This window comes from Puccinia triticina, chromosome 5A (genome assembly GCF_026914185.1).
Source record: "Puccinia triticina chromosome 5A, complete sequence".
NCBI lineage: Eukaryota > Fungi > Basidiomycota > Pucciniomycetes > Pucciniales > Pucciniaceae > Puccinia > Puccinia triticina.
Window position 1 is genome coordinate 452,197 of NC_070562.1, and position 68,798 is coordinate 520,994.

At 47.5% G+C, this 68,798-nt stretch overlaps 5 protein-coding genes across 5 annotated transcripts; all 5 read left to right on the forward strand.

The window, feature by feature from the left end:
- Positions 1-22,714: 22,714 nt before the first annotated feature.
- On the forward strand, positions 22,715-23,552 carry PtA15_5A44 (uncharacterized protein; the record flags this gene model as incomplete). The annotated part of the gene is made up of 5 exons (XM_053169212.1): positions 22,715-22,754; positions 22,852-22,913; positions 23,025-23,097; positions 23,181-23,369; positions 23,443-23,552. The coding sequence occupies 5 exons, from the start codon at positions 22,715-22,717 to the stop codon at positions 23,550-23,552; spliced, it is 474 nt and encodes a 157-aa protein (XP_053020029.1).
- A 1,584-nt stretch (positions 23,553-25,136) lies between these two features.
- On the forward strand, positions 25,137-27,523 carry PtA15_5A45 (uncharacterized protein; the record flags this gene model as incomplete). Its single annotated transcript, XM_053169223.1, has 3 exons — positions 25,137-25,209; positions 25,289-25,513; positions 25,611-27,523. The coding sequence occupies 3 exons, from the start codon at positions 25,137-25,139 to the stop codon at positions 27,521-27,523; spliced, it is 2,211 nt and encodes a 736-aa protein (XP_053020030.1).
- A 4,599-nt stretch (positions 27,524-32,122) lies between these two features.
- Positions 32,123-37,247, forward strand: PtA15_5A46 (uncharacterized protein; the record flags this gene model as incomplete). Its single annotated transcript, XM_053169234.1, has 6 exons — positions 32,123-32,129; positions 32,255-32,317; positions 32,389-34,211; positions 34,290-35,379; positions 35,446-36,572; positions 36,636-37,247. The coding sequence occupies 6 exons, from the start codon at positions 32,123-32,125 to the stop codon at positions 37,245-37,247; spliced, it is 4,722 nt and encodes a 1,573-aa protein (XP_053020031.1).
- Positions 37,248-61,527: 24,280 nt separating this feature from the next.
- On the forward strand, positions 61,528-64,950 carry PtA15_5A47 (uncharacterized protein; the record flags this gene model as incomplete). The annotated part of the gene is made up of 9 exons (XM_053169245.1): positions 61,528-62,519; positions 62,601-62,682; positions 62,814-62,887; positions 62,951-63,264; positions 63,352-63,441; positions 63,518-63,546; positions 63,612-64,584; positions 64,653-64,844; positions 64,916-64,950. 9 exons carry the CDS (start codon positions 61,528-61,530, stop codon positions 64,948-64,950), a joined length of 2,781 nt encoding a protein of 926 aa, XP_053020032.1.
- A 1,675-nt stretch (positions 64,951-66,625) lies between these two features.
- Positions 66,626-67,379, forward strand: PtA15_5A48 (uncharacterized protein; the record flags this gene model as incomplete). Its single annotated transcript, XM_053169256.1, has 3 exons — positions 66,626-66,977; positions 67,066-67,257; positions 67,345-67,379. The coding sequence occupies 3 exons, from the start codon at positions 66,626-66,628 to the stop codon at positions 67,377-67,379; spliced, it is 579 nt and encodes a 192-aa protein (XP_053020033.1).
- Between the last annotated feature and the right edge of the window lie 1,419 nt (positions 67,380-68,798).

The window sequence follows — 68,798 nt, forward strand, 5'->3', positions numbered from 1 at the left end:
ATTTAAGACATATCTTTTAACTGCATTGAGGAGATCTTTTGATTTTCCAATTTGGAAAATAGCCAAATTATCTGGAGAAGTCCCTTGTGACAAGGCTATGTACAATTGACCATGGGAAAAAACCTGAGACTTCAATAGAAGTACTACATTATTCAATGTTTGGCCCTAGCTCTTATTAATAGTCATTGAGAAACATGCTACTACGGTGTGGTGATCAAACTGGTGGAGGCCGTGAAAAGGCGCAAAATCAAGAAATCACCCCCTCTCAGGATCATGATACACAGTTTCATCAAGCCCCGGCGTTTCAGGATCAAGACTCAGTCTGGCTCTCTTGGTTCCCCCTTCTATCCCCTTGTCTTTGCTGTTTCTCTCCTATTTTTTTTCCCAGTTTTCAGTTTCCTTGTTTTTGTTTCCTGTTCTTTTCTTTTCTTTTGTTTCTTTTTCTTCTTTGTTTTCTTTCTCTCTTTTGTTTCTCATTTGCGCGCGTTGGATGGGAGTGTAGGTGGTGGGTTGGGTGTGTTTTGTTTCTTTTTTTGTTTGTTGCTTGTTGGTGCTGTTGTGTTGTGGTTTCTGCTCCATTCCGGCTTCTTCGGTTGTAGAGCGCGCGCGGCGGGCACGAGGGCCTGTCGCATGAGCTGTCACCAACCCTGAGTCTAAGTTCAGCCGAACTTAGAGGAGGGGTCGGCATGGTACCTCTTTTGGATCCAAGAAAAGTATTGTCACGATTTGAGAGCTTATTTTCTGTCTGAGTTTTGAGTACCGAATACTTCTGAGTCTATTGATCCTGTTGGAGTTTCTTTTTCCCCGACGCACCTTGCGCATAGTTCCGAGACCCCTTCCCGTATCTTTTCCACAGAGATTCTTCCGCCCCTTTCTTTTCCTCCTAAAAACCCTCAACACCGCCGAGGGGTATTCCATCCCCTCGTCCTCTCAAAATCCCTACCCACCCGCTATCTGTCAGATTCTATGACTCACTTCCGGATCAACTCACAAGGGCAGCTTTTCTGAACCATCCCCTCAGCCCGCTGTCTACCGCGCACAGGTAGAAGCGCCATATTTGGTCCCCCAAGCCGGGATCAAACCAGCGACCTCAAGATTTACAGTCTTGCCTCAGGATTTCAAGACGACTGGTTCTTGGGCTCTCTCCTTTAGCTTCGTTTCAGGATCTTCGTTTCAGGAACAAGAACTCGAATTTTCTTTGTTTTTTTTTTCTGTTTTTTTGTGTTACCAGCGGGGCACAGGAGTATTCAAGTAAGTCCCCTCCATAGTAGCACCTCCGGGCTTTTCTACACTCGTCGTTAGCATTACCCGCCACGCTGTGAGCCGCAAATCCGTCGTCTGCCTTTCTTTTATCCTAGGACGTTACACAATGGTCAAGATCAAGGCTCCAAACAAAAGGCTCTGTTTCGACGGTACCAAAGTCGAGAGGTTCATTGAGACCTACGAAATGGTAGCCAGTCTGGATGAAGCGACTGAGCTCGATATGGCGAAGCAAATTCGTCTCTTTCTAGCGAACGATGATCTTCTGGACGTTCTAGAGACTTTGGACGGCTTCAATCCTCCGGACTGGCCTAAGCTGAAGGCGGCAATGGTCGCCTACTGGGGAAAAGTGGATACCGCGAGGTTCACGACGCGTGATTTAAGCTCTCTCGTCCAGAATTGGTCGGCGAAAGGCGGAGTTGCCTCGGCGGCAGACTATCAGGTCTTCCGGCAGAGCTGGGAACCCATTCAGTCCTATCTGTTGTCTAAAGCGCATATCGATTCAGTCGAGGAGATTCGTAACTCGTATTATCAATCATTTGCCACTTCGGTTCAAGATGAGATTCGAAGAAAGTTGATCAGGGACGGGACGATGGTTACCACTCTTGACAATCGGTTTAAGTTACCCACTTTTAAAATTCTCAAGGAGGCAGCGGATGCTGTGATGAAGGAACAGACCGCGCTCACCTTCGAGGAGTCTAAGACCAGTCAACCGGTCATTTCGTCTCCGTTTCAAGAAGGGAACTCCGTGATGAAAAAGATGGGAGAAGCTCAGCGTCCCCAGGAAGTTGTTTCTGCGAACAAGCCCGCCCCAAGCATGGACGAGTTGTCCAGGTTGTTTGAGGCCTTCGAGCAAAAGATAGATCAGAAGCTCGCCGCGGTTCCGGGAAAAAGGTCACAGAATCCGGGAGGACGCCCACCGATGGTCTGTTTCTACTGTCACCGTGAAGGACACGGCACCGCCAGATGTTTCGAGCTTCAAAAAGATAAGGACGACCATCTAGTCGAGCAGAAAGGTACAAATTTCTTTCTCCCGAATGGGGCGCTTATTCCCTGGGATTCTAGTCGACCGATTCGCCATGTAGTGGCGTCTTTTCAACCCGCTCGGACCCAACAGGCGACAGTGGAACCTGCAGCTGATTTTAAAGTCGGGTGCGGATCCCTTCATCCGTGGTATCCGCCCGCCGTCTCGTCTCAGTCCTTTTCAGGAGCTTATCAAGCAGATCCGGCGGGAAGAAAAAGGCACGAGGACCCTAAGCTCTATAAGGCCCCTTCGGTTCCCAGTAGCGCCGCAAAAAGGCCTATTCGTCGTGCCCCGTCCCCTAAGCCGCAAGAGGCACAGTCCATGGAGGAGGAACCGGAGCTCTTTGAACGAGGTGTTGGTGCGGAGGGCACTGCCGAACCGTCGGTGGGACGCCCAGAAGTTTCGCCTCAAGCGGCCAATAAGCCGCCAGGTCCTAAGGTGCGCTTTGATCAACGCGACGTGGCGCGTGATTACCCGAATGCGGTCGATGGCGCTCTCAAGAAGATCTTCGACTTACCTGTACCTCACATGACGGTAGCCGAATTGCTTGCTCTCGCTCCTACTGTCGCTGAAGGCGTCAAGAAATGGGTTTCGCGCCGGCGCGTGGAGGTCGGGTCTGAAGAAATCAAAGTCAATTCAGGCATATTGGCGGAAGGAGACGAGAGGCGAGAGTTGGCAGGGGACCCTAACCTGTACTCCTGTCCTTTGGGGTACTTGTCTTGTCTCGTGGGCGAAGACGAAACGCCTGCGACTCCTCTCATAGATTCGGGATCTCAGCTTTATTTGATTTCGGACTCGATGGCGAACAAGTTCAACCTGAGCCCACGAGTTAACTTTCTATCAGCAGTCTACGGCATCAACAATCAAGCGTGTGAACTGATAGGTGTGGCGGAGGATGTCCCAATCCGTGTGGGGAAGACTGTCGATAAGACTTGTCATTTTTGGATTACTCGCAATGACGGACCGCTGATTCTGGGGCGCCCTTTCTTGATGGATGTCGCCGCTACTCTCTCCTTCAACCCGCAATCTGGCGAGAAGATCATCATTCCCGATGCAAACGGTCGGGATATTGAGCTGTCCCTATGTTCCACTGGATCTGGACGATGGGAGCGAGAATTCCCAGGTCAGGGGCGCAAGGCCGTGCTGACGCATGTGGCGCAACTCCCTGGCGAATCTGAGGACGACCGTCCTTTTTTATGATCTCAGTTGGTTTGGTTTACGGCGGTGTTAATCTAGATCCTCGTGCTCGCGTCGTCGAATCAACTCAAAACCCAGAGGATTACTGGCCCGTTTTTCCTATTCCATTTTTTCCTATCAATCAGCAAAACAGAAAACCCAAAAAACATCTCAAGATAATCAAAAGCCTCAAAAATAAGATTTTGGCTCAGTTTCATTTCAGTTTTAAATCTCAAGTGTACAACAGAAGAGGCGCAGTGGAGGAGGAAACTGGAGTTCCGTGGAGGCAGCTAGAACTGAAAGTAAGTCCTCCCAGTTTATGCACCTCCAGGGTATCTACTACCGTTGTAAAAGCCCTACCTCGCGCCACTCTTGTGTAAAAGCCCTACCTCGCGCCACTCTTGTGAGCCTCCATCCTTCGCCGGTCTTTATCGACAGATACCGGCAACTCTCAGCGACGAATCTTTGTCTCCGTAACGAGAATAAACTTCCCGATCTCCACGATGAGGGTAAACTCGTGTTACTCCGCAAAGAGCCTAAGCTAGTGTCACTCCGCAATGAGTATAAACTTCCTGTACCCTGTAGGGAGTCTGAATTGAACAGCCTCCGCAAAGAGGTTAAACTAGCTATTACTGAAGACATGGCATTCGGCGCGGTGCTCCGCAACAAGCTTAAACTATGTTCTCACCAAGTACGTGGAGAAAGGGGAATGGTATTCTTTGGGCCATCGTGGAGGGCATTTGGGGTAAAAGTAAGTTCCCACCAATATGCACCTCTGAGGCGTGATGCTCCCATTTTGTCAAAAACCCTGCCGTGTGCCACATACGTGAGCGAAGGACCCCCTTTTGGATTTTACCTGGCAGACAAGTTGGCGTTTGAGGATCACGCGGAGCATCGGACAAGCCTTTTGTTGGAAAGCGGACTCGGAACCAGGGCGCAGAATGCGCTGTTGGACGCGTGGCGGTCAGGCGACTTTCTCGTTTTTGCTGCCAAGTATAAGCCGGTTGCCAAGAAGATCAAGCCGGTAAACCAGCCAATGCCTCAAGGATTGAACCCCCCTCTTTGTAGGCCCCCGCTGTCCCGGGACCCGTACCAAGGACTTTTGCACGAATTAGCCAGGGTTTTTGTGCCCAAGGGGTGCGTCACTGCTGAGCGTTTGGAAGTGGTGAATTTCGGGCCACCCGACTGGTTACTCCCGGATGAGCTGGATCTGATTAAGAACGTGCTGTCCGAAAGGAATATGGCAATTGCTTTTGATGGGAGCGAGCGTGGGCTTCTGAAGGATTCGTACGGCCTGCCGTACATCATTCCAGTCGTGGAGCACGAACCCTGGCAAAAGAAGAAAATTCTGATCCCCGCCGCTAAACTTGATGAGTATACGCGCCTGATTAGAGATCGTGTCCAAGACGGGCTCTATGAGCAATATTCTATGTCCTCCTATTCAAGCCCTGTTTTCTGCGTTCTTAAAGGGAATGGGAAGCTAAGAGTAGTCCACGATCTCCAGCCACTAAACAAGATCACTATCAGGGATGCGGGAGTTCCACCAGCCACTGAGGAATTTGTCGAATCCTTTTCTGGACGCGCGTGCTACGGACTTGGGGACATCATGGGCGGCTACGATGAGCGCGCTTTGGACCCCATTTCCCGGCCGCTTACTACCTTCGAGACGCCCCTGGGAAGATTTCAATTAACTAGACTTCCTCAAGGAGCCACAAACTCTGTTGCCGTGTACCAGGCGCAGATGATGTGGATCCTTCAGGATGAAATCCCGGATCACGCTGGCATATTCATCGACGACGGTGGAATTAAGGGCCTCAAATCCAATTACGACAACAAGAGGTTGCCCTGGCATTCTGGCATTCGCAGGTTTATTTGGGAGTACGCCGAAACCCTAGAGCGCATTCTTTTCTGGATCAAGGAGTCAGGCCTGACAGTTTCAGCCTCCAAGCTCGCGGCTTGCGTGCCCGCGCTCGAGATCGTCGGCCACGTAGTCTGCAAGGAGGGCCGGAAGATGGCTCCCAGCAAAGTCAACAAGATTGTATCCTGGCCAACTCCAATCAACGCAACGGAGGTGCGAGGTTTCCTGGGTGTTGTGGTTTACGTCCGGATTTTCATTCCGGCTCTCTCTCAGATCTGTTTGCCCCTCCGTCGACTGACTAGAAAGGATTCGGACTGGGAATGGACTGGCGAGTGCAAGAGAGCGTTTCAGGAGCTTAAGCAGATTGTCGGGAAAGATATTGTCTTAGTTAAGATTGACTACGGACCTGACGCCGGAAAAATCAAGCTTGCAGTAGACTCCAGCTTTCACACAGCCGGTGCGGTTCTTACTCAGGTAGATGGTAACGGATTTGATCGACCCGCCCTTTATGAGTCTCTTTTGTTCTCCGACGTTGAATCCCGATACTCTCAATTGAAACTCGAGTTATGTGGGGTCGCACAAATTCTGAAAAAGCTTCAGACGGTGTTGTGGGGGCAACATTTCGAGCTGCACGTGGATGCGCAGTCTTTGATTCAAATGATCAATGCGCCGAGTTTGCCTAACGCGCCCATGACGCGCTGGGCGGCGTTCATTCAGTTATTCTCTTTCGACATTGTGCACCGGCCTGGCAAGTCTTTTACTATGCCCAACGGTTTGTCCCGGCGTCCTCAAGGTGACAATGAGTCAGACCCCCCTTCAGAGTTTGATGAAGAAACGCCCCATATACGTCCCGTGCAAGTTTTTTTGGCGCGTTCAGAGGACTACTCGGGCTATCAGGAAGGTTACTGGCGCGAGATGGAGCAGTTCCTGGCGACTCTGGAGAGGCCGAAGGACATGAATGCGAAAGACTTCAACGCTTTGAAGCGCCGATTGGTCGAATTCTTTCTGCAAGAAGGAAGGCTGATGAAGCGCGGTAGACCTTTGCCCCGCATTGTTGTCACCATTCCCGAAAAACAGGATTCGATTCTCCAGCAGCTACATGAAGACCTAGGCCACCGGGGCGTTGCGGAGACTTATAGACGCATTTCAGAGCAATTCTGGTGGCTGTCTTTGAAGCAGGCGGTCACACGATGGTGTCAAAGCTGCGACGCGTGTCAACGACGCGACTTACGGAGACCTCAGGAGTTGCGATACCCTACGGGAGAATCAACAGTGTTTGGACGCGTTGCGATGGATGTGGTACACCTGAAGGCTAGCGGAGCCAAGTATCTCATTGTCGCGAGGGACAACTTTTCTGGTTGGGTGGAAGCAAAAATTCTCAACAATCTCACGTCGGAAGCGGTGGCCACGTTCTTGCAGGAGAATTGAACGATGCGGTATGGCCTGACTCAAGCTTACTCCACGGACGGAGGATCCGAGTTTGGTGGCGCTCTAGCCAACATGCTGAGGAAACTTCCCGGACAGCATTGCGTCTCTACTCCCTACTACCCTGAAGGTCAAGGCATGGTTGAACGGGGGCACGGCCCATTGAAGGCAGCTTTAGTTAAGCTGGCAGGGGAGAGTGGCAAGAATTGCCGTAAATTTCTCCCTCTAGTTCTGTTCGCGGATCGGATCTCGACGAAGCGAACCACGGGCTACTCCCCCTATGAGTTAGTGTTTGGTCAACGCGCGGTTTTGCCTTTGGACCTGGAAATAGAGTCCTATTTAGGTGTCAACTGGGACTTGGTCAAGACGACAACGGATTTGATAGCGGCACGGTCTATTCAACTGGAGCGCAGCGAGGAGTCTCGTGGGATTGCGTATCGTAAGATGGTGGAATCTCGCGGTGATTCAGTCCGCTACTGGGAAGAAGAGCGTGCGGCACGTCTACGCGACTCACTCGAGCCTGGAGATATGGTTTTGGCGTATAACCGGTCCCTCAAGACCCAGTGGGGCCAACTTTTTTCTCATAAATGGAACGGCCCCTACCGCGTGGTCAAGCAGGTAGAAGGCGGGTCCTACGTGTTGGCCGAGCTGGACGGGACCAAATTCAAGAGGCGTTTCGCGGCCGATCAGGTGAAGAGATATCATTCCCGCGGAGGCATAGGAGAACAGAAGTAAGTCCTCCCATGTGTATGCACCTCCGGGTACTTGCTACCGCGTTTTTGAAAACATTACATTCGCCACATATGTGAGCCACGCGGAGGACCTTCCTTTCTTTCTTTTGCTTTAAACACAGGATGGTGCGCGGAAATGCGCAGACTAGGGACAGTCTGCAAATGGTGGGCGGATGTGGTGATCAAACTGGTGGAGGCCGTGAAAAGGCGCAAAATCAAGAAATCACCCCCTCTCAGGATCATGATACACAGTTTCATCAAGCCCCGGCGTTTCAGGATCAAGACTCAGTCTGGCTCTCTTGGTTCCCCCTTCTATCCCCTTGTCTTTGCTGTTTCTCTCCTATTTTTTTTTTCCCAGTTTTCAGTTTCCTTGTTTTTGTTTCCTGTTTTTTTCTTTTCTTTTTGTTTCTTTTTCTTCTTTGTTTTCTTTCTCTCTTTTGTTTCTCATTTGCGCGCGTTGGATGGGAGTGTAGGTGGTGGGTTGGGTGTGTTTTGTTTCTTTTTTTGTTTGTTGCTTGTTGGTGCTGTTGTGTTGTGGTTTCTGCTCCATTCCGGCTTCTTCGGTTGTAGAGCGCGCGCGGCGGGCACGAGGGCCTGGCTGTAAAACCCCCGCGCCGGAGGCGCCGCAGATTTCACAAGCCTTTCACAAGACTCCACTTCAATCCGATATAGCCTGTTCCCCGGTCTCATCCTAGCTCAGCAGAGATCCCGACTGACTACTCATCTCTCCTGAGCTAGGTGAGCCTCCCCTTTTCATTCTTCCATTTCCCTTCCACTTAGTTGTATATAGAGGAGAGATCCCAACTGACTACTCATCTCTCCTGAGCTAGACATGCAATACAAGCCCCACGTTGGTATCAGAACTCCTGAGACCCTTGTCTCCCCTGTGCCAACCCTCTAGCCCAGTGAAGAGCTTCGGCTCTTACACTTTTTTTTTCTGATCCCGACAAAGGATTTTTTTTTTTTTCTTCTTCTTCCTTTCTCTCGACTCATTCCGAACTTGATCGCAACGGACCCGTTTGACTGACAACGGGATCTTGACTACTCCGTTGCGTGGACTACACAAACTAAACGAACTACCGAACTGCCCGCATTTTTTTTCCCGAACTCACGAACTCCTGGACTCATCGAGTTCTCCTAACTCTTCCTCTTGACCCCAGCCAAAGTTGCCGATCTACAACTTCTTCTCCTCACTCAACGGTGGACAGCTCATGTCCACTCGACAAACGATTTTGTCCGATCAACTCCTTCCCTTGACCAATCCCGAGGATATCCTACGGCGGGCACGAGCCGAACAAAGGAGGCTTCAGCAAGCGGCGTCGACCGCGGCCCAACTCAACAGTCCCCTAGAAGCCACGGAAACCGAATCGATCGTGCCCCACGCGTTTGCTCCACTGATAGTAGGCTCCGCACCAGCGTCGCTCCCTTCTGGTGTACAACTCGCCCTCACGGTAGACCCTCAAGAACCACTCCCCACACCCGGCCCGGACCCGCAGGACCCGGCGGAAGACTCCTCCCCAATGATTCCCCCCTCCATGACCGACTCTAGCCTCCAAGCCCCGCCAAACACGACTACGACGGGCGCCTCGGGAGATCCTGGAGCGGGACAGGAAACCAAGCCGAAGGACTCAGGCCAACCGACAGACCCCAAAACAGGGTTCCAAACCGACCCCCCCCGCCGCCACCCCCACCATCCAGCAGCCTCTCCACAAGGGATTGCATGAAGATGCTGATGTCCTCCCAACACGCCAGCATTACTCAGGCTCACGCGGATAGGGTGGAATATGCGGCCCGTCTGGCGAGAGCTGAGGAGGCCGCCGCCAATCGTACAGCCCGACTGGAGGAGGCATTCGCAAGCCTCCTGGATAGCTCCCTGGCTTCGGGTCGGTTCACAGCTACACCAAGGGACCGAGTGGATCACCGTCAATTCAACACAACCAATGCGCCAAAGTACATAGGTCCCTACATGGAGGTAGAGCCTTTTCTACTTTGGATCAACGCCGTGGAGATCTTCTTCACGTCAAAAGACGTCACCAACGACCACGACAAACTCCTCATCATCGGCCGTCTAATTTCGGAAACGAACCTCTTGTCCTTCTTTCAAGCCGGGGCGCAGAAGATGACTGGAAGATCTTGGGCTGAAGTAAAGGCAGATCTGTTCAACGCGGCACTACCGTCACAATGGTTTTCCGACCTTCAGAGAGAGGTCCGCTACCTCAAGATGATGGACTCCGAGTCCTTTAATCAGTACACAACCCGCGCGCGGACGCTCCAGTGGATGATTAACTTCAACGGCACCTCACTCACCGACTTCCAGCTCGCGGAGGGGATGACATTTGGTCTTCCCCAAGAGCTTGAGAACGAAGTCAAGAAGCTGGACATACTCAAGCCAGAGGAGTTCAAATTCAAAGAATTCGTCAGGAGGGTAGGGAACTGTTACGACGCAATGCCTAAGAAGACCCCACGCTCCCGTTTCGGAGGATCAAACTCGACAGCTCAACAAGGATCAAACCTGAGCTCCTTGCCCCGAGAGGAATACATCTGGCGGATCCACTCGTACCTGGACTCGGTGGGTAAGTGCCATCATTGCAAACAATATTGCGGCAACGCGGCCGGCACTTGCCCTGGTCCGGCCTACCGCGGCCCCGTCGACGTTCCTCCCTCCTTCATTGTGCCTCCGAAGCCAGCAGACTACGTGGCCCCCAGGGCGTGGAACAAACCGCAGGCAACCGGAGCCAAGGTTGGGTTCTCACAACCTGGGCGCCCAACTGGTAAACCGGCAGGAGTAGCGGCAGTCGCCGACCAGGGGGACGACTTGCTGGACCCAACGGCCGTGATCGACGACGACACCGACTTTGATGAGTATCACGCGGCGGCAATAACAACGGTTGACGACATAGAGTCCTCCCTCCGTGACGACACAGGCGTCGGACCGCCCGGCTCGTCCTTCGCCTCCGTTGCTGCTACAGCGACGAATTCAATCATTGAAGCGGAACGCCAAGCCTTCATGGAAGGCGAGGCGCTCATGCTGGACTACCCAGTATTTAACCCGGCCTTGCTCGACGAGCTGGCGGCGGAGTTCACCGAAGATGATTCGGCTGATGATGGGTACGTCCGGCCCCGTTCACCCCGGCAGACAAGACTCCATCAGTTCCACGCTGGTAGGTGCTTACGAGGCGCTGTTCATACAGGTCGGAGGATTGAACCACCAGGATTGCACCGGCGACCCCTAGCGCCGACAACCGGCCTGACTCCACACGATAGAACGCTCACCATCCGACTCCATTCAAAAATTCCAACATTTTTTGTCTGCGCAATAGACCCAACCATCAAATTGTCCGCTACCCACCCGACCAAAAAGCCCGTTTCCACTAAAAACACTTGCGACCGACCAAAGCCCCCCGCGACGCGCCCCACCGCACCGCCTTCCACTGCTCCAACCACTGCAAGCTCGCGACCATCCTCCTCTGCGACCCAACAAAAATACTGTCGTGCCGCTCAACCGCCCTTGTCCCAATCAACCACTCAAGCTTCCTTCCCTTTCAATATAGGGGGGGAGACTGTAAAACCCCCGCGCCGGAGGCGCCGCGGATTTCACAAGCCTTTCACAAGACTCCACTTCGATCCGATATAGCCTGTTCCCCGGTCTCATCCTAGCTCAGCAGAGATCCCGACTGACTACTCATCTCTCCTGAGCTAGGTGAGCCTCCCCTTTTCATTCTTCCATTTCCCTTCCACTTAGTTGTATATAGAGGAGAGATCCCAACTGACTACTCATCTCTCCTGAGCTAGACATGCAATACAAGCCCCACGTTGGTATCAGAACTCCTGAGACCCTCGTCTCCCCTGTGCCAACCCTCTAGCCCAGTGAAGAGCTTCGGCTCTTACACTGTTGCATGAGCTGTCACCGACCCTGAGTCTAAGTTCAGCCGAACTTAGAGGAGGGGTCGGCATGGTACCTCTTTTGGATCCAAGAAAAGTATTGTCACGATTTGAGAGCTTATTTTCTGTCTGAGTTTTGAGTACCGAATACTTCTGAGTCTATTGATCCTGTCGGAGTTTCTTTTTCCCCAACGCACCTCGCGCATAGTTCCGAGACCCCTTCCCGTATCTTTTCCACAGAGATTCTTCCGCCCCTTTCTTTTCCTCCCAAAAACCCTCAACACCGCCAAGGGGTATTCCATCCCCTCGTCCTCTCAAAATCCCTACCCACCCGCTATCTGTCAGATTCTACGACTCACTTCCGGATCAACTCACGAGGGCAGCTTTTCTGCACCATCCCCTCAGCCCGCTGTCTACCGCGCACAGGTAGAAGCGCCATAACGGGGAACTGATTGTGATAGAAAGAAAACTTAGCCTGGGCCTCACCCTTGTATTGCAGTGTTATCTTTGTTAATGTAACTTCTTTTCCTTTATGAGACCCTTTCAAAATTCTTGCACCCATCGTCCACTTTGTTAAGCGGGTCACCATCATTCATGTGTTGTTGCACAAGCCTTGCAAAATATTCAGGTTCCGTAATAACATTACAGGCATTTCAATTGCTAAGGATAAGTGGTGTTCAGGAAAGCCAGGGAAATCCAGTTTATTCAGGCTTTCTTCTGGCAAGGAGTCCAAGGCTTCATTGTCCGGTCTATCCACTGAAACTGACGTTGATACCTCTACATTCATCTTTTCAAGCACAGCGCAATTAAGAGCCCACATATCAACATTAAGCAGGGCCAAGATGCACCATGAACTTAAATATTCCATGTAACTGTTCTGTGTTCTTTGGCATTCATTTTTGATGCCTCCAAACAGATATTCAACCAACTTGCGGATGAGGTCATCTGGAGAGATTGCCAAGTTGATGTTGATTGTTCCCAATTGCACCTTCTCAATTGATGTGATTTGCAATTTTCCTGCGCCAAGATTGAGTAGTTCTTGGATGGATTCAAGCTGCAAGAGTGGTATGATGTGGATAGATATGTGTCAATTTGCTTGGAAGGAGTGTTATACAAAAATATTACACAACAATGGCTAATGACAAGATGGGGTTGTTATGCTGGATTGGGAAGGGAGGAAAAGATGATGAATATCCAAGGTCTTTCCTAATAGTCTGGCTCTGTCTGATGGGTGACTTTCCCCCACTTGTGCCTAGCTGGGAGCCTGAGGATTATTGAGTTGGTGTAGCCAGAAGGTGGGGAAAATAGAGGACGGAGATAATGGTGGGCCTGTTGATGGGTAGGAGTTTTCCTGGCCTTGATTCTTGAGGGAGGTGGGTGCTTGAGTATTCCAGAGAGGGTTATATTGAGGGGAAAAGACTTTGATTTTGGTGCCATATTCAGGATTGGCTTACCAAAGCGGTGTTGAAGATATAGGTCCTGCTGGGGAATAGAGATAGGTAATGAATTCATTTTGTGTAGGGATGTGTTGTAGTTTCGAAAGCGGTATGGAAGCGCTGACTGTTGGGAAAGCCATCTGGTCAAGGTGAATGAAGAGAATATGTTGTGGCATGAATATTGGCCGTTTTATGGATGTTTGAGAAGTAGGAGAGTTTTGCTGTGGGGGGTGGTTTTCCGTGGGCACTGAATAGCTTGACAGTCCCATTAAAGACAAAGTCAATGTGGGCCGCTAGCAATAAGAGGGGAAAAGGAAAAAAGGTAGGGAGTATCCCCACGGATGTTTGCTCAGCACCTGTTTACGAGTGCCTTTGCATAATCCATGCCGGGGTTTGGTCCGAACCTTGTAAGGTACTGGTTTGAAGTTGGTCTGATCATTGTTCAAAGAATGGTTGATGTCAGGCGCAATCTAACTGGATCCGAACTGGAATTGTATGAGATGTATTGTGGAAGGTACATGTAGAAGATACACCATACCTATGCTGAAACTAAGCCCAACTGTGATCAGGTGGACTTGATCCACAATATTGACCAAATATATGAATGTTTTGACCTGATTTTTTACCTCCGTGTATACCCATACCCTGTAGATTGCTCTGATGCATGTTTTGGTATTTTTTTGGGTCAGCCTAAGTACACTCCAAAAAAATCCCAAAAGCACTCCACAAGTGTGTATGGAGTGCGCGCTCCAATGATTTTTGGAGTACAGAGTAGCATACTCCAAGTTGGCTGGAGTGCAGAACCAGGGACTCAAGAGTCTTTGGAGTGCACCACAAAGAACTGCAGTGGCCAGCAAATGTATTGAGTGCCGGTGAGTCCCACTCCATAAAATTAGAGTGCATATCCCCAGCACTCCATTCATGATATTTCTCCTCCCTGAAAGGGGAGTGCAGAGCTCTCCAGCCAGAGCTGGAGTGCATATGGGGTTCAAGTTGAACCCCAGTCAAGCAGGGTATACTATGTACACGCCCTGTCTGGCCCACCCGGATGCCCACTGACACCTCTTGATCACTGGTACACCACGGGGGTAAAAGAAAAAAATCATGATTGGAGTGGAATCTCCTCTTGATGACTGGTCCATGCCGGTCATCGAGGAGACTCACACCTCTCAATGACCAGTGTGTACAGGTCATTGAGAGGAGTGATTCCCCCTGATGACCAGTACAGACCTGGATCAAGGAGGTTCACACCTCCTCTCGATGACTGGCCCATGCTGGTCATTGAAGGGAGTCACACCTTGATGACAGGTGTGTACAGGTCATCAAGAGGTGTGATTCCCCCCAATTACCGGTACAGACCGGCATCGAGGAGATTCACACCTCCTCTCAATGAATGGTCTGTGCCGGTCATCGAGGGGGCTCAAACCTCTCAATAACCGTATTGTGCCAGTCATCAAGGGGACTCACACCTCTCAATGACTGGTAACAGGACGTGTTACTCCTCTCTCCCCTCAATGTCCATCCAGGTCATCAAGAGGAGTAACACCTCCCCTCAATGACTAGTCTGTGCCGGTCATTGAGGGCACTTCCACCTCTCGATGACCTTTCTATACGGGTCATCAAGAGGAGTAACACCTCCCCTTGATGATCATCAGTCTGTGCCGGTGTGGTAAGCCAATCCTGATCTACCCAGAAAACCAGCAACCATCAATCACAAGGCTGTCACACCTCAAGACTAAATCCCATACCTCTGGCCCCCTTGTCAGCAAATCCCAAGGCCCTCAACATCCCCACTCAATGGTCATACCCTGGATAATAGTATTCCCTCTTCCCACACTCCCCCTCTCTTGGATAAACCCTCTCCCTAGTCTCAAACATCTACCCAGATCACATGTTACCCCCTTCTTCTAGTGTTTCCTTAGAACCATGTGCTCAAAGATGTATAAGCACCCTTGAAACCCATCACCCTCCAAACCCAACATGATACACATTATACTAGACATATCCCCAAACCCCACCTAGATTATTTCTCCCTGAAACACTTCCTGAAACGCTTCCTGAAACACCTAACTCCTCCTATCTTCAATCCCTAGATGACTTCTTCCTGAAACACTTCCTGAAACCCCTAACTACTCCTATCTTAGATCATAGAATATTCTACCCCTGTTATGTCTCACATATCCCCTCCTCCAACTAGGAAGATTGCACCATAGCCCCCAGAAGATGGCATCATCCCCACCCACTATTACACCATCATGTTACTCCTTGACCCACTACTCTGACCACATGGCTGTTTCACCCTATAGAAGTAGAATGTTCTATGCTTCCCTTCAGGTTATCCTTGTTTCATCATAGCTCCTCTTTCTTGTGTATATAAAATGGGTTGTTTTCCTCTTCATTTGTTCCCCATCAGATCCTGTCAAAGTAATTCAGATCACTGGTCACCTATCATTAGCCTTGCTTATGCCAATAAATCAGATTGGACAAGCTTGTTATCTGTGTACAAAATATTAGATTAGTAGAAAAGTAACCCTCAAGACATACCTCAAGAATTCTCTATAGCCACACCTTTCCATAAGAGTCCACACTCTTATATCTTTTTCTTGTTCCCAGAGAGGCAGCCCATTAAAGCACCATTCCCTCTCCAGCTCTATTCATCCCAAGAGTAGTTCCACACCGGTCATTGAGGGGACTTACACCTCTTGATGACCGGTCAATACAGGTCATCGAGGGGAATAATTCCTCTCAATGACCAGTCCTTACCAGCCATTGAGGGGAGTAACATCTCCTCTCAATGACCGGTCTGTGCCAGCCATCAAGGGGAGTCACATGTCCTCTCGATGACCTGTCCAGACAGGTCATTGAGGGGGGAGCACTTGGCCATTGAGTGGGGTATGTACTCCACTCAATGGCCATTGAGAGGCATTGAACCCCAGAACGCCGCTTGATGGCCGGTCATCAAGTGGTGTGCACAGGACTCAATGGCCGGTCATCATTAGTGGAGTACACACCCCAGTTGATGCCCGGTCATTGGGTGAGATGTATACTCCGCTTGATTGCCGTTCATTGAGCGGAGTGTGTACTCCACCCGGTGGTTGGCCATCAATTGGAGTGTGGGTTGAAGAGATCCACCCAGCCAGTTGAGGAGCTTATTACATAAGCCTCTCCGAGGAGGTGCGCAGTGTAGGACTCCCGGTTGTCACACAAATGTACGTGCGTACGTTAGTGTGACACACGCCAATTCAAGTCAACCGCTTCAAAACCAAAAGAAGTCAAAAATTTAATTCAAAAAATTACTCTACTTCTACGATAGACAGAAGTCTGAAGAGGAAAAAAATGCTAACACAACTTGGGAAGACAGCAATTCCCAAATTCCAGACTAATCAACAGTATTTCAGGCTCAAACTTTGAAGCAATGTCAATTGTAAGTCAGATATGTTATTTTTTTCTTTATTCAAAAATATTTCTTGAATTAGGGAGAAGAAAATGGTGCAGTAAACCAGAAAAAAAGTGAAAAATTTGATCCTTCTGGAAAGACAGTTTTGTATAAACTTGGCATCTAATTCACTACAAAACAACTCATGGATTTAGAATTCACGCCTTGAGTATCTTGAAAATTGTTAATCCTTATTCTGAATTGAATCAATCCATATTTTTCTTCTGAAAGATCCATGTGCAGTGGAAGTTGGAATTCAGGGTGATTCAACATGCCTCAATTCACTTGTGCATGGCTTGCTGAAGAAATGTGAGCTCCGACTCGGAGAGAGGAGAGAACAGTGGCCTGAGGAAAAAAGCTCAAGGCCAGATTTTGAGAAAAAAGGAAGCCCAAAAAGAGGACTAGTCTGCTAATTTGTGGGAGGAAAAAGGCTCCGCACTACAAGAGACTCTTTGGTCTCAGGGAAAAGGCGCAGAGAACTTATGATTCTTTTTTCTATCTATGCTAGTGATATATAACCTATTACAACTAGGGGCCAGGTTGTGGGACAGAAGATGAAATGCATATGCATCTGCAGGGAAAGGAAAGAGTGTGACAGATGGAGGAGCGGAGAAGGAAGAGAGCAAGCTGTGAAATTCCAACACCCCCCCCAGCTGATGAACCACAGAACTGAAGCCTAGAGACCTTTACCAATGTTGAGCTTTTTGAATTCTGGGTTGTTGATCATTGCTTGAAAGTTCATTTCCGACTTGATCTGATCGTCAGTGAAACTGTGATGATTGACTGATGAGAAGTTGGAATGGACTGCGGCAAGATGAGCTTGAGCAGCGGGTTTTGACTTGGAAGCGGATGGCTTGGAGGATGAAGAATCGGTCGTGCCGGAAGGTCGTCGGTCGGGGTGTTTCTCGTAGCAGAGGGATTCTCGATGGCCGGCCTTGTCGCAGTGGGAACAGATAGTGAAGCCCCTCTTGCAGTGGGGGCACATGTAGTACTTCTCATCGGTGGTCAGGAACGTGGCTTGAGTGATCGTTGACGATCGATGGAGTCGATTTTGAGCAACGTGTTTCTCAAGTCGGCCCAGGAGAAGGGGTACTGTGTCGTTGGGAAACCCGACGTTGACTACATCCCGAAACAATTTGTATTTGGCCGATGGAAGCTTGCAAAGGATCAGCGCCGTTTTGCTTTGTTCGTCGAGACCGACTTTGGCAGAGACAAGTCGATGGTTGGCAGCTCGAATCTCAGCTATGAAGGTGGCCGGGGGGGATTGATATTCTATATTGAGAAAGGTGTTGAGAGCAAGATCCCTGGCAACATGATCGTCGCCGCTGTACTTTTGCTTGAGGACCGTCCATACAGCGTATCCGTTGAATGACGTCTGATCCGTGAGCATCTGAGCAGCATAGGTCAAGTTTGTGTCGTCCAGATGTTCGATGATCTCGTGATATGCAAGATGATTGAGCTCATGATACGTATTCTTCTCGTCCGGCTTATCGGTCGCGGAGGGTGGCTTGACGGTACCTTGAACGAGACCTAGAGCACCGATCCGATCAAGTTTTGAGGTCATGAGAAATGACCACGACTCGTAGTTGTGTTCATCGAGGTATAGCGGAACTCTTCTTGCTGCCATCTTTGAACCGGAGAATGAGAGTTGGGCTTGAGATGCTGAGGATTGTGCGTGTGAGGCGTTCGGCCAGGGATTCAGATGAGGAGACGAGGTTCTGGTTTTGAGAAAAAAAACGGAGTCCGGATGAAGTCAAGAGACCGGAGGGTTTTGAGAGCGCAGCGCAAGACTGTTAATCGTGAAGAAATGTGAGCTCCGACTCGGAGAGAGGAGAGAACAGTGGCCTGAGAAGCTCAAGGCCAGATTTTGAGAAAAAAGGAAGCCCAAAAAGAGGGCTAGTCTGCTAATTTGTGGGAGGAAAAAGGCTCCGCACTACAAGAGACTCTTTGGTCTCAGGGAAAAGGCGCAGAGAACTTATGATTCTTTTTTCTATCTATGCTAGTGATATATAACCTATTACAACTAGGGGCCAGGTTTTGGGACAGAAGATGAAATGCATATGCATCTGCAGGGAAAGGAAAGAGTGTGACAGATGGAGGAGCGGAGAAGGAAGAGAGCAAGCTGTGAAATTCCAACACTTGCCCTTAAATCCCCACCAAAAAAAGAAAATTTGGAAAATTTGCTTCAGGCAGCCAGTTACGGCACACAAAAAAAATTTGCAACTATATTCCAAGGTGGCTACACCACCCACTTCCAAGGGTGTAAATGTTATATGTTGCCATTTCGAGAATCAACCAGCAAATGGTAGAGCCACTCCACCTCATACCCAAAGCCCATTTCTGCCAATAAATTAGAAGAGAGATCTCACATCCCTGATCATTTTAAATGGACTGAATTGGGGATTGCCAATGCATGCATTCATCATTCTCAAATGGAACTTAACTATGAAATTTTGAAACGGTCTGCCTCAATTTAAACACAGGCTCAGCCACTACCAGCCAGATAAAAAAAGGTACTATCTTTAAACATCAGCACCATTCAAAGACCCCATTCCGCCCAACAAACTTGAAGTAAAAATTTGAATTTGAAATCAAATTGCATGTCAACTCCCTCTTCTACCCAACATATAAATCAATCACAACCAGATTTTTGAGTCTTGTGCAAATTCTTTCCTTAAATCCAAGTGAACATAATGACTTGAGGCGTAAATATGATTCTTCTTCTTATAGTTTTCCAGATACACATCTTGCTATATGTTGATTCAACCATTGAAAATCTCAGAAATGGTGAACTAGATCACTTCTGGGATGTTGCTTTTGACTATGAATCACAGGTTGTTTGTTTCCATGCATTTTTGTGTCACATTTTCAGTAACCATATTTTCATCCTTGATAAGTGTTGCCTAATTGTATCTAAGCCTTGTGATTTTTTGCTACAATCTGTCCATGTAACAGCTAACCTTGAAGAATCAGACAACCAACTTGCAACCAAAAAAAAATCATGGGGATACCCTGTTAACCAAGCTGATCTTTTATTCTTCTTGAATTCCTTTGAGGAATAAAGAATGTCTGCTAGTTGAAACCTGATGGTAAGATTTCTGCTTGTATCTTTTACAATTGTTCTTGCTACCAAGCTCCTGAGAAACCTTGTAATGTTTGCTCTTGTTTTGGGTAGGCTCCTTCACATGTTTAATTTCTCAAGGTTTGGGTTTTGGCCAAAGAAAACACCAGCTGAGGCTCTTGGAATTCTAGCAGAGCTGATTGCTTGCGGGCCATTGACACAACATGTCAAGCAGAACCAATATAGCATCTGCAGGTGGGACAACAAGCATGGAAAATGATGCACATTCAATTAATAGCAAATATTTCAAAACACTACTCCCCACATCATTCCTGAAAAAATCAAAGGGAGCCAATCTAGAATATGATGATTCAATATAAAATTAGCCCAGAGAGCCACGGAAATTTGAGTAAGAATAACATGTTCAGATTGAAATTGATCCCCAAGATTGTCCACTCATCATGTCAAGCAGACCCAACCTGGGAAATGCATGCGTACTGGAAAAATGTCACAGAGAGTAATGAATATTCAATCTAAAAGAACTGTTAGAGAGGAATTCAATTTTAGACAAAACACACCAAAAATTCATTGTTAAATATTTAATACATCAAAACGTTTTCAAATTGACTACCAAATCTTTGTGTTCAGATTGAAATTCATTTTAAACAATAGATGAATCAGGAATTTTGCCAAAGAGTTTCTTTTTTCCAAGCTCACATATCAAGTTTATCTACAGCTTTGTTTCTTATGAAATGACTCTCTGTAAGCTTCAAGGAGTTATCTTGAGCATCTTCTAAACCTCAGAAGGGTGAATTTCACTCTTTCACAAGAAGCTGAGGAATATCTCCTGGACATTTTGGAATTCAAGTTGACAAGATCTTCTCATGGAAATGTTTTTTTTATCCTCACAAGAGCCTTAGAATTCAGTCTCAAGCCAGATTGAACCCATCTCATTCTTGCCTTGAGCTAAATTCAGCATTGATTCAACATTAATTCAGCATGGATTGACCACAAGTTAATTGAGTGGAAATTGAGTGTAACTTGCTGATAGAGTTTGGAAAGTAAGCTTAAAAGGTTAAAAAAATTATTGAATGATTGGAATTGCATGCAAGTGCTGAGCAAGCTCCCCTGGTATAACCCCATGATTAATCAAAATATATTATTTAGTAGTAATATGAGAAACCATTGTTTCTGCCAAGCAGTTGAAAATTCCTTGCTGTGTGGTTGTAAATATGTTTTTAAAGAGTTAAAGTAATGTATACGGTCAAGTTGCAGTTGGTATCAATATGATATCAGACCCTTTCCAACAAACATTCAGCATAACTTCAGCAAAAATTCAGCACAAAATTACACATCACTTGGAGCCAAGTCCTTAAAGAGATCTTAAAGGGTTCCTAAAGAGAGGGGTGAAGGCACTTGCATGCAAGTGCTGAGCAAACATCTGTGGTGTATCTAATTACACTTCTCATGATTAAGGGAACCACACACACAGTCTCACCTTCCCGGAATTCACAACCATCCTCAAATTGGTGAGACCCGGAGGAACATCCTATCCTGGGAAACAGTCTCATTATCCCGGAATTGGTGATATTGCACCAAAACAGTGATACGGCCGAGAGCAGAATATAAGTACACAAGGTGCCAAGGTTGGCACAACAAAGAAGGATGCAGACCAAGAGCAGTCAACATAGAGAGAGAAGCAGCCCAAGGGTCTTACCTTAAGCGGAAGAGAAGGAGAGACTTCCTCATCCAGAAGCGGGGGCTTCACAACCGGTAATAGGAGGGAAAAGGAAAAAAAGTATTGATGAATTGAGGTTTGGGGCCACAGTATAAAAGCACACGGCCTGTAGACAATTTCAGGTCATTGCTTGGCTCTTGCTTGGGGCCTATTGCTTAAAGAGCCAAGCAATCCAGAACAGTTTGTACCTGTAGCTTTTTTGAATGGTGAGGAGGGAGGAATGCTGCCAAAAAGAAATTGCTGGGCGCCTGTTGGTCCCGTTAATGTTAAACCACTAATTTAGCCCTAAAGATTTTAAAGTGTTCAATGGTCCTAATGCCTCCTTTCTTGACTGTAGAGTGTACTAGGTTTTTGGTGTCATGCCTGTTTTATTTAACTAAAGTAAGAGAGGATCCAACTCTCTCCAGTAACTGTTTCTTCAAAGTTTCCAAGTCACAATCTTCATATCCTGACATTTCTTCCACTTCATCCTTTCAGTTTAGTCATTTGGTAAATGGGGAAATCTGGCTGGCCAAATCCAAGGTACTTGCTCCATCTGTTCTTCCAGCTGATTTTTATCTCCTGATATTTTTTTTTTCAATAGGCATGTTGGCCCCATCAAAGAAGAAGATGGCAAACGGGTACTCGTTGCCGGGTACCCGGTACCCGTTGGCAGGTACCTGTTTAGCTCTACAGGTACCCGCCGGCGGGTGCCGGGTGCGGGTGCGGGTGTCTGGTGGGGAGGACGGCGGGTACCTGGACGGGTACCCGCCAGTCAGCCGGTCATCGAAATCTCTAGATGACCGACTGACCGGTCATCGAAAGGGATCCTCTTCGATGACCCGCTGACCGGCCATCAAAGAGGATAAAACCTCTCTCAGTCGGTCATCGAAGAGGATAAAACCTCTCTCAGTCGGTCATCGAAGAGGATAAAACCTCTCGATGACCGTTAAGCCAGTCATCGAAGAGGCTACACTCTCGATGACCGGCTGACTGGTCATCGAAAGGGATACAACCTCTTGATGACCGGCTGACGGGTCATCGAAAGGGATAAAAACTCTCGATGACCGGTCAGCCGGCCATCAAAGCGGATAAAAGCTCTCGATGACCGCTTCGGACTCGAGGCCATTTGGGCTGAATCGAACGTGTTCAAGCACCTCGAGAACTACACCAGGCGACTGACTGCTCGAGGCCAGCCGGTTCGGCCATGAGCAGTGATTTGGCACTCCGGTTAGACTCAAGCAACCTTTCGCACCATCGTTACCAGCTCGGCTAAGCCGGTCCTTTGTCAAGACTATGACCAGTCCTGACCCACGCTTTCGAGTGTATCCACAGCGGCTGGCACAGCCTCTTCGTACATAATGGTCTTCGAGGACAATCACCAACAAAGGGAGGGTTAAAGTGACTTTCCAAAGAACAAAGCGATCAAAAAGATCGTCCGATGCGACCAGTTTCACGGAACATCCAAATTTAGTCATGTGTATTCAACTCGAACCTTGATCTGAGACTGACCAAAACCATTTTGAGCTGTCTGCCCCACTGGAATCTGCATATTTACATATCCGTCCCCGCTGCCGCGCATACATCCAGTTCAGAGAGCACCTTGGGTTTAAATCTCTCCACCCCTCCCTTGAATCCGACACCCCCAACACTGAACGCCCACACAGTCGACTCGACAAAAAAAACACAGCAACCCAACTCTTCGATCATGACCGTTGCGAAAATCATCCATCTCGCGATCTTCTCCCGTAAGAATCCCATCCCTCTCTTCGCAAGATTGTCTGAGCCCTCGTGGATGCGGTCGCTAAATCTCGATCTCCCCCGTTTGACCTCCATCTGCCTTAGTCATCATCATCGGATGTATCGCTGAGATCGTTACTAGTGGCATCCTCGTCGGCGACTTCAACGTACGTCCATTTGACACCACAAGCTCCCACGTTTTTCGTTCCCTAGATTCAGTGACTGACTAACGACGGGCTCCACCCTCTCCACCGTGTGGTTCAATTTCATTCAAACAGAAGCTACAGAATCCAGATCTTTACTCGTCGCTGGTGACAAGGACCAAATATCTTCTGTTTTGTGGACTATGGAGTTGAGTGATGTCATCCGAGAAACGAAAGCCGACAGACGATTGATGCTGACCAGGAATGATCTGTGATCGTCTGTCTTTGCAGCTGTCCTGTTCTCAGCAATCTACGTGGCTGGCTTATCCGTCGCACCTGGTCACCTTCTCTTCAGCGTTGCTTCTCACATTGTTTGGCTTGGAGTGACCATCATCCTCTTCGTGTCCGGAGCAGCTGCGCTCCAGACTGAGATCAATGGACAAACGCTACCCCACCAGCAACGTCTAGAAATCCTCCAAGGTATGGCGTACCGTTCTACCGTTCGAAGAGCATCCCATCAGCTGATACTGTTTCTCTCTCTGAAATTCTACAGGATTTGCTTGGGCGGATTCAATCCTGCTAGGCCTAGCGATGCTGATGGTCTTAGCGATCGGGATTGGTCGAAGGAACGGTCTGACAGGCAACTTGCTCGGTGAACCATGAAACACACCAAAGCAAACAGGTCTCCAGCTCATCTTCTCCGCGTATTGATTATAGCCTTGGCATCTCATCATCTTGGGTCTCCTCATCTTATATTATCTTATCTCTCTATCTATCACCAACTATCTCACATTGGAAATACATTTATGGGTTTTTCCTTGTCCTGCTGTAAATGCAAAAACACTAAAAATTCCGCGTCTAGGCTGATTGTTTCGGTTTCACTGTTTCCCATGGCTGAATTCTTCAATAATAAATGGCAATGATCATTGTAAGGATGCGCAATCCCAAATGCAAACTTGATGCCCACCGAAGGGATACACATAGCTGAATGAAATGGAAATCAGCTTGGCCTTGTGCAAGTCCGATGGGACACGAAGAGGTCACATCACAAAACACGTAAGCGTTCGTCGAAAGAGCATGAAAAATATAAACCCAGATGAATTGAAAAAGATTGCAATATGATCATGTGTGGACTTAATCGAATTGGCCTCCAGGTATCCCCACAGCATAATGTCTCCACCATTGCTGTAAGAATTTCGCATATGTAATTACAATCTGTCACCGGCAAAGCATCAGGCAAGGGGCACTCGGTTAAGCTGGGGGGGGATGATTCAACGGAAAACCGTGAAAACTACGTCGATAAAACTCTGCGAGCTTCGCGTATTGCTCTTTCCTCTTGTTTACACCTGGAGACATGCAAGTAACTGCCAATGTCTCCAGTTCCACTCGGGAGAACCTGCGCCGGTTTGATGATTTTCAAGATCTCTTGGAGCCTACACTGACAGCTAAGATTTAGGAATCGTGGACCAGCTGTAATATCTGGCACAGTATGTTAGCTTCAGCTTTTGCCTAACTTAACTAAGACCCTCTCTTTGTGGAGGGGGGACACCGTCCCGCAGGGACCCTCCCCTCCTTCGGAGGCTCGCTTCGCGAGGGGCGCTCCGCGCCAGCCAGGCTGCACCAGGCCCTCCGAAGAGGGTCTTGTGTTAAGTTAGAGCTTTTGCAGTATGTGAATATCTATTGAATTTGACGCTGCGATCGATTGCGTGAAACATTTTCAAACAACTGCTCGAGATGATGACCGGTCCATCGTTGGAGAGCAAGCCCAACCCCAGGAGATGCAATTGAATGTAGGAGGAAGTTTTGAGTTGTATTGCAACAGCTTATTTACCTCAAACAATGAACTGTTTTCTTTATAACCGCAAACCGCAGCTAAATCCTATCGACAGAGGAGAGCTCCGTACACCGATGAAACAAAGCAGCGGAACTTCCAGGTCAACCGCTATACTTAGCTGAGGCCAAAGTCGAGCCTTTTCACAACTTCTTTCCCCCCTCGCCTTCAGTTTAGATGAGAGCTATACAGTAATGTTAGCTGGTTCATCATTGTTGCGCGTCGTGTGTTTTCTATGCGCCTTGCGTCTATCTCCAGCAGTCTCCGGACGCATCTCGCCTCTGACCGGTGCTGAAGATGTGGTAGAAACGGTGGGTGTGGGACGCAAGCGTCTTTTTTCTTCTGTGGAGGAGTCAAAGCCGCCGCCAGCCGCAGAACTGCCGGGTCCATCAACTGACGAGCACCCGGGGTGCAATATGAACAACAAGTCAACATCCGACCGTCCCATATTGTCTGACCTGACAATCAGCAGCGATACGAAGCAAAGCGGTCAGTTCGAGTTAACTTGACCCTTTTAGAGTCCAGTCAAGTATTCTGACTGGTCATAAGATCACTTGGATTCTCCTAGGAGGGGTTCATAATCACCCCATCATGATACCCGACGATGTCGAAAGCCAAGCTCGCGCGACGGAAAGCCACCCGTTCATCCCGCTAATGGACACCCATTATCCAGTTTTTGACCGATCCCGCGACTCCTTTACTTCAAAAAAGCCCCACTTGGGAGGTGCGGCAGTATGGCCAGACGCTATCCCACACCCGAGTTCCTCCAATAGTCATGATCCTACTTCTCGTTGTACGTGTGTTTTTACTGAAGTTGGGCCACTTCTTTCGAAGTTGTTTCGATGTGTTTTTTCCATTATTTGATGAGATCAAAAGGTCTACCCGTACAGATTTTAGTGCTAGAGAATGGTCAGAAGATAGAGCGATTCAGAAAATGAAGAGTATCAATATCGGCGATCCCATGAGTTTTCATGAAAAGTGGACTGTGAAGAATCAGCCAAATCCCGACGTATCAGGTAAAAAGAATGCAGATGGAAGCAACTACAATATGGATACAAACAGTGATTCTTTCCAGTGGAGAGAGAAAGGCGCAAAGTTTTGGGCCTGGATCTCAATGCTTTGGGAAGGGACTCCAGGAATAATCATTGATGAGGCGCACAATAGAAGCAATCATCTTGCATCTAAGCTGGAGCAGGCTATATCACAAGAATTTGAACATTATGTTCAAAAGAATCCTAAAAAAAGTGGTGGTGAATCAAATCATGGGTCATCGTTACACAGTCGTTTAGTGTATTTTGTCAATACTTTATGGGGCCTCAATCACCGTGTTCTGGACCTCTGGGGCGCCGAAGTTGGAAGTGAAATATATCTCGGCGAGCAAGATGCAATCCAACGATGGGCATTGAATCTTCTTTTGGTGAATCAGGATGCAGAAATGATAGAGTGTTTGCATGATGGTCACTTTCATTCTTACATCACACCTAAATCAACAAGAATTAGGGAATTCCTTTTCAGGTATTTACTTTCTGATAAAAACAAACCTGCCTATCATGTTCCGAGCAATAATTTCGATAATTCTGCTCTAGAAGTTTCCGAAAGAGATGTTCTGCTCATCAAAGCGGTGAAAAATGCTATGGGTAATTATTACAAAACTCAGAACAAACGGAAATGGCTGGAAGTTTTTGTGGATGAGGAGTACTTTTTGCACAGAATAGCCAGGATACAAAGATACATCAGCATTCGTCAATACAACAGATATAAAACCAGGCAGTCTTCAAATGAGATATCAATCCTAATACCATGGAAAGCAAGGTTGGAATCCGACTTCGTTCGCATTGGATTCACTCCCGAGGATGAAAGGGGCTCTTGGATAGCATGTAGATTGAATAGAATTATTAAAAGCCTGGCCTATGACAGGTATGTGGAAGTACCCAAACTGAGAAGTCTCGTACCCGTCCAAGTGGGAAAGGTGGATATATTTGACATGGGCAAGCTAAGCCCGAAAGTATGGGCCTGGATTTCAATGATCAAAGTCTATAAGCAAGACGCAGATGTGATGGAGGATGAATTGAGATTGAATGTTTGGAAAGGAAGAGGGTTTGAGGATTTGAGAAACAAAGCATTCCCGGATACATTATTTGACCACATTAAGGTTGCGTTGGATGAAAAGACTGATGAATTCTTGAAGGTGCTTTGGCTATACCACTCAATACTCCTCCAATTATGTGGCAGGAAAGTGAGCGAGCCAGCTTATTTTGAGGAACAAAAGGAGCTCCAAGAATGGGTTTTAAAACAGTTTGATAGTAAGAGTGAAGCTTCAAACAATGGTTCTGAAAAAGTCGACAAGTCTTCGATTGCAAGATTCTTAGTTTCCACCGGGGAAAAGATCATCTACCAAACTTACAAATTTTCCCCAGTGAAAAGCAAAGATCCGGCAGAACTGATCAGGATTTCTAAGAGTGATATCCAGTTGACCGAAGGGGTGATTTACGCTCTTGGCTCTTATTACAAGAGGAAGAATCCAGGGAAATGGAAGACGGTTTTCCAAGAGGACCACAACCTGTGTTCGATGTTTTTCAACTTACAGTGTAAGATTTTCTCTGGCAAGCTGGAGAAAGATCATCATGACTACTTCGATCAAGTGGGGACCATCAATCTGATGCCATGGGAGGAAGGCGTTGGCAAGTTGGAGCCCAAGGAGATCGAGAAAATCAAAAAGGAATCTCCGTTCCAACGCCCAAGAAACTTCAAGTTAGATTTAGATAAATGGCTTCTAGATTATGAACGCGTATCTAGCGTTTGATCCCATTCAAGATGAAAATATGGATCATTTATTCTACACAAACACATTTGCAATAAAGTTGCAAATGCCTCATGTTTCAAGAGGAATCATTCCTCAGTTATATAAGTATGTACACCCTTTCTTCTTGTGTCCAAAACATTCAAATTCCTTGTCCTGAAGTTTTGATCAGTGTAGCATCTTGTGTCTGATGATGAAGTTCCAGTCTCTGAAGGCAAATAGCATCCCTTCTGCAGTGCAACTGATTCCTGAGTGAGGGCTGTTTGAGCGCACTAGTCACATTCTTTGTGGTCTGCACAGCCTGGTGGGTGGGTGCGGGTAAATGAGGGGGAGCATTGGGTAATACTTTTGGTAGTCTTTTTACTGTAGATCACCAGGGGGGAATCTGTGGCACTCTCTGGAGAGTGCCATACCGTGATTTCTTTACAGAACTCTTGTTGAACTCAACTATGGAGGCATGTATCATACAAGCTTGATTTCTGTTGATCCTATCTACAAATCAATCTCATGTCAACTCTAACTAGTGACTTGGAGTAAGCTTGTGTTAGTTACAAGCAAGGTTTACAAAAATGATGGCTGCATTTAGATCCAGGGAGAAATTCATTCAACATGAGAAGAAAGGAATGAAATATTTTGTTGCTTGAAAAAATTTTCAATTTTGGTTTTGTAATCAACCAATAAATTCACCTGGACCACGTCTCACCTGAACATAGCCAGTCACAGCGCGTGTCATTTGATTGTTTATTTGATGTGAAAAGCCAATTCTAGTGTCTCTGTTCTTGATGAGGTTGTCAGGGAGTGTTTGATGTTCATAATACCAAGATCTAAACACCTAGAGAGCAAGACCACAGATTTTTTTTTCAATTCCAGACAGATGAGGAAATTACAAATGGAAGATTGACCACTTCATGTTGAAGTGGTCATCTGCCAGCATTTTGGATTAGCCAGATTTTTGGGGTGAAGATTGGATTCCAAGCCCCCAAGATAGCACTTTTGCTTGTGCTGATCCAATGAACTTTCACACCTCCAATGGCATCAGACACACTTGTAACATGTTAAGAAGTCTTGCCACAAGAATCACACACAGAACGTGCCCCATGCGGGGGAAGGCCAAACAATGATGCTGGTCAAGGTGTAGCTGCAGAATTCCCCGCAGGCCCTCTGCTGCGGACTTGTGAAAGGCTTTGTGACAATGTCCACCCTGATGTTTGCGCTGATGTTCGCGCAAACTCCAGGGTGGACATAAGAAATCATTGACCCAGCCCCCACACTGACAATTTTGTTTGTGCTGATCTGATGATCTTGAACAACCCCACCGGCATGCTCACAACAAGCCAAGCAATCTTGCCATAACAATCATGCACACCCCATGCCCCATGTGGGGGAAGGCCAAACAATCATGCTGGCCAAGATATAGCTGCAGAATTCCCTGCAGGCCCTCTGCTGCGGACTTGTGAAAGGCTATGGGACAATTTCCACCCTGATGGTCGTGCAAACATCAGGGTGGAAATCAGAAATCACTCACCAAGCCCCCATGCTGACACTTTTTCTCATGCTGATCCAATGACCTTGCACACCTCCCATAAAATTAGACACACTCTTGACATGTCAAGCCATCATGCACAGGCCCAGCCTCCTGCCACCAAAATTTGATATTCATATCAGATATATTTTGCACTACAGGAATCCAGCAGTCAGGAGATATTGGACAACTTTTAGCTATCATAGACAAGGACCTTGGAGTGGTGAAACACACAGCACAATTAGAGGAGAAAACGTAATCTACATGCTTATGAGCCCGGAGGGTGAGGTAGAAGCACCCCTTGAGGTGCTGATTGGCCTGTCATTACCAGCTGATGAATCTCCTGAGTTATGATGGGTGGCAGGGTTGGCTGAAACTTAATTAGAATTGCAGAGTGCTTGAAGTTTCTCTGTGATTCTTTCAAGACTGTATGCTGTGAATTTAGAGGTTTCTTGCTTCTCAAATACACTTATGGTGTTCCAATACTGTTTGTTGGCTGTAGCAATCAAGAGGCAAACTTTGAGGCACCACCAGGGCCCCTTTTGTTATTCTCATTACACAATGAGCCCACTCTGACATTATAGTACAACCAAGCCATGTAGGTAACAAGAATCAACACCCCCTCACAATTGATGCTTCAGGCACATCAGTAATCACCTTCTCTAGATCTAAAAACAGCATCCATACTGAATTGGAAACCTTGCGCCAAGCAACCTGACAGGCTGGTCAGTGCTTATGTACCCTTGAGGAATGATTGGTTTAGGGAGACATGAAAATCTGAGTGTGTGGGCATTCAAGCAAGATTTTAATGCTCATCTCTTCCAGTCAGAAGTGCGGAAAAATCATAGCTATGAATCTTTGGTAATTCTTGTCAAACGGTCAGAGCATTCATAGATGTTGTATGAAGTTGCATAACATGGTTTAAATAACACTAGTTCACAATAAACAATGACTGAGCTTTTGATCAGTTCAACATATGTTAGGTTACAGTCAAACTTCTCACGGGGTTGAAAGTAAAACAGAGGTTATATTGGGTGATATGAATTACACACCAGTACATAGCTCAGATGGAATTACAGCCAGGAACTCTCTGGAGAGTGCCACAGATTCCTCCCTGGTGGATTACTAATAAAAATGAGTAGGATTTCTGCTTTCTTGATCAACACTTAGACATCTTTCCTCTAGAAATAATACCAGGGTAGTTGGACTGAGGATAGTCATAGTGGGGAACAAGGAATTAGGGAATGATGGGCCTTTTTTTTTTGGTAGTCAGGATCTGAAAGACTCATGGATCAGGAGTTACTGTTTTATGTTTTGTTGATTGAGTTTGAACCATATTTTTTGATGCAGTTCTAAATTCTGCAGGCTTCCACAACTCAAGATTAGCAGTGATTGCTAAGTTGAACTGTTACTCCAGTGAAAATATATTAGAGCATCCGCATCCGTTGCTAAGTTAGTCTGGACTAACTAGCTCAGATTACAGTCGGACTAAGCTAATCCGAGTGGCCGACCGCATCGACGTAGATTGGGAGGTCCGAGGAGGTCCGAGGCTATCGGAGATTATGTGATTAGGTGCCTGTATGGTATGTGTTTGGCACCTAAACACACAGAGTTCATGCCATTGAGCATGATGCATATTCATTTTATAGGTTACAGTGCGGGACACCACTTTTGTGCTAGCCCCCTGGGGGTGTCCCAAATGTTGGGCTTGAGAAATTCACAAAAATCCCCCAATACCCCGGGGGTTTTGGGGAGGGTTAGGGGGGTGACCAGTGTAAAAATCACAAGTCCAAGTGCAAGATGTCTTTCCCCAGCTTCCAAGATGACGCCTATGACAACAGCACGAAGAGCTCAGATTGAAAGACAAAGAAAAGAGTCCTTACTTCAAAGAAAATCCTCCTCAAGCCAACCAAAAAAGCCACTGAAACCCTTCTTGCAGCCTTGAAAACCGCCTGTTGTCTCTATTGCTGACAAAGACGACCCTATTTTAATTGAAAGCAACAATGAGGATAATTTTGGTCTATTCGAAACTCCTCTCTTAGAAAAATATCAAGACAAAGAAATTGCTATGGCTGAAGAGACTCAACAGATGCTTAATTGGTGTTGCAATGGCAAAACCTCCGACAAAAATGATGAAGTTGACAAAGCTACCAGGAAGATCTTGTGGCCGATCTTGTACTCAAAGGATAAAGAAGAGCAAGTGCAGAAGAAAAGGCGAATTCTCAAAAGTGGAAATTCAAAGTACAAGATGCCAGTTCCTATCAAAGAAACTTGTTCTTTTCCTATGAATACAAGGCCTTGGTTTTGTACCGCAATGCTCCAAAACCCACTATAAGTGCATAATATACACTTAATACATAGTCTATATGCATAATGCACCTCCATAGTGCCATACTATGGCCTGTAAGTCCATGTGTCCCAAATCCGAACCACCTAAAAAGTGAAACTTTTTTCTGAGCAGTGCCACAGAGCTGGCGAGATATTTATAGAATCCCCTAGCTCTGTAGAGCTCAAAAATGTCACTTTGGTGTATTGTACATGATATATGTAAACCCTGATAGGTCTCAAAAAATAAAAACATTTTTGCGGGCGCGGGCTAGCACAAAAGTGACGTCCCGCACTGTAGTCCGAGGACTAGTGGGGGCTAGATTTATACCCCACTAGCTCCAAACCAAGCTCCGGGCTAAGTTGATCCCCGGTTAATCCAACCCGATGCGGTTGCGGGGTCGAACTAAGTGCCCTAATCCGGGCTAACTTAGCGCCCGGTGCGGATGGTCTTAAATTAGAAGCAGCTCTCTTGCAAATTGCAGTCTCCCATCCCCGGGCAGCAGTGAAACAGTTATGGATCCGATTGGGCCCAGTTGCAGATATATCTTCGCAGCTCTCGATACATTACATTACAAGGGGGGAGGCTGATTGAAAGGCCATGCTCAGCCTGAACAGGCAGTCTCCAGGATGGCTGGGTGAGCGTTCCCTTTTGGGGATGCCCGTTTCTGGCGGTTCTGATTGGGGCCAAAGACTGGATGTGTTCTGCGGAGCTCGGCGGATTATGGGAGTGAGTGCTGCGGCGCAGGGCGAGGATGTTCTGTGAGCCTGGGCCCGAGGCTGAGCACAGCACCAACGGCCACCAACGCACGCGATGGACATCCTCGAGCTGGGCAACGCACAGGCGGCGGCGGCGGCGGAGTCCGAGTCGGAGTCGGAGGACACAGGGACGAGCAGCAGGAAGAACCAGCGCCGGGCGGAGTGGGCGCGGGGGAAGCTGAGCAGAGCCCGTAAGCAGAAGAACCATCCACTGGAGCCAGCAGCAGCAGACCACACCAGACTGACCATCCACTGCAAACAGAACCCAGCGAGAACTGGGACGACGACTTCCTCTTCGGCTCCCTCGCACCCTCCGCAGAGTCACTCCCACTCCCACACACCACCACCCCCACCCCCACCCAGAAACCACCAGGCTCGCAGCCCCCCAGGAAACAGCACCAGCCCAAGAACACCTTCAGCACCTCCCGCTCATCCCCCGCACGCAACAGACCCCCACTCCCACTCCCACCCGCATCCGCACCACCGACCCGCGGACAGTCAGCAGACGGACTGCCCAAATCACGCCCCACGCCCGCCCAGCAGTCCTCCTCAGCCGGATTCGGGAGCCCCTCCTCGAGCCTGTCGATGACCGACGACAGCCGCGCCGACTGGAGCCTCTCCAGCGGAGACCACAGCGCACGCTCCAGGGCTCCAGAGACCAGCTTCAACACCGAAACCGAACTCACCGAGCCAGACATCGACCTGGACTGGCCACCCCCAGAACAGCAGCAGCAGCAGCAGCAGCAGCAACACTACAAGCGAGCGCACATCCTACCCCACATCAGCAACAGCCACGCTCACAGTCACAACAACAGCAACAACAACAACATCAACAGCAGCATCAACAACATCATCAATCGCTCATCCAGCTCATCCTCATCCTCAAACTTCGCAAACCAGTACCAACCCCGCAGGCAATCCACAGCCACCACCTCCTCCTCCTCCTCCATCCAACCCTCGAAATCCAAAAAAACATTCCTCAACAACAACAACAACAACAACAACCCATCCATCCTCAGCCCCTCAGCCACCTCCTCAACATCCTCGATCGGCTACTACAAGTCCAACTGCTCAGACCTCTCCCTCAACTCCCCCACCGCCGTCTACTCTCACCCCAGCCTAGCCGACCCGCGCCATCCCAGGCAGCCGCCCATCAGAGCCTCATCCTGCAGCTCCACCTGCTCCGTCAATCTGGGCTACGAGCACAGCGGCTCCGAGTCATACGACCCTGCCACCTCGGGCACCGAGACCGACGGGATCTCCGACCAGTTCACGCCCGACAACGAGCTCTACTCAACCCCATCCTCCTCCGACCCCACCCGGAACACGCCCACCGTCTCCCAGAGATCCCGCAAACAAGCACTCTATACACGGCCCCCCTACGTCAGCCCCTCTCCAGGCTCGTCCCTCTCCGGCTCAATCAGCACATCCACCCTCAACGCCTCCGAGGCCAGTCTCGATTCGCGCATCGCCGGATTATCCCTCAACACGACGACCACCGCGACGGGTGCACAGTCCCTTCTTGCTGCTTCCGAGGATGAGAGATCCACCTCGGCCAAGAACCCGAGCCGGAGGAGGTTCCGGAAAAAACGCCCGTCCACCCTGCTCCTCAACAAAGCCGCCGGCTCCTCCAACGGAGCCCCCGACCGCTCCCCCACCTCGGCCCTATCCCATCGAGCCAGTACCGTACTAGCCTCCATCTGTCCTCAGCCTGGGGATCTCGCATTTGCTGCCGACTCCGACGATGAGGAACGCCGCCAGAGCAGGTCCAACAACATCATCCATCATCGCCAGCCCCACCCGGCCGAGCCGCGCAAGAGGACCGAGCCCCCACCCCCCTCTCGCACCCCGCCGCGCGTCCCGCTATCCGGATATCGCGCCCTCAACACCCGAAGTCGATCCACTATCAATCGTCCCCACACCTCCATGCAAGTCCGGAACGAAAACAAGCAGTGTCTGTCGCCGCCTGATACCACCTCGGACGAGGGCTCGGCCAAGATCTTCAAACCCAAACGCCCCCTGTCCTTCACCACCCTGTTCTCTCGTGGCTCGGCAAACGGTGCATGCCCTCCACCACCCAACCCTGTATGTCTCTCCCCCCCTTTTTTTTTTTTTTTACCCGGATGATTTTCGCTCAACATCATTCTTTTTTTTCTGTTACAGCCACCTATCAAAACGACTAATCCGAACCAGCTCTCTAGAAGCTGCTTTGGCCATCGATACAGTACTTCTATCGACTCCACTGCTCACCGCTTAGGAACATCCCCCAACTCACACACTTCTAACGACAGCATTCTTTCACGCGTCAGGCGCCTCTCTTCCCGACCGGCCCCTTCAACCAAAAACTCTTCTCCCGCCAGTCCTACGCGCAAGCGATTCTCGCTAGCGGGCGACACCTCGAGCAGGCGCTCTCTCCAAACCAGCTCTTCGGTCTCATCAGGCAAGGTCATGATGGCAACACCCCTCAAAGCCTTCAGAGCCGCCAACGACAAGTTTTCAACTGCACTCAAATACAACAGGAGGCAAACCAGTCAGAGCGACAGTTTCGTCAGCGACGTCACCCTCACCGCCCTCGACACTCACGGTACCGTCCGCGCCCGTCGTCCCTCCTCCCGCGCCTCCTGCTCCAACTCGAGCGTCCTCAGCAGCACCCAACCTAGTCTGACGCGCAAATTCTCAATGCGCAAGAGCAACAAGAGCAGCATCAACGAGCCCGACCTCTGCCATTCGCCCACCGACAGCCACATCGACCATGATCTGGCCTCATCCTCTTCTCAATCCCGCTTTCCCTCCCGCAGGACCCTGTCCTCCAAGCCCCCGAAGAGCAACCCTGCCCTGCGCGCCCGAGCCGAAGCCAACGCCCAGCTGCATGGCTACCAGTTCCAACAACCCGACTACGCTCCCGTATCCTCCTCGCACGCCCACCCAGCGCCTCCAGGCTCCCAATCCCCGCCCACCGACTCCCTCGACCTCAGCCCGACCTCGTCCGCGTGGGGCGCGCGATATCCTTACAACACGCGCGTGCTTTCGAATCACATGGTGCCTTACTCGGAGCCCCTGCCCACTCCCTTTTCGGACGGCGAACACGATCTCTCCAATCATCTCGTCCATATCAGCAACTTGCCGAACCCTACTAACCTAACACGCAGTAATAGTATGGGTGAGCTGCGCATTCCTTCGAGGATCACGTCCCAGCAGGGGCGCCTCCAAACCGAACTCAATCAGGTCAAGGAATTCGCCAGGGGAATCGAGGGTTAGTCCCACGTCTTTCCGGGAAATTTTCGAAACATGACGGCTGACTGTTTTCCCCACTGCACAGAGTTGAAATCGATGCGACGGACGTATCGGAAGATGCTCCGTGCGACACACCGTCCACAGAGCTTTTCGAATGCGGACGAGACAGATAGTGATTCAGATTTGCATCAGGAGCCGGACCTCCCCGCGAAACAGGAAGACTCGGCCTCGGGCTCGGCTGGTCAACAAGTGAGTCCCGGGGCGCTGGACCGCGTGTACAGTGTGATCCAGAAGATCCAGGAAGAGTATAAAGAGTGGTGGACGTGCTGTAATGTGCTCATCGATCTCGGCGAAGGCTCGACGGACCCTCGCACTAAGTTCACATCTGACCGCGTCCGGGCAATCACCGCGTACTCTCAAGACCCTTCCCCCTCTGAACTCGACCCCCTGCCCGCCCCTACGACGACGGACGCAGGCAAGGCCCCGCAGGAGGCCCCGCCCGGCGTACACAAACACTTCGAGATCCTCAAGAGCATGTTCGCCCCTGACGGCTCTTCTGAAGCCTCGCCGAAGGGGCAGACAACAACAACAACAACAACAACAACCTCGTCGTCAGCGTCGTCTTCTTCTTCTTCGGCACAGACCAGCCCGGAGAGCGGTCCGGCGCCTCCTGAGCCGCCGACGCGCTGCCACACGCCGCCCATGGCCCTTCAGCCGGAGATCGACTTGGGCGACAAGACACCCATCTCCCGGCCTGTCAACCCTGCCGAATCAGCTGCTACGTGTGCCCCGCAACAGCCGCAGACACCCACGCCGGCGCCTCGAAAAGTACACAGCGTCGACCTCCTGGCCTCCACCTCCACCTCGACGCGAACGACGACGGTGGGGATGGAGGAGGCTGGCGAGGAGTGCGAGGGGGAGAGCCGGTTGAGCGAGTGGAGCGAGACTGATGCGGCGTGGACCGAGGCCTTCCGTGTCGACCGCCTCGCCCCAAAGTCCGCGCCCGCCGTGTCCCCCGCTACTCTCGTCCAACAACATCAGCAGCGTCCTGACCTGCCCCCGTTGGTCAAGGACAAACGGAAAGCTCATCAGGGAAGGTACTCTAGCTACCAACACCACCTCCATCACCCTTCGTCCTCCCTGGCTCTGGGCGCTCTTTCGCAGAGACCGAGGATCGCCGCCGCCAGTCGGATCGGGATCAGCGGGATCAAGGTCTGTCTCTTCTTTCGTTGTCGATGCCTCCTGGCTGGGATTAATGGGTTTTTCTTTTGGTAGGATTTCTTGAGGGTTCTTAAGGCCCGCGTGCATGCCGAGGAGAAGTGGCCGATCAAGCGGACGACGACTCCAGCGACAGGAGCGAGCCAGCCGATGGCGGCCGCGGCGACTGGAGACGGCGGCGAGGGCCGGTCAACGAGCAGCTCGGTGCGCGCACAGAAGACGACGAATGCCCAGGCTTCCGGCAAGAAGGCCGGCGGCGGATCTCTGGTGGTGCGGACGGGGACGACGGGCAGAACCGAGCCGGTGTCGCGGGCCGGGCTGGACAGTCTGGGGCCGCCGCTTGAGCCGGCCGGCCGGGCCGGAGGCGGCGGCGACGGTGCCGAGTCCGTCTCCTCGTCCGAGGAGGAGTGCTGGGACGAGCTCTTCGGGTTCAGCCAGAACAACACCACCACCTCTACGTCCACCTCCGCCTCGCTCGACTTGGCCCTCCCCGCACAGATGGTCGGCAAGAAGAAACTCGCGCCTTACACCCCCGCCGCTCCCGGCACCGCCGAGCAGCCCCGATTGGCCCTGTCGTCTGAGAGGATGCCCCAGCTGCTCTCGTACCTCAACGTGGTCAAGGAGATGTGTGCGGGATGCTTGGAGGAGCTCAAGAGCCAGACCGTCTGACTGCACCCTCCCCCTCTTTCTCTCCTCCTTTCTGTTATCATTTTCTCTCTCTCTCTCTCTCTCTCTCTCTTTCTCTCTTTTTCCTGTTCTATCTGATCTCGAACCGCGGAGAAAACCCGGCGTCCGAACACGCGCTCTGCGGCGCCCTATATCCCTCCTCCAACCCCGCCCCCGCGCCGTTGGTATCCATCTACGTATGTGGCCGGCGCGGCGTTCTCTTGTTTACCTCTCTACGCCGGGGCTCTATCGGCCTCCGCGGACGCCCTACCACGACCGAACGTCTCGCCACAAACGCGTACGAAAAAAAAAAAAAAAACTCAACTCCTTGTCTTATCAGTGCTGCTCTCAACGAACACCCCTTCTCTATCTATGGTCTCGTGCCCTTAACCTATCGCTCATCCACTTATAAACACTCTCTCTCCGGCCCCGACCTCGGGTCTCCTAGTCAATAGTCTTTCCTTTCTTTTTGTAATTGTCTTTCCGCTTAGTTTGTCCTGTTTTGTGTGTGTGTGTGTGTGTGTAAGTGAGATAACATGTGTTTGTGCGTGTGGGCCGAGAGCCGTCGAGCGGTGCGTTGGAGTCTGCAGAGGCTTGTGGGGTGTCTCGCGATCCACGCAGGAGCGGAAGGGATCTGCGACACAATAATGGACATCACTTGGCTTGTCCACCTTGTGTGTGGCCTGGGAAATGACTGCTGTTCATTTCTTCGGAAAAGGAAAAAAGGATGGGGATAGAGGAAACCTGAGTAGACCAAGTTGTGGATCAAATAATGTGGTGTAAGGTTCACCCTAGGGGGAGGGGCTACAAAGATTCTGGAAACCTCCCAGCCCAATCACACTTTCTGCTGGCGCGCAGAATGTGCAATCTGTGGGAGGGGCGGCTTTGCAGCCAGCCACAGCCACAGCCAGGACTTGAGATAATTTAGTTGACATGCTCTGTGGAGTGAGTAGGATGGTGGACAGATCCCAGATGCACTCATCCACTTCTGTAGGTCTCAGTGAATCCACAAGTTGACCTAGGTGTATGTATTTAACAATTCTTTTCTGTTTTGCTTTTTTGCTTTTGGCTGAAAAATGTTGGTTTGATGGTTACCATATCCCATTTTTACACTTGGTATCCATGTGAGTTCTTAGAATAGATATGACTATTAGTGTATCTCTGTGATTAGCAATAAGCTGATGTGTTTGGCAGCCTAATTGTTGTGCAATGATATTTCTGACATGTGACCACCCAGCACCATAACATGTCACAATAATTACGCTGCCAAACACAGCCTTAGAGCATCTGCATTGGTGCGGGAGTAAGTCCGGTAGTAGCAGATTAGCTTACTACCGGATTATCGCTAATCTTGGATGTCAACCACATTGGTGAGTGCCAGTTCAATGTGTAAGTATGGTGTATGCACCTGCAGCTTATGTCAGCTGTGTTTGGTGCATACATTTGAGTGGGGAGCAGTGCCCGCTGTTATGGCCTGGTGTTATACCTCTCCGGGGGAGAGTTGATGCCCGCTACAATCGTGTAGTCAGGTGGTACCTTTTCTTCCTTCCCCAGGGTTTTTACAGGTTATGAGCCCAGTGTTGCCTCTGTTGCGTGTTCAATTCCCATTGCCTGCATCTCACACATGTCACATCTCCCCAGCTTGTAACCCTCACACAACATGACATAACTGTGTTAGCTACTCCTAGTCTTACATATAAGCATATTATTGATTATTGGTTTAGGAGTGTGGTTGCCTTAAAATAGTTCCACGGTTCATGGGTGCCAAAAGTCCCATTTTAAGATAAATCATAGTATACACGGCAGGAGCAAATGAGGACAATCCAGCCCATCCAGCCAACGTGTGGGCCAAATTGACACCAAAATGACCCCAGATGACAGCAAATTGCCTGATCAGGGCCCTGCACACGACTCGTTGCCCCATCTCTGACGGCCAGGACGTGAGGTCGAACCCAACCCTGGCAAAACCACGTCTGCTTTGCTAGAGACCGGCATCATGGCCAAATATTATCAGTCATGATGCCAGACCTGTTGGGAGATGCTCAACTCGGTCAGTTTCCCGGGCAGATGGCAGTCGGTCCTGTGCACAAGTCCTTGGGGCAACTTTGAACAGCAGGGGTGATGTCACCTGCTTCAGATATTCTTGACTTTGAGAGTACAAACGCATGCTCTTGTCCTCCCAAGTCTCAAGTCCCCCATCATCCTCTACCCATCCTCCTCGCATCCTCTCCCCCATCCTCCTCCCTCCTCCCTCCATTCCTCCTTGCTCTCCCCTCCATTGCTCCTCCATCCTCCCTTCCTTGCTCCTCCCTCCATCCTCCCCCCATTGATTGCACCATTGCTCCTTCCTCCATTGTTCCCACCAGGGGAGATATGTTCCCACTCCCCAGGGAGTGCCTTACCGTAACTTTTTTCCATAACTGTGCTGGAGGCCTTTGGTAAAGAAAGATTGAATAGGTATGAACAAGACTTGAAGTCAGCTTGAAATCAGTTGGAAATCATCCTGAAATAAACCATAACTTGCCAAGGAATAATCCAGAACTCATCTGGAATTCATCCAGAACTCATCCAAAATATAGGCCTTTCTTGGTTCAATGACCAGTGTGTCCTTTTCATAGGGATGTGAAAGGCGCAGTATGTCATATTGTCCCCCTCATGTACTCGCGTACATCAGGGGGACAATTGGTGTCTTAACACAAAGTTTTTACTTTTCATGTGGCTGTGAAAGGCCCATCCTGTGATATTTACACCTCAATGTATGTGCCTACATTAGGGTGACTATTAGCAAAGTGCAAAAGGGTTCACTTGCATGTGCACATGTGGATTTTGAAAAGCAAAAAAAAGCAAAAAATCACACAATTATTTTTGTGAAGAGGCCAGGATATGTGGCCAAACTGGCGTGGCACTGCAATCCAGCCTTGACTTACCTCAGACTTTCACCCCAATACAATAGTTTATCACCATTTTTTTTTAGCCAAATTCAAATTAATTACAGTATTTCCAAGAAAATGGGTTTCACTAATTTTACTGCAACATTACCACATTCCGAAATTCTAAACCCAATAATACCAAGTTGACTTTTACTTTAATTTTGTACATGAGGGCATATAATGTGAATTACAAGAAACTCATTTGTTTTACAGGAATTACATTCAAGAATTGCAATTTTGCTTTCCTATCCTTTGACATCATCAAACAGGAGCAATTGATGAGTTGGACTTGGGTGAAATATCATTTCATCATATTTTTTCCTCTAGTTGTACCTAGAAAACAAAAGAATTCTACACAACATTGTGTTGACTCCCAAATCAATTCTGACTGACTTTCTGCATCCACTTCAATTCATTTAGGGATGAGTTACTGATGCACATCAGGCTCACATCCAACCAAAACTCACATCAAATTCAGCTCTGGCACTCCCTGGGGAGTGGGAACAATCTCCCCTGGTGTCCTTGCTTGCTCCTCCCTTGTCTCTTGCTCTTGTCTTGCTCTCTTCTTGTTTGCCTAGCGGCCCGTTATTGCGGATAATGAGCTTGAAAAATTTGTAATATAAGTCTTTGTAGTTGTTAATAACCTTGGTGTACATAAATATTGTTTTGCTAGTTGAGTTTGCATAATGAAATCAATCTGCTAGAGTAAAAATCACCGCTGTCCATCAATACTACCAATTGGGCTCGCGGCCTGCCCGGGTCTGAGTGCCAGTATTCTGCCGCCTATGACCAACCTTGGGGGTTGGTGTTTAAGGTTATGGCATGTGGGGGACTCGTCACAATGCCACCCATTCTGTCGTCATCAAGATGGCCCTGGTTGTGTGGATGATCTGCTTCCTGTCATTGTCACTGCTATTACACCGGCCCTCCAACCGGTGTGCCTGCCGGCTCTTTGGCAGACATTGTGCACCCCGCCATCATTTTGTCAACCACTGGTGGGTCAAACAGAGTCCCAAGTACGGGAAATCTCTGTCCTCCTGACGGCGAAACGCGCCCGCCATGTAGTATTTAAAAATAGCATTAGTTTAGTAGCCAGTATGCGTGAAAGTTGACAGTTAACAAGTCTGTTGGGGAGTAACACTTAGATTTGTATGTAGTTTCACACCAGCCCATTTGGTGTCCAATCCAATATCACCTCTGATATCAGTGATATTGGCTTGCGGGGGAGTGTTATGGCCTGGTGTTATACCTCTCCGGGGGAGAGTTGATGCCCGCTACAATCGTGTAGTTGGGTGGTACCTTTTCTGCCTTCCCCGGGGTTTTTACACCTGCATGCATGGGAATATGCATGCAAGGCTTACTCCCAGGATTAGCAAGGAGTAAGTTTACTCCTCCTTAGTCCAAATCGTACTCTGAGGAGGAGTTTAGTCCGACTAAATCGGACCCAATGCGGTTGCCAAGGAGGATTAGCTACGCTAATCCCTCCTTAATCCGCAACCAATGCGGATGCTCTTAGTGTATTGTGGGGGTTCATGGGCAGAAAATTTTGTTCCTTTCAAGGGGCCACAAAAATGAAATAAAAGATATGGTACAGTTGCACAAGGCATCCTACTGTACAGGAAATACCCCCGGGGGCATTCATAATTCTAGGGTCTGGTTTTTTGATTTTACCAGTCGTTTGGTGTTCAAAGTTGGTTTGCATAATTTTATGCATGCATAAATCATAAAATCATAAAAATATTTTGGGTAGGAAATTTTGTATTACATAATCAGACAGTCATATCCCCTGCAAAACATATTTTATGATTTTATGATTTATGCATGCATAAAATTATGCAAACCAACTTAGAACACCATAATTGTTTGGCCAAGATCCCCAACAAAAGGGGTGAGGATCACAGTGCCAATGCTCCACACGTTCAGCAGTGTCACATAGCTTATTATACACATATCATTGTAGAACAACATTGTAGAACAAGAAGCTCAAACAAAACTATTCTGATGTTTTCCATTGCCCAGTCAGGTCAGCCCAGGGGCCATTGGAGGTGCTCCAATGGCCATATCTATCACCAGGGGGGAATCTGTGGCACTCTATAGAGAGTGCAAGGCTGTATGTTTTTTCTGGAACTCTGTCTGATATCAGCCGTTCAAGTGTTATGGAGCTCCTAAGATGTCAGCCCGTAGGCAGGCTGCAGCACAGTGAGGGGAAAGTGCTCTACAGCTTCCCTCATGGTTTTCCATAAAGTCTCCAGTGGAAAATAATCAAAAACAATGACAGCATAGCTGGGGGGGGGGGGGGGGGGGGATTTGTTGGAGCTGACAGAGGGAGTGCATACCCTTGACAGAGGTGTAGGAATGAGAATCAGAGAAAAGAGGACAAATTAACAGTGTTGGAGAGGCGGAGAAAGGATGCACAAGGCCAATGGTGAAAGGCTACGCTGCGCTACGAAAAGCGCCCATTATAGCGCAGCACAGTGGGCACCCGCTACGTGACTGACCCAAAAAGCTTTAGCCCAGCGGTGTGGTATGCTTTATGGTTACCCATCTAGCCCATTTCAAAATTTTCCATTTTCTCATATGTACACTCACAAATCAACCAATCCAGCAACACCATTGGATTCTACGGCCAAAACTACACAGGACACTATGGACAACACACCTTACACCCCTCTGGATCAGAAGATACAACCCATTCAAGACACCATCAGCCAGTTTCACACACACAAACACCATACTCAGGTCATGTAATCCGTTACATGAACCACCCTTACCCAGGACCATGTAATCCGTTACATGGTCCGCTCTGACACCTGTCTACCCTTTACATATGCTTTACCTCATCAGCTGCACTCATTACATTGTGTTATGCACGTGTCATGCAGTGTCATGCAGTGTCATGCACACTAGATGCAGGCTTATGCAGGTGCATGCAGACTAGTGTAATAGGGGCTGTAGTTCATGCAGGTGTCAAGCTAGCAAAAACCCCTCATGCAGCTTGCACATGACATCAGTTGACAGCTCAGGCTAGCTAAATTCACTCGTATGACATCATTTGACAGCAGGTGACAGACAGGGGCAGTACAGATGATCAGGTGACCCAATGACATCATACGTCAATGACATCATAGGCCAAACTTGAACCTCTCACCTCCTCTTTCTCACCAGCTAAATTCCCTCATCATTACATCATGTGACCTGTCAATCGGGCTAAATTCCCTCATCTAGGCTGTACCACCAGCCAAAATCCCTCATTTGACAGCTCAGGGAAGCTAAAATCCCTCATTCCCTGGTTCCCCTGGAGCTAAAATCCCTCACCCTTTTCTATTTAAGGAGGCTCTCCTCCCCCCAGTTGTAATTTCTCTCAGCAAACTACTTGCACTCAGCTTACCCCATAACAGTACAACACTTGCTCACTCTACAGTATTAGCCCTCACTATATTGTGGTTTTACCCTTATTACATAACAATTACATACATATCACAACTCTATTACATCAATCACTCATCATTAACCCCTCTGTCAGGGTGTTCCACAACCCCCTTTGCGGCAACACACGGACCATATCAACTTACAACTCACTCAGCACTGGTTACATCACCCATATCCCCTAAGCCACTTGTTCAATGTAGGCTATCTTTTGATACACCTCCACTATCACTACATAAACCTTCCAATCATAGATTGGGGGGCTTGTTTTAGTGTCTAGTGACCCAAGAAAGGCAGAGGTAACCTCATTCATCCCTTTCCGCACTCAGCAAAAGTTTCTCAGGAACACTTTTGAGCTTTACAGCGGGTAACCCGCTGCGCTAAAGCTAAATATAATGCACATGCGCTTTTCTCCAAGGGGGAATAGCGCAAGCGCATTGGAAAACGCTGCGCTTTTGCACTAAAATAGTGCAGCTGTAAGAGCCGGAGCTCTTCACTGAGCTATGGCGTTGGCACAGGGGAGACACCGTTCTCCTGAGTTTCTGATACCTATGTTGGGCTTGATTTCAAATGGGGAACTAGCTCAGAGAGACAGTCAGTCAGGGGTCGGGTCTCTGCTATATACAATTGATCTCCAGGGAAGGGAAGAGGAGAAAGGAAACAAGAGAAACTTACCTAGCTCAGGGAGACAGTCAGTCAGGGGTTGGGTCTCTGCTGAGCTAGGAGGGGCGGTGACGGCGGGACTATAAGGGACTGTTGTTGGTTTGGTGACATGTTTGTGAACTCCATAGCCTCCGCGGCGCGGGGGGTTTACAGCAGCGCAGCTTGAAAACGCTTTTTGCTGCTATGAGTGCGCTACATGCACTATTTTGCTACAATAGCACAAGCGTGCCAAAGCTGTGATGTGCTTTGAGGCGCTACAGGCTACCAAGTGGGTATCCATATACCCCTTGGCTCCTCCCATCCAATGCATCCATCCCACAGTGGTGTGATCACTTACCATCCCTCACCCTTTCCTCAGTCTGTCACCCTTAATCTTTTCTTCACTTCAGCGTGATCTGTTTCTCCTCTGATCATTTTTCTACAGCCGCCAAAGATGATGACCCTATTGGGCGCAGCAACAGGGTGCTCATCAGGTCTGTCTAGTCTTTCAGTCCAAGCAATTGAGTGCTGCATCAGCAGCCAGATGTGTCTGCGCAAGAATTTCAGGATGGGAGGCAGCTTCAAGGAATGTCATAAACTGATTGATGGGGCGCTTAAGAACCCCAAATTTGAATCAGCCGCAAGTAAGAAGAATCCTGGAACATCAAAATAGTTCCTTTATATATAATATGATTGGCCACTAGAATTCATCTTCCATAGGTTTTTCCCTTCAAAATTATTTTTCTCTCTAATAAAAAATCTAACATTGAAACAAAAAACACTACTTCCCCCCCTCCAAAAAAAGCGCTACAAAATAGCGTAGCGCACCATTTATAGTGGAAGTGTAGTGCTTTTGCGCTATTTTCTGGCTATAAATAGCGGCTACAAAAAGATAAAATCTACAAGCTTGCACCAAAAAGCGCAAGCGTAGCCCAAAAAGCTATAAATTAGCGCTGCGCATCCGGCCCTAAAAGCGCTATGCTTTGTGCTGTGCTGCGCTATCTGTAGCGCAGCGCTTTCACCATTGACAAGGTTCAAACTATGAAGATGGTGGGATTGGAGGGTCAGAGATGTCAAAAGGGATCAGGAGATAGGCTGAAAAACTGGCGGAACTCAGGAAGAATCTGGATCAGGATCAATAATTCTCAGAAAGATGATGGCATCCTCCTTGTATCAGGATGGAATTTCATCGGGGACCTTGTCCAAGCTCAGACAGAAATTGAACTACAGTCTGGTGATGAGTGGTGTGCGCCTGACCCTTGTGTCTGCTACCAACGGTGCAACAAGTACAATATATGTAATTGTATTGGACTGTATTGTATTGGAAAAATTTAAAAATACATGTATCTGTACCATATTTTTTTCCAAAAAGTGTACACATGTATCATTCAAATTGTTTGGTGAGACCAATACAAAATACATTTATCATATTTGCGTGTACAATCTGCATGAAAATATGATACAATGTATAGCCTACACAATACGTGTATCGTAATTGTTGCACCATTGCTGCTGCTATGACAACAAAAGTCACACATTGACACAACAAATGGAACAGCCAACACAACAACCAGAGAACGGGACTCCCAAAGCAGAGGCAATCTGCAGACCACAGGAAAAAGAAGAAACAAGCAAAGTGATAAAACATGAGCAAAAGAGAGACAAAAAAACAAATATAAAAAAGAGTTTGATGAAACTGAAACCAAATTGTCAGAAGCTGAGTCCAAACCATCTTGGTAGAGGTGGAGTGTAACAACTCCGGTTTGTTGTTAAGACACATGCACTGATAATTATGTGGTGATTATCAAGCTTATGTTTAGGATTATTTAGGGTGCTCAAAGTTGACTTGCATAAAATCATAAAATTATGAGGTGAAAAAAATATGTGCACCCAAACACTCAAATTAGAGCAACATTTCTAAAATGGTACATATAAAATCATCATTTGAAACACCACGGATGTTTGCTCAGCACTTGCGTGCAAGTGCCATCACCCCTCTCTTTAGGAACCCTTTAAGATCTCTTTAAGGACTTGGCTCCAAGTGATGTGTAATTTTGTGCTGAATTTTTGCTGAAGTTATGCTGAATGTTTATGAAGTCATGTTGGAAAGGGTCTGATATCATATTGATACCAACTTCAACTTGATCGTATATATTACTTTAACTCTTTAAAAACATATGTACAACCACACTGCAATGAATTGTCAACTGCTTGGCAGAAACAATGGTTTCTTCTATTGAAACTATATAATATATTTTGATTAATCATGGGTTTATACCAGGGGAGCTTTCTCAGCACTTGCATGCAATTTTAATTATTCAATGATTTCTTTTACCTTTTAAATTTCCTGGCGGAACCCTACTAAGGAGACAGTGAATGTTGTAAATTTGGATATTATCAAGGATGGCATTTCGACAAGGCTTGCTTGATGTGGTGAAGCATAGATTTTGGTTAATTGTTTATGTGGTTCCATTGTGTTTGTTGTGTTGCACTTGGTTTGCAATTAAAACAAAGTTGTGTTGCGTTGTTTCATTTGAGGGTGTTGGTCCCCGGTGATACAGAACTGGTGTTTGGATATCTACCCGCTGATGGTGCTGAGCCTGGTAAAGGTGGTGTATGGGGTGCCGGTGATCATTTCCTGATTGGGAGCACAGCACAGTGGTGTGTTCCCTAATTCCATGAGAAATACATCAAGCATGTAGATCAACTTGATATATGATCTTGGAAAAGAGGATTCTGATAAAAAACTCTTCAGCAAAATTCCTGATGGATCTGTTTTCTAAAATAAATTCAAGTCTGAACACAAAGATTTGGAAGTAAATTTGAAACATTTGGATGTATTAAATATTTAACAGTGAATTTTTGGTGTGTCTTATCTAAAATTAAATTCCTCTCTAACAGTTCTTTTGGATTAAATCTTCATAACTCTCCATTTTGGTTTTCCAGTATGCATTCCCCAGGTTGGTTCTGCTTGACATGTTAAGTGGATAATCTTGGGTATCAATTTCAATCTTATCATGTTATTCTTACTCAAACTTCTGTTTCTCTCTGGGCTGATTTTATATTGAATCATCATATCTTTGATTGTTTCACAAATGATGTGTGGAGTAGTTTTTTGAAATATTTGCTATCAATTGAATGCGCATGATTTTCCATGCCAGTTTTCCCACCGGCAGATGCTATATTGGGTCTGCTTGAAATATTGAGTCGCAAGCAATCAGCTCTGCAAGAATTTTGAGAGCCTCAACTGTAGTTTTCTTTGGCCAAAATCCAAACCTTGAGAAATTGAACATGTGAATGAGCCTTTCCAAAACAACACCAAAGATTGCACGGTTTTTCAGGAGCTTGGTAGAAAGAACAAATGAAAGAGGTGCAAGCAAAAAGATTACCATCAGGTTGCAAACATTCAGCATGCTTTATTACTCAAGGGAATTCAAGAAGAACAAAAGATCACCTTGGTTAACAAGGTATCCCCATGATATTTTTTGCTTGCAAGGTGAATGTCTGATTCTTCAAGGTCAGCTGTTACGTGAACAGATCATAGCAAAAATATCACAAGGCTTGGATCTAATTGGGCAAAATGTTTCAAGGATGATAATAAGGCGACTGAAAACTTGGCACCAAAATCAATCCATGCAAGGAAACAAGCTGTGATTTATTTTCAAAAAGCAACCTGCCAGAAGTGATCTAGTTCAGCATTTTTGAGATTTTCAAGGTTTGAATCAACATAGGGCATGACTTGTCTTTGCAAACCTATAAGAAGAAGAACCGTATAAGTCATGATGTTCACTTGGATTTGAGGAAATAATTTATTTAAGACTCAAAAATCTGGTTGTGATTGATTTATATGTTAGGTAGAAGAGGGAGTTTACGGGCAAGTTGATTTCAAATTCCAATTTTTCCTTTGATTGTGTCTAGCGGAATGGGGTTGTTGAATGGTTATGATGTTGCAAGATAGTATCTTTTATTATCTGGCTGGTAGTGGCTGAGCCCATGTTCAAATTGAAGCAGACCATTTGAAAATTTCAATAGTTAAGTTCCAAAGAGTAGTTATTTGAGAATGATGTAGAAGTTGTGAATTTGTGTATTTCCAATCCCCAATTCAACCCATTTGAAATTATCTGGGATGTGAGATTCCTCTTCTAATTTATTGGCAGAAATCAGCCTTGGATATGAGGTGGAGTGGCTGTACCATTGGCTGGCTGATCTTTGAAATGACAATGTATAAAATTACACCCTTGGAAACTGGTGGCGTAGCCACCTTGGAATATAGTTGTGAATTGTATTTGTGCTCTGTAACTGGCTCCCTGAAGTAAATTTTCCAAATTTTCTTTTTTTTTGGTAGGGATTTAAGGGCAAGCCATGCACGAGTGAATTGGGGCATGTTGAATCACCCTAAATTCCAACTTCCACTGCACATGGAGCTTTCTGAAGGAGAATTTGGATCAATTCAATTCAGAATGAGAATTCACAATTTTCAAGATACTGAAGGCGTAAATTTGGAAGGGTCGGCCTAAAGGCACCCCAAACTTTTACTTCAAGTACACCAACATTTTGGGGTACCTCATTGGGCACCCCATTATAGTTGGGGTGCACACCTAATGTACCCCAAGGAAATGGGGTGCGCACTACCTTACACCAAAAAAACTGGGGTGCACAGGCCAAAACTCCCAGACAGCTGTCTTATTGGTGTGCAAAGCCATGTACACCAAGAAAATGGTGTACAAAAGAGGTGCACCCCAAGAAATTCTCATTTTCAGATTTGAACCCCAAAACCTATTTTGGATATTGGGGTGCATTGGGGTGCATTGGGGTGCATTGGGGTGCACACACCAAGAGCCAATAAAATTTGGTGTGCATCAAATTTTTCTGGTGTAAAGAGTTTCTTGAGTTAATAAATCAAGCCTTTAAAAGACCTATTTACATTCAGGAAGAAGAATAAAATTAAATAAAAAGAAAAAAACATAAAATTTTGAGTCATTGAGTGAAGAGCCTCAAGTGAGTGTAGAGGCTCACACCCTTCTCAATGTGACTGATCCATTCTTTAGCAATTTTGGAAGTCACCCGGGTTGCCAATACAGGAGGAGGGATGGGTTTGACACCATCCTTCCCCCCAACATTAGCCAAAACCCAGTGAGAATCATCGACATAGAGTAGGTAAATTGGGACTGAATCTCCGGGGCCAACACGTAGCGGAAGGTAGGTGCTGCAGTCTTTGATTGAAAGAAAAACGACTGGTCGTCCGTAAGTGTTCGCAATGATCTGACCGTGTGCCAACTTGGAGAGCCATTGATCGCGACCAATGTTTGCCTCCTCGTTCTGCACCGTGAGGCTTTCAATGACCGATTTCAATTGGCCTTCACCTCCCTGTAACTTTGAGTAAACTCCTCGGTTTTCGGTGGCCTCTTTGACCATCTCTTTCTGTACTCGGAGCCACCCGTTGTCTATGTAACCAAGGGCTTGTGCAATGCAATGAAAGCCGCAGTTTCCATCGCCAGGGGGATCGAACACGCCAAGGATGAACTGTTGAAGATAGTTGGGGATTTGGGACATGTACTTTTCTATTTGTTCCTTATCCACGCCATTGCTTTCTTTGTTTTTGTTGTAATCTTTGTTTTCAATGTTATCGTCCTCTTCCTCACTGCCAGAATCACATGATTTGCCTTCGCCATTGTCTTCGCCTTCGCCTTTGCTTTTGTCTTCGGCTTTGCCTTCATCTTTGCCTTTGCTTTCGTCTTTGCCTTCGCCTTTGTCTTTGCCTTTGCTTTTGAGTTTGACACATTTTGATTTGTTTCCCTTGGGCACCTTTGATGCTTGCTTTCGAGAAAGATGTTCGCGTTTGAGCTTTGCTTCAACAAGCTCAAACGCCGAAGGGTTCCTCTTGGTTGCTGTTGAAGAGCGTTTGCGTTTTTTTGCTGACGGCGACCTTTGGTATTCTTTTTGACTTCGGGTGCTTGAACTGCGACAGGGACATGGGTTCCAGCGGCGATACTTTTCATTTGGTCAATCAAATCCGCCAGCTTGCTGGATGGTTCGTGTGAGAGGGCCACTGTGAGCAGCTTCATTTCTTCGTCCAAATCAACCTCGCGGTCTTTGGATTTCTGCAGGAAGGCCACACAACATTCAGAACCACACTGAGGACAGATGATCTTTGAGAAAACAGGGACTTACCGTTATCTCGGGATTATACTTGAGATTCCATTGGCAGTGGAAGTCATCTGGAGATAACACATCTCCACCTTCCAAAATCTCCGCAATCCTATGGGCACATGGTATTCCGAGTCCAATCCTAACTGTATTTGAGCAAGGTTCCGTCGGATCAAGGTTCTTGAGCCGTTTGAATTGTTGGAGGCATTCCTTGAGTGCAAAAGTTGAGATATTGCCGAGAAGTGGCACAAAACACTTGGGCACATTTACCAGGGTCTTGACAGTATCCCGACCAATCAGCTCATGCACATGGTTGATTTGTGCATCGACTGCAAGAGCCAATGATTTGAATACCGAAAGCAAGTCGCCGGTGGAGTTCTTGATGAATGTTTTGACATAGGCGTGGCTGGATTCAACCCGAGAAGTGTTGAGATTTCAAAGGTGAGCATACTGGCATGCCCATGCAACCACAAAGAGTTCCTTCACCGGGAGAATAGAACTCTCAATATATTCGAGGACAGCTGGGCAAGTTGCAAGGTGCTTCTTCAAATCTGCGAGTCGTTCGGAGTATATATCGGGAGTTTTTGCTTGGGTGAGGCTGCCCCAAACAGTCATAAATTCCTTCCAGGGATCTGGTGGTGGTTCTTGCGGCGGAGACGAGACGTTTTGCGACTGAGGTTTGGGTTTTGGTTTATCTGGAGGGGGTGGAAAGTATTTTTTACTGGTGATGTTCTTGTTGAGGTGCCAAGTGCACAGATTTGCTTGTGTATCAGGAAAGATTTTCGCCAATGCGCCTCGTAAGGCACTGTCGCGATCGGTGATAAATACTTTTGGGATGCAAAGGGGTCGCCAGATATGCTTCTTCAGGCAGCTGACCGACCACAAATAGCTGTCCGCATCTTCATGAGCCATAAAACAAAAAGCAATCGTGAACGACCGGTTCGAGGCGGCTTGACCGATGACATGAAGCAATGGGAGGTCGTATTTGTTTGTCTTGTAAGTCGAATCCATCAGGGCCACGTGATGATTGATTCGAGCAAGGTGAACGGAGCCGGGATGGGCACAAAAAATCGATAGAATCGCGCCAGTATCGGGGGAAACCTTGACGTCAACAAGCCAGTTAGATTATTTCAAGATGCATAAAAGCGCTTCGGTTGGTGACCTTCCATCCAAATCCTCGCGACGAATTTTTTGAAGAGCGTTGCTAATAGTCTTGTTAGTCGCATAAGTTTCATTGTCGGAGGTTTGGAGCTGCAGTAAAATCTGTGCAGGTTTCAAATTTGACTGAGATAGCTTTCGGATTTCTTCCACTTGCTCGGGAAGAAGCTTTTTGTGAGCGGTGTGGGAAGAGGGTCCAGAAGATGCTTGGTGGTTGTGTCCGCCGTGTCGGATCTCTAGTGTCCAAGTCTTATTCGCAATTTTCTTGCTGGTCGGAATAGAACCTTTGACTTCAAAGGGGCACGATATCTTCAAGGTCGATGTTTTTCGCCCAGAGAGATTCATTATTGAGCCGCGAAATTCGCCGGAACAATCGCATCGGATGTAAACATTTTTGTTGGCATTCGAGCGAGACTTGGCGACCGCATATCCATGTGATTTGGCCCAGTTTTGACAAAACCTAACCAAGTCGTCCATTGAGAGAAACTGGGCAGAAGGGGGGGGATCCAATGGTTCTGAAAATAAAAATAAAAATCAGTTAGTTCTGGTAGTTTCTGATACTTCTGGGCCTAGAAGGCACTTACGGCCGGTGGAGTAATTGAATATGTTTAAATTCGTGATCACATCAATTTGCGCCTCCGGATTAGTATCATGACCCTGAGCTGACTGCGGCACCAGGGAGATTGCACGAGCTGGAGATTCAGTAGCTTTGTCTGAGGAATTTTCCGATGGTGCCAATGAAGGACCCAACAAAGGGGTGGTTGGTGCCACCGCCAATGGAGTCGATGGGGTTGACATAGGATCCAAGGGAGCCAACACAGGATTTACGGGAGCGATTATAGGAGCCGAGGCGGGGGGAGTAATGGCAGCCAAACGATTAGCACTAGCCTGAGGACCAAACATCGTGAGGAGGTTTTGCATCTGTTCCCATACCGCTGGGGGTACAGTAACTCCGGTTGTTGATGGGGTACCAGTGCTGGTGTTGAGCTGCTGTGGAGGGTTTGACATGGTTGCTGAGTGGGGTGAAGTCGTCGGAGAGTTGGTTGCAGAGTGGTGTTAAGCTGGGTGATGGGTGATGGGAAGTCAGACGGTTGCTTGGGCACCCCAGGAATCATGGGTGCAGGGTGTAACACCCCAGGTATATCTGGGGTGCCGAGTGGGGAACCCCTTTCCCAGATTACTGCTCTATCAAGAATTTGTGTGCGGGAAGTAGGCACCCCATCTATGATGGTGTGCCTTGTCTGTCCACACCACGGAAATTGAGGTTTTTGGGGTGCTATGTGGCTCACCCCAGCTGATATGGTGTACACCATGTTGTACCCCAACATTATTGGGGTAGACCCGCAAAGACCCCAACCCCTCTGGTGTGCATTGGCTCCGCACCCCAAACTGGTGTACATGAAGTAAAAGTTTGGGGTGCCTTTAGGCTGACCCATTTGGAATCCTTAAGTTGTTGTGTAGTGAATTAGATGCCTAGTTTATAAAAGAACTGTCTTTCTGGAAGGATCACATTTTGTTCACATTTTTTCTGGTTTACTGCACCATTTTTGTCTCCCTGGTTCAAGAAAGATTTTTAAATAAATAAAAAAGTAACATTCTGATTTACAATCAAAATTGATCCAAATATTTGATTCTAAACTACTGTTGATTGGTCTGGAATTTGGGAATTTCTGTCTTCCCAAGTTGTGTTACTATTTTTTTCCTCTTCATACTTCTTTCTATTTTAAAAATGGAGTGATTGAATTCATTTTTGAATCAAATTTTTGGCTTCTTTTGGTTTTGAATCTTCTGAGTTGAATTGGTCTCAATGACTAGTCTGTACCGGTCATTGAGGGGGGAGCACTTGGTCATTGAGTGGGGTACACATGTACTCCACTTGATAGCCATTGAGTGGCATTAAACCCCAGTATGCCGCTTGATGGCTGGTCATTGAGTGGCCTGCGCAGGACTCAATGGCTGGTCATCATTTGTGGAGTACACACCCCAGTTGATGGCCTGTCATTTGGTGGGATACATACTCCGCTTGATTGCCATTCATCAAGCAGAGTGTGTACTCCACCCAGTGGTCGGCCATTGATTGGAGTGTTCTGAGGGGGCATGATGTGTAGTGCCCCCCGGTGATCCTTGTTGTCACACAAACGTATGGGTGTACGTTGGTGTGACACACAGGAGTCACACCTCCCCTTAATGACCGGTCTTTACCGGTCATCAAGAGGTGGAAGTCCCCTTGATGACCAGTCAGTGCCGGTCATTGAGGGGAGGTGTTACTCCTCTCAATGACCGGTCTGTACCGGTCATCGAGAGGTGGAAGTCCCCTCAATGACCGGCACAGACTGGTCATTGAGGGGAGGTTTTACTCCTCTCGATGACCTGGACAGATCAGTCATCAAGGGGAGAGAGGAGTAACACCTCCTCCTGATGACCGGTCTGTACCGGTCAGGGGAGGTGTTATTCCTCTCGATGACCGGTACAGACCGGTCATTGAGGAGAGATGTACTCCACTCGATGACCCGTACAGACCGGTCATCGGGGGGAATTACTCCTCTCGATGAAAGGTACAGACCGGTCATTGAGGGGACTTCCACCTCTCGATGACCGGAACAGACCGGTCATTGAGGGGACTTCCACCTCTTGATGACTGGTACAGACCGGTGTGGAACTACTCAAAGGGGAGAATAGAGCTTGGAAGGGAAATGGATAGCAACAATAGTACTAATGTAAGCTATGCAAGGGTGCTGATGAGGCTGCCTTCCTGACTAATGCTGAGGGGATGAGAGTAACACTAAGAAAAAGAAGAAAAGGTGTGGCTGATTTCTGCTTGATCTTAGGAGCTAGTACTATGAGCTTAACTACTGACTACTGAAGGTAAGAGAGTTGGAGCAATGGTTGAAAAGGGGGGGGAAAGCAATGGGCAATGGTTCAATGGCAATGGGTTTGATGAGAATGGGCACTTATAATTTCTGTATCTAAAATTATCTATAAATTCTGCATGAGGTACAAGTGAGGGGGGGGAAGAAGACAGTTCTTATAGTAAGGAGGGATGAGCACAGACAGTGGAGGCATTCTGGCTATGGGAATAAAGGAATGTACAAATGGGGAAGAGTGATGTGAAATAGTAACAGTATGTAATGATGAGCAATGCTGAAAGGGGAATGCTGGTTATGGGAATAAAAGAATGTACTAATGGGGAAGAGTGATGAGAACATAGTAACTACTTGTAATGATGAGCACTACTGAAAGAGGTAAGCACAGATCTAATGATGTAATGTGTACAATAGGTATAGTACATAATGAGAAATGTATGTAAAGGGTTTAGGATGTGAAAATAATTATGTAAAAGTAATTTACTGTAATGATTCAAGTAAGTTACTAATGAATTGAGTATTGTAACTAATGAAGACTGTAGGTTGTCTGTAAGTCTTATATCCTCTATAACTACTGAACCATTGAAGATAAGGGTATACTATGTATGAGTGACTATATGTGAAATTTAATGTAGAATCTGAATATGCAATAATAATGAGGTATTTGTGAAGGGTTATGGGGAAATGTTCAATGTAATGATGAATATATGTAAAAGAAAGCAATAAAATACTACTTATGGTTTGGAATGGAGCACCACACCGGTCATTGAGAGGAGTAACACCTCCCCTTGATGACTGGCACTGACTGGTCATCAAGGGGACTTCCACCTCTTGATGACTGGTACAGACCGGTCATCAAGAGGTGTGAGTCCCCTTGATGACCGGTACAGACCGATCATCAAGAGGTGGTGAGTCCCTTCAATGAGCGGTCTGCACCGGTCATTTGGGGGAATCACACCTCTCAATGACCGGTGTGTAAGGTCATTGAGAGGAGTATTTCCCCCGATGACTGGCACGGACCAGTCATCAAGAGGAGATGTGGATTATGTGGATCCACTCAAATTGAGATGCTTTTTTGCACCCGTGGTGTATCGGTGATCAAGAGGTGTCAGCTGGCATCCAGTGGGGTGTGTACATAGCCCACGGGATAGCCAGACAGGGTGTGTAGTATGTATACTCTGCTTGACTGGGGTTCAAGTGTATGTACTCCAGCTCTGCACTCCCCTTTTGGGGAGGAGAAATATCATGAATGGACTGGGGATATGCACTCCAATCTTATGGAGTGAGACTCACCGGCACTCATTACATTTGCCAGCCACTGGAATTCTTCATGGTGCACTCGAAAGACTGAGTCCCCAGTTCTGCACTCTAGCCAACTTGGAGTATTCCACTCTGTACTACAACAATTGTTGAAGTGTACACTCCATACACTCATTTTTGGAGTGCTTTTGGGATTTTTTTGGAGTGCATTTAGGCTGACCAAAAAAAAATGAAAACATTCATCAGAGCAATCTACAGGGTATGGGTATACACAGAGGTAAAAAATCAGGTCAAAACATTCATATATTTGGTCAACATTGTGGATTGAGTCCACCTGATCATGGTTGGGCTTAGTTTCAGTATAGGAATGGTGTATGTTCTACATGTACCTTCCACAATACATCTCATATAATTCCAGTTAGCATCCGGTTAGATTGCACCTGACATTAACCATTCTTTGAACCAAGATCAGACCAACATCAAACCAACTTCAAACCAGTATCCAACCAGCATCGGACCAAATGTCGGCATGAATTTTGCGAAGGCACTTGCAAACAGGTGCTGAGCAAACGTCTGTGGTGAAAGTTTTATGATTTTATGATTTTATGTAATGAAAATTTTATCCTTTCAACTTTGAACACCTTTGATGATTGGGAATTCCTTAGCATTGTGCTGTTTATTATCTCTATTTTCATGCGGATGACATATTTCTATTTGTGTGACATCATTGGGGTTTTTCCAAAATGTTGTAGTTATCTTTCTTTCTTTGTAACTCTTTCTCCTTTCCTTTCTCTCTTTTCCCTATTAGGATATTCTTTGTCAGCATAGTTATAACTTAATTACTTATCATCATTCATCCAAGCAACTTGTTCTCAGAAAGCATACAAATAAAATCTTATCATAAGTCATAATAACAAGGTCCAATCTTATCTATTACTTAGTATATGGTGAAATATCCTCTTGGATAGATTTCATAGCCACATAGTGAACTAGGTAGTAAGTACCGGTCTGAACACCACAACGGGAAGTTGTCCACTTTTTGGGTCTATAAATATTATCCACAACTGCAAGGGTCTCAGATGTGACAGGAAGTCATCCACTTATTACCGGTAGTCTCATCTCATTAGGGGGGTTCACATAAGGCTGATTTCGAAAATCAGCAACCAAAACCAGCAGATGCAGCTTTTGAAAATCGTGAGAAAGCAAAAAGGTTTGGCTGGGCAGCTCCCCTTTGGAAGCAATCTGCAAGGCATAAACCTTACTCACAGGTGCATGAGCAGACAAAATCAGCATTGCTTTTTTAGCAACGTGAACCCCCCTATTGTTTTCATTACTGAAATCAATATCTTTATTACTACAGCATCTTATGATATTATTGCTTCCTCCAATTCTGCAGGGCCTGCAAGTTTAAAATTAGTCTCTTCACCCAAGATTTCTGTGATTGCATTAAAGTCTCCTGCCATCCAACGCGCCCAGCCCTCGCCCGCTCTGGCAATTTGGTGTTAAGTTCGGGGCGAGTCGACACGCCCAGCAGGGAAAGTTCGGTAGGGCTCTCTCTCCGCCAGAAAGGCATATATATATCTTAAGGCCGAAGTTCATTCCAGACCCGGCTCACGACTTCCGACCCAGGTGATGGCACGCGTTCAAAGAGCTGCGACTGCTCCTAATGGGGACCCTCCTCGGCCATTGGCAACCTAGCCTGTCATCTGATGACGGAGCCTGTGGTCAAACGGGGTCCATCCCTTTGACTGTGATCGTTTGAGAGGGGTCCTCAGCTCGCTTGCTGACCATTTAGGACCAGTCAAAGTCCTGGCGCTGATGTTCTGGGGGGCGTTTTGTTCGTGGATCCAGCCCAGCTGAGATCTGGACCCGTCGATAGACATCTTCATCGATCACCCTCTGCGGGTAAACAGATAAGACGGATGAGTGACTAATTTATCCCGCATAGGGAATAACATTTATGTTTTTTTATGTCTTATTCACCCTTGTTGGCTATAAGCACATTAGCCTTGACAAGTGGGGATCCTCTTACTATTCGTTAGAGGATCCCCGAGATTGATATTAACGATTTACCAAGTCCAAGTTATTACGGGTAGGTGTTTCCGGAGATCGGGGCTTCTTAGCGTCATCTATCACACTTATTTATGTTCCTCTCTTTGTTTGCTCCTCTCTTCCCAATTTCTCCGGTCCATCTGATTTATTGATTCCTCATAGCGTCAATCCTCGCCTTGATAGCAGTCAGTCCACAAGTTACAGTACTCCAACGTTGGTCACTTTAGAGACCGCGCCTGAGACACGGTAAGTGCTTCGCACATAGGCAGTCTACGATTATCCTTTCGATGGCGACGGCCAACTGCCTCTTGCAAAGATTTGGCATCCTTAAAGATTGACTGTGATTTACTTTTACGTTTGGTTTTCGTTTCTGTTGAGTCTCAGACAGAAATACAAGTTGAGTAGGGTGACTTGAGCTGGCCTATCGGTCGACGAGGATGGAGATCGTTCTCTTGGGCAACGGGCTTGAGCTGGCCGAGGATGAGATGGTTCTGGAGATGAAATGGTCGTGGAGGGTAAGAGATGAGCCGAGCTGGCTTCTATTCCCTCCTCTCCTGAATGTTTAAGGATTGCCACCACGATTTCCCCCCCTCGCTCAACCCAGCTTGCATCCATGCATGCATGCAGTTCCAGCTCCTTTCTTTCCGTCTTTTTCTTTTTTCTTGAGCGAATCCATGCATACGTCATCGCCATACAAAAACTCTTGCCCCGTAGCTCTGGGGACGGATTTCTTCGTTTGGCAGATTGAGTATCGCCACGGACGCGCCCAGCTCTCCGGCCTTCATAAACATGGGCGTTCTAGGGTGTTCTACTATCCCGCCAGCTTCCTCTCCATCCCCTTGAGCGGCATATTGACACCACGCCCGCTCTTAACCTGGATGTGAAGACGTACCCAAGCGCATCTCACGCGATGCGCACCGGGCCATCCACTGATTGGGCTTCATATCCCACTGATGAGGTCCTGTGTACCATCCCGGTGACCGAGTCGTATTTGGTTATGCAAATAGTGGGCGTCGAGCAGTCCCGAGTCTCACCCCTCTGGCCCAAGTCAAGTGGATCGCATCGGCCTCGGATCGAGCTCAGTCGAGTCGCTCGGCCTCGCTCCGACGCTTGGGGGCGAGTGAGTAGCCCGCGATGGGGAAGATTGAAGGGATGACATCATCTGGATTGAGATAATAACGAGCTACAACATACACACTCTATAAGCTTGTCTCTCTCCGTCCATTCCCTCTTTTGAGACTGCACCATCGGCCAGCAGCGCAAATGGCGCTGGGTCCAGATTCACATCGGCGCACAGTGCCGCTCAGCAGCGAAGTCGACAGTAACGTGCGGGGGGGCTGCTTGTATCGATCCCCAGACCAGAGAGAGCCGGGGTAGTGTCCAGCAGATGAGTTGGCGCTGACGATCAGCGATCAAGTCTGGTCTCCTCTCAGCGGCAACCCATCGACTCGAGAGACACATAAATACATATTTTACTCTCCTGACTCATGGCTTTCGCCTTCCCCCAACCAGTTCGACTGGCCTCCATCCCATAAGCTGCATATATTTTACAGCCAACCTTCACCCAAATCCCAGTCAGATCGTCGCCAGAGTCAGAACCAAGCCGACTCTAAATGGACATCGCTTAGTAGCACCACCTGTTTCGCATCACAACGCCATCGGATTTCGGTAGGCGGTGCAGATCCCGCAAGTCTGTCCAGTTGCCGCTAGGACTAATGCTTCCTGGGATGTTTGATCGCACTCGCTCAGGCTGGATGAGGAAAGGGAGCAGTGCCACCATCCAATACCCATCCTCGAAACAAGAACAGATGGACCAGACTTGAGAGTGAACAACCCGACCGACTCATTGGCCGCAAAATCTTTCCCTCGACAAGACAAGTCAAAACAAATCAAGCAATCCATTGACTCTTCCATCTCTGTGGTTAGTCCTTGGTGTGGATCGCTTCGCATTCTTATCCTTTTTCTCGACCTCATCCGTGCGTCTAGATAATATTATGTATCCCTGGGTGGAGTACATACAGGTTGTGCAGCCGATCACAAGACAAGTCGTCAATCGTGCATGTTTCACTACATCCATTTATGATCATCACCGTTATCCTCTCTCGACCGTCTGGGATGGCCGGCCATAAAGCCTCACACATCAAAAGGGACACGTATCCCGGCTTCCGCTTCCGGATCCTGTGTTACATTCCAAGGCTTCTTAGAAACATCTGGCTAGAAAGAAGCAGGAATACAATTCTTCGAACGAGCTGATGATCATAATGGATATCAATTCGTATTAGTCTCTCTACTCCAATCGGTCCATCCAAGTGCTTCTTGAGCCGCTACCCCGGCCTGCAAGAATTTTTTTTCTCTTCCATCACATCCACTTCCCCCTGTGCCTCAGGCCAAGCAAATTTCCCACCACTTGACACTTGGTCCGCCCACAACCCATTTCTCAATTCCATAGTCGAACCCCCAAGTCTCCTTTTCTGTTTATGAGAGAATCTGTCACGCCCATTTCCCTCTCTTGCGTATATCCATCTATCAATCAGCTTGGGATTGGACTGACATCCTCCAGCCACGACTTTAATTTCTGAAGGTGAGGACAAACGGCTTGTGTATGTAATTTTAAATATGTCGAACTTCCACGTCTCGCGACACACCAGGTATGCGCTGTCGTTTCGCCCGTGAGCGATGCATCCACGCTCTTGTGGGTCCGCTAGCCGGTCCATCCCGTCTCTAGACTCCAATCAAAAACCCCAATATCTACTCAGCCGAGCCGGGATGGTCAGTGAACTTAGGCGAACTCCTTCCCCCCTGAGAAGCCCACCGGCGGGCGAATAGGCTCATCGGCTACACGCGAGTTGAAGTCATGTCGTGCAAATAATCGGCGCAGGGATGTTTTGAGAACGACTCCTTGCGATATCGTGTCCTCTCCTTTCGTGAACCAAAATGCCAGATGCTTACAGAAGAGTGCTAAACTGTGGCTTAACCCGAAACCCATGTGGCCATTCAGCAGCCTCTACCCCCAATACATAGCAAATTCTTCATCCCTAAAAAACACCTCCGACTGACTGCTATTTTATGTAGGTAGCGAGGCTCAAGGTGAACTCGCTACGTAACAAGAATTCTTTTACTAGAAGGAACATCTACAGCATTACATCTCCATAACTATCATGGTGCATCTCGTCAAATCCTCCAAATTTCACCTAGTTCCGCTGCTTCCTCCAAACCTGCTGTTTCTTCAATCGGTTGGGGGACGAGGCTTGATCTTCAGCTACCGATGATTCAATGCTTAGTGCCCTATGCTTGTCATCATCCTTCATGAGCTAGTTAACCCATTTTCTCTCCTTCGCCCTTTGCCCCCATCCTGTATGATCCAAATCTCCGGCCTCTTCCTTTAATTTTCCCTTGGTCTATGTTCTCGCCGTGTTCTAACCCGCTACTTGCATATACAGACGCTGACGAAGGCTGACTTATGTTTCTTTGGTTTGACCTCCGCGTAAAAAAACTTACAACGACTGGTTCGATTTGGCTACATATTCGACGGGTTCTTCGACTCTTTGACAGCTTGTCCTCCTCTCATACTCCATCAGCTGGATAGGCTCATTCACCACCTGCGCAATCATCTCGCACACCAATAGTATTGTTGCCAGTTCTTTCATCAACAGTCGCCAGCGTCACCAGCATAGACATCCCTCCGCCGGCGCTCGTAGTGCTATTCCCTCCTCGGTTGCCCCTCACTACCACTGGTACCTCTGGACTGCCCTTGCTTCGATTATATACGGCTCGGTGTCTATTTGGGCCTTGCACTTCTTGGCAATGTTGGCTCAATCTGTGGAGCCCCCGGGCGCCATCATTTTGAATCCGACGTTGACAATCTTGAGCGCATGTGTTGCTACCATCTTCACGTTCATTGCGCTGGCTACGAGAGACCGCCCGGGATTGTTGACTGGGTACATGTTTACTTTTCTCCATCGCACTGGCCTTCGTTGGCCAAAGTTACTTACTACGTCAGGAAGCTCGGCATCTGCTGCAAAGCACAAATCTTCAAAGTCAATTGGTCTGGCCATCAGTGCTAACTCCGACAGTGACCGTCTCTCATCCGAAGAGCCCTTGCTCGCACTCGAACTTGGCCCAATTAGTCCCACATTCTCTAACTTGTCGAGTTCGCCAAGCCTACAACATCCGAAAAATTCACACGGTATCCCGCTCCCTCCCGGCTCCCCAAATCCTGAGCATCCAAGCAAAAAGATTGGCTTGTTTGCTGCAGCGTGGTCTGGCCTACGCCTGTCCGCTCTTGTTAGGGCTACCGTTTGGGCTACCGCGATTGCGCTGATGCACTATCTTGGGATCAAAGCCATCGACATACCCAATGGTCGCATCGTCCTCTCACCGATTCACATCGGCTTTTCGGCTGGCCTTGGCTTGTTGGGCAGTACCCTTGGATGTATCGTCATGGATCTTGAGCTCGACCTCAGTGGCCAGCTCGTCTGCGCTACCTTGCTGAGCCTTAGTGTTTTCGCATTCCACTACTCGGGGGTAGCAAGCATGCAAATCATCTCTTCGTCCAGGTCTCTCTACGAGCAACGTCACCGGTCGGGCGTCCTGCCCATGGATATCGCGATTATTATTAGCGTTCTTGCCGTCGCAACTTGTCTGGTCTCCATCGGTCTACTGGTCTACACGGCCTCACTATCACGAAACAGGATGGCCGAGCTTGTTAACACCAAGCGCCAATTAGGGCAATTGAGCATTGAAAACGAGACAGTTGCCCGCTTAGCTGAGCTCAAGCAGAACTTCATATCTGTTGCGTAAGTCATATATTTCCTTCTTTTTTGTCTGCCACGTTCTCCGCATGTGAACTCACTCATCGCCGTCACTTGTCTCCACAGCTCCCACGAACTGAGAACGCCTCTTTTTTCTGTGACCGGTTATGCTGAATTGCTGGCACGGACAGACTTGAACAAGGAGCAGGCCAGTAATTTTCAATCTTACCCGTCTCTCGCCAACCCAGCACATCTTATTTCTGAATTAACCGCTTGCAATATTTCCTTCGCTGGCTAATTTCTTTACCGTTTCCAACGATCAAACTTTTGGGATCACAGAGATGGTATCTATCCAACATGCAACAAGCCTGTGCGAATATGCAATTGATAATTGCGAATGTCTTGGACTTCTCGTAAGTCCACTATTTCTTGATAGCAGTTTAAGAGCTGGATCTGACTTCTGGATATGTTTTCAGGAAACTGGAAAGAAACAACAATGAATCGTGCGCGAAGCCGGTCCTGGTGAACATCCGCTCGATGCTCGAAGGGATTGCTCAAATGACTGAAGACAGGAGCGACCTGGCCGGAAAGAAGCGGGCGGTGGATCTAATCGTCCAGATTGCTGAGGACGTCCCGGAGACTGCTATGCTCGACGAGACGTTCTTCATGCGGATCTGTATGAACCTCTTGAGTAACGCCCTCAAGTTTACCGAACGCGGACTGATCATGATCGATGTCGAGCTGAGTGACACAGAAACACTATCACTCAAAGTACAAGATACTGGAATTGGTTGAGTCTCTTTCTTCTCTTGATCTGGGGCGTATTTTGTTCCGTCCAGTGAATTCTAACGAGATTGGTTGTTTTTCGCACCGTCAGGCATCCCCCCCAATTTCATGAGCTCATTGTTTGAGCCTTATCGTCAAGCAGATAGTAGCACTACTCGACCTCATCAGGGTACCGGCTTGGGTAAGTGGTTTATTCTTGACGTGTCTCAGGATTTCAACCTCTAACCTGAACACCGTTCCCGCTGCTTTGTATGTAGGCTTGAGTATTTGCAAACAACTCGTTGAAGTAAGGGACCAAGCCATTTGTTTCTGCAGACAGTATGCCAACTGATTCCTTGCTTGTTTTTTCAGCGCCTGAGTGGGACTATCGAAGTTGATTCAGAAGTGGGAAAAGGCACAACGTTCACTGTCAGGTTACCTCTGACACGCACCACAGATCCTCCGTACACCGCGCCAACCCAGCGACACACGATCTGCCTAGCGTACAATGAGAAAGTCACCGAAGACAGACTGGGCGAAGCTCTTCGTAAGGCTGGTCACCGGACTGTTGGAATGCACAGCGAACCTGAGCTCGCCGAAAGCTGGTTGAACAGTGGAGAAGCCGATTTGGTTTTAACGGACGCGGCAAGTTTACAATCGTCGGAACTCTTGCAAGCTTCCGTTGATCGCCGCCGTTTTTGCATGGGAAGCTTGTTGGAGTCTGCCGAAGAGTTACAAGATCGTCGTTGGCCAAAATTTGTCCTCACGTCTTCGACCAACTTGGGGGAGAAGTTCACACAGCACTGGCTCCTGAATGCTCCGAACATGATCAGAATTCGCCGGCAAGGCATTATCCCGCATCTTATCTTCAACCTCCTACAGGATACCGACAAGTATGCGCATGAGATAGACCTTAACGTGGCTGAAGAGCGAAGGTTGCCCGAAAGAGGCGAAGTAGTTCGGGACGAGTCTTATCAAACACGCAACTCCGACTCAATATCCTCCCTCAGCTCTCCAGTCTTTGAGTTTGAAAGGCCTGCCACCCACATCACCGAATCACCCGCGAGTAGCCCATCGGGCTCGCACGCCGACCAGTTTGAGCCCATCCCGTTACCTCGCTCAGTCGAATCTGTATGCGACGAATCTCAATCACTCTGCGCGGACGAACCGGAGATCAACAATGGCACTCAACGGAAGATTTTATTGGTGGATGACAACCCAATCAATGTCCAGCTGGGAGCACGCCTTATCGGCTTGCTCGGATACGAGGTCGATTCTGCTGCTGATGGCTACGAGGCCGTTACAAAAGCCTGCGGTTCAAACTTCGATCTGATATTAATGGATTGTAAGTACCTCTCTCATCTCGACTGATGCGCCCGATGCCGACTCCTTTTTTTGGTACATCTGCTGTAGGCCAAATGCCTGGCTTGGATGGGCTGTCAGCTACCCGGAAAATCCGCGAATACGAAGCACACTTCCCGAGTCGAGAGTGCAGCCGACCAGTGCCGATCATCGCCCTCACAGCTAACGTGAGCGAATCGGATCAGGCAGATTGTAGGGAGAGTGGGATGGATGGCTTCTTGCCGAAGCCGCTACAAATCAATGGTCGGTTCTTTAGTCTCTTGGTGCCTGGGTCTTAGCCGCTGATAAATTTCTGTTTCTTTATCTACCAATAGTCTTGAAGTCTACTTTACATACATTCCTCGGTTGACTGTGCGACGACCCCTCTTATCCGATCTGCAAACAAAATCATATGGGCGAAGATGCTCAAATAAAATTGAGACCCCGATTCTCAACGCCCTTCCCACGATCACGTTGATCTTTCTTGCAAATTCTCAAAAATCCCGACTCGATAAATCAATCCGCTGATAACAAAAACAAAACGATTCATCGCTCTCAATCCCATTTCTTCCATGCCCCCTGTACCTCCGTTCCTTTCTTCCTCCCCTTGATTATTCTATACTGTAACAATGGTCTATGGTTTGTGTATCACATCAGTGGTTTCTATCTTCTTTTTTCACAATCCCCCAACTTCTTAATTGTTTATCTTCAATGTATACTAACCAAACCAAAAAAAAGTCTAAGCTTAGCTTTGGGCAAGTCTTTTTGTTATTATTTACTTTTCCCGTCCAAATCTACGCACACATCCAACCAACCTCACTTGATTTTATTTGGTTTTGTTAGTCAGTTGTTAGTAGGTGTCTTAATCATAGGTCTATGCTCGATATATTCAGTCTTGTATTATTTTATTTTATTTTATTTTGATTAGTTATGTTGATTTGAATACTTGATTGCAATTGAACAATGTCTGTCCATTCTTCAAAGAAACTTGATGAGAGAAAGTCATCTTGAGTTTTTTTGCTTCCTTAACTGGGGCCTGTAGGGCATGGAAATTGAAATTTGTGGAATTCATATCTCTCAAAATGTTGTAGGACCAAAACCAACCCACGGCAAAACTTTGTCTCGAGCCTAAAGGTGGAGAATTTCAACAATTGAATCTTCCCCCTTGTGAAATTGTGTAAAGAAGTGATGAACTTTCACAATTGAGCCCCATGGTACAGGCCCTTGCTTATTGATCGACGATGAAAGAATTATAAATGCTTCAAGCTAGGAAATATCTTCCGCCCTGGAGAATTCCACAGGGTTAAGGGTGTTCAAAGTTGAAATCATAAAATTTTCAATGTATAAAATCATAAAATCATAAAACTTTCAAGTGATGATTTCATATGTACCATTCTAGAAATGTTGCTCTAATTTGAGTGCTTGGGTGCAACATAATTTTTCAGCTTAGAATTTTATGATTTTATGGTGTTATGATTTTATGCAAGTCAACTTTGAACACCCTAGTTATGCATATTTCATGTGAACAAAAGGTTGGACATCAGAGCTAGAGAAACGACTGAAACAGCCTCTCAGAGTCCAGGCCCCAGGGGCCCCGCGGGATTTATCGGACGAGCCTCCGGACGCGCTTTAAGCCACCCGTGCCCAGGCCCGCCGCCCAAGTAGCAAGGTGAACGATGGCGTTAATCATCCATCGTGGACGCTAGCGGGATAAGTTCCGCAAGGCCACGTGCCAGCCACCGTATAGGCAGGAGTGGGAACACTATGGAAGGCTGACAAGGTTGGCCTTTACATGGTTTCCAATCGAGCGGAGGAGCCTGACAAATCCGGTCGAGCTAAAGCAGAAGAGATCACGAAGCTTGTTGCCCTCGATCAACATGCATCAGATCTGGTGAGGGTTCTCGTGGACAGCAAGCTAAGTATGCTTTCTCGAGGGCATTGCACAACAAAACGCAGCCTTCTTTCGCCTTCTTTCCGCCAAGCATCCTCAGGCATCCCTCCCGCCCACTTGGAAAAACAAATATGGCGCATTGTATGGCGGATAGATGGTCGCGGAATATTCCTCAAGGTACGGATTTGCCAAGCCTTCAAGAATTCAGCAGCTGGTCCCTTTTGAAGATATTATCCCGAGTATCCCTCGTGAATTCGCTTATCTGTGGATCGTGGTCGATATTGTTAGAGTTAATCGGGCTACAAAGCTGAAAAATTTAACTTTCATAATGGGCGGAAGAGAAGCGCAGAGTAGGAGGATCTTATTGGTCGATGATAACCCAGTCAATGTCCAGGTGGGAACACGTCTTCTCAGTCTGCTCGGATACGAAGTCGATTCTACTACCAATGGCTCCGAGGCAGTTACCAAGGCCTGTGGCATAACGTTCGATCTGATATTAATGGATTGTAAGCTCGCCCAAAACTCCTCCTGTGAAGCTAGCCTGGTGCATCGAACGTTCGCTATGTATCCGACATGCTTTCTCGTGATCTGTAGGTCAGATGCCGGGCTTGGATGGCCTATCGGCGACCCAAAAGATCCGCGAATATGAGGCCCACTTCCCGAGTCGAGAGCGCAACCAGCCAGTCCCAATCATCGCACTGACCACCAACGTGAGCGAATCAAATCAAGCAGATTGCAGGCGCAGTGGGATGGATGGCTTCTTGTCCAAGCCTTTGGAGATCACTCGTCGGTCGTCCAGCTTGAATCCTTTGCCTTCAAACTAGCAGTCGTAGCCCTGATGATGTTTGGTATTTTTTGTTTGTTACTTCATAGGACTGCAAGCAACCCTTCTCACCTTCCTCGGTTGATCCTCCGGCCCAACTCATGCTCTACATGCAAAGAAATGAAAAACATGGAAGGAATCCGTCAAATCCTCAAGGTTCCACATGTTATTAAAATTGAACATTCTGCCGATTGCATTTCTTGAAAAAAAAAAACATCACACGCTACAAAAATCGGCTTTGAAAGATAAAGAGATTGTAAAAGATACCATTAACTTTGATCCCAAATCATCCATTTCTGTGCGTCATCATCAGATGATAACAAAGCAGAATAAACATGAGAGAATGTACATTACTTTTATTATTATTTTAACATGAACAAAAAATGACGGACTTACTTCGCGCACTGCGGAAAACTCTTCGCGCACTGTGGGGGTCGTCGTCTCGACGTCCAGCCCCCAGTGCGCGCTTCTGCCACGGCTCTCCGCGCACTGCATTTTCCGCCAAAAAAACGGCTTGCATTTCTTGAGATATTTTTTGATGAATCAATAGAATGGCTTTTTATGATCCCCCTAAAAAAAAATCAAGTCATTTAGGGGTCTCCTTGAGCCTAGAGAAAATTGGCATGAAAAAATCATATTTTAACACGGCAGGGACCTGTAATACCACTTCCTGTGCCCCAGTAGCCCCAAAAATTTCACATTATCATGGTACATGTGCAAATTCATGACCTGATAATTTTCAGAATTTTTCCTAGAGATATAAGGGGTGCGCGGCAGGCTTAGTAGGAAAATTACTGCTAACTGTATAGCTTTTTTGTTACACACCCAAACAGTCCCAAAATTTCAGAAATGTTTTCATTGCGGATATTCCCCGCGCCATAAATTTCTTGGCAATAGTGTGTCATGATAACATGAGATGTAGTGCGGCGGGCTTATTTGGAAAATGACTGCTAACTTATCTCATGTTTTAATTACACACTATTGCTAAGAGCTTTATGGCGCGGAGAATATGAAAAATTGAAACATTCCTGAAAATTTCAGACTGTTTCAGCGTGTAACAAAAAATCTATACATGTAGCCGCCATTTTCCTACTAAGCCCGCCGCGCACCCCTTATATCTCATGTTATCATGACACAGTATTGCCAAGAAATTTATGGCGCGGAGAATATCCACAATGAAAACATTTCTGAAATTTTGGGACTGTTTGGGTGTGTAACAAAAAAGCTATACAGTTAGCAGTAATTTTCCTACTAAGCCTGCTGCGCACCCCTTATATCTCATTTTATAATGACACACTATTGCTAGGAATTTCAGGGAATTAATTTGAAGCATATTTCTCTGTGCTCTCAAAATTTTGTACCTTTGTTGTGTGTAACAAAAAAGTTATACATATACGCAAAATAATAAACACAATACCTATTTGGGCTAAAGAAAAGCTGGTGAAAATTCTGAAAATTATCAGGTCATGAATTTGCACATGTACCATGATACTGTGAAACTTTT